At 35.2% G+C, this 72,089-nt stretch overlaps 1 protein-coding gene across 1 annotated transcript; it reads left to right on the forward strand.

Moving 5' to 3' along the window:
* The first annotated feature begins 2,063 nt into the window (after positions 1-2,063).
* On the forward strand, positions 2,064-29,328 carry RPH1 (resistance to phytophthora 1). The gene is made up of 4 exons (XM_089796585.1): positions 2,064-2,453; positions 3,595-3,805; positions 28,758-28,927; positions 29,036-29,328. Exons 1-4 carry the CDS (start codon positions 2,187-2,189, stop codon positions 29,060-29,062), a joined length of 675 nt encoding a protein of 224 aa, XP_089652711.1. The 5' UTR covers positions 2,064-2,186; the 3' UTR covers positions 29,063-29,328.
* The last annotated feature ends 42,761 nt before the right edge of the window (positions 29,329-72,089 follow it).

Here is a 72,089-nt window from a genome sequence, read left to right on the forward strand (position 1 = left end):
AAGGATCAAGGATAATGCTAGGAAGCCATGTACCTAGATGACTCTGCATGAAGGTGGCTTGGTTCCTTTTATGGAAGCCATTGGTGGTTATGATGATAATATTCATCACAATTTGTTGATTCTTGGACATATAGAATAGTCACCATTAATGACATTTCTTTTCACATGAGTGAGGAAATTATCACCATGACTACTGGACTATTAATGGATGGTCAGAAAAGGAAAAACGTCAGAAAGGTTATGGATTATATGTGCATGAATAGGTTCTTTAAGAAGGATGAAGAGCTGGTGAGATTCAGAGGTAGGTTTAGTTGTGAAAGTCTCCCACCCCCCTTGAATGAGGTATGTTTTGTGCTCATGAAATATTTGACCCTAGAGGGTAGACTTGGGGTTTACTATTACTACAATTTCCCACTATTGAATCACTTTAGGCACCATGATGAAGTTTCCATTCCATTTTTTGTTTTACATGATCTAGAAGCCACTTTGGCAGATGTTAGGGATGGAAGAAAGAAGGGGGAAAATTATGCTATTTTACACCAGGGCCTTATTCAAGTCAACTTTATAATTTTCAACTGGCCCTTGCTTCACCCTGTTTTGTTGTTAATAACCCGAACCCTTCGTATCCGCTTGACAATGGTGGGGATTGTTCTATGACCCCCTCTCCTTAGCCTTCCCCCTCTTCCACACCCTTGAAAAACCCTAAAAATAGTGGAACCCAAAAAGTGCAAAAGTCAAAAATGGAAATACTGACCTCATTGATTCTAGGGATGAAAATGATGTGGGTAGAAGGAGATCTGGGATGTTGGCCAAAAGTAGGGCAAGGATGAACCAAAAAGCTTGTAGGAATTGAGAGGTGAATGCATAGACAGAGTTGGAAGCCATTGAGAGAAAAGGGAATATGGAGGAGAAAAGAATGAGGAAGGATGAAGAAGATGTGGGGACGGGGACTGAGGATAATAGCTCAACGTCAAAGGAGATTAAAACAAATAAGGAAAAAAAGTAGAAGAAATTCAACCAAGACACAACCCATATGTCTGCAAGTTTCACAATGAATATGGTGGATTTTACCTTTAAAGTTGTCACTTCTCTGGTGAAACAAAAAGATAATTTGCCAATGACAACTACTTCCCCTATGTGGGTGGAGAAAAAAGAAAAGAAAATGGTTTTCACTAACCCTATGGTGATGTAGGTCCAAATGATGGAGACTGCAAAAGGGAATTGTGCTAGATGCCAGGAGCTACCTAGGCTGGTCAAGGACATAAAGTAGGAGATGGAGGCTCTTAGTGCTCAATTCAATGCTTTGGTTAAGAGTTTCATGACTCTCTACTAGTTTTCTCTGAAAGTTACTCATGTTGGTACCACCACTCTCTAGTTGCTACAACAAGAGAATGAAGAGGATGGTCTTTTTGCGGAGGACCTTGTGAAAGTTTATGGGTTCCTCGTTGACAACTAGGCCAAAATCTTGCTAGCCAAGAAAGGAAAAGAAAAGGCCAAAGTCTAGGCTTTTGTATTTATTTTATATTTACTTATGGACCTCAATTGTTGGATTTATCTAACTTTTACTTTTCTGTTTTGGCTCTTGGACCTTAAAGACTTATTATTTTGGTTTAAACTTTTCAACCGATATACAGGTAATCATTCTAGTAGTATAGCTAATATGTTTTTGATCTGGAAGAACATTATGCCGTAAGGTTGAAACTTTGCTACTTATAGATGAGATCTTATGCTGTTTGATAGTAATTTTGTATTTGTTACTAGTAGATGTGATAAACTGCTTGTTAGATTTTCGTTTAATTTTGCTGGGTTGGGTACTCTATTTTTTATATTAAGGGAAGGACAATAAATGTACTTGTAATGTGTTGCAAATGAATGATTTATCCATAATGATGTACTAAAAGCCAACCCCCTTGTTTTGACTACTTATAATATAAAAACATAATTTTCTAAGACAAGATCTCAAATCATTGCCCATAGGGGCATCCAATTTAAGTCTTAATTTGTCAAGCAGCACGAAAATATTTTTCAGATAAAAAGTAATAATCTCGAGGAATAAAATATTTTATGCATCTTCCCTATAATTTAATTGAGTTTTATCCAATTTAGTTTGCAAGCCATCCGCCACTCATTCGACTCTGCTTTTCTACAGTTCTACTTGTACATTCCTTGGTAGAAACTATGGTTTAATGCTCAGAATGTTTCATCACGCTTGTTATGTTAGTTATTCCCCTTCAATCTACAATAATGGATTCTCTTTTCCTGTGCCCTGCAAATTCAAATCAACCTCTCATGCAAGAAGACGAATCTCATTTAAATCCAATGAATCCTCCGTTGGAACAGAAACACAGACAAATGATGAAGACACACCTGCAGAAGAGAAGGAGATAAAGCCCTCGGAAACGACTGCCTCTGCCAAGGCCTCATCTCTGTCAATTGACAATAAGTTGAAGAAAGTAAGCCACTTATTCATTTAGTGTATTTGTATAAGGCATGACAGACACAGACTTCTAATATTCTTAGGTCAAACTAGTCCGCAGTTGAACTTATAGGAGTATGATCACTTGATTTGAGAATGTTTATAGAAAAACTTAATTCTAAAACGAATATCCTTATTCAACTATGCTTGGTGCAGTGGTAATCTTGCTGCGAAAAAATTAAACATTAAGCCCAATGAACATGTCTTGGCTGTGGATGCTTCCACTCTGGCCATCATTATGCGTATGTATATCCCCCGAGCAATTCTAATAGAAATGTCAAATTGATTTATACCCTGAAAACTATTCTAATAGAAAAACCAAATTCATAATTTCTGAAAGATACTATATATCCAGTGTAACTTGTGATTGCAAATGCCTGGTAATTGTGCCTAATATCATTATACTTTCCACACTTTTCATCCTTTGGCCAAAGTGGCTTGTAGGACTATCTGAATGTATTTCCTTCAAATATTCCTGAATTGAATTTTTAAGGGCTTCCCAGTTCCTCCTGCTCACAGGGTATGTACGTGGTGGATTTCAAAAGTCTCAAGTTCGAAATGAAAAATTTCCCACCTTTTAGACTCTTTTCCCTTATTTCTGTCCTCCATCGTTGTTCCTGTACTATTTACTTATGCAAATACTATCCTCAAGTTGACTTTGACGAATCCAGTTGAGAGCTCCGAAGCATGGATACTAAGATTTCTGCACAGGCGATTCTAAAGGAATCTAACAAATTTACACACTGCAAACAAGCTACCCTTAAATAAATAATCGTTGCCACCGCTTTGGGGTATATCTACGGCTTCCTTTTCATGTTTCTCTGCCCCTACAACTCTTCAAAAGAAGATTCATGGAATAGAAAGAAATAAGTCGTGTTGTCTACATCGTGTATTAGGTTAGAACTGCAGATGTGTGTCATGGTTGTCGTCCCATGTCAGCATAAGACGAATTTCTCCTCAAAATCAGTTCAGAATGTGGGCGGGATTGAGCAGTTGTGACATTTGCGGACCTCTAGATCCTATGTTTGACGGACATAATTAAAATCACTCTAGTTCATTATCTTTATCTAGAGAGCAGTTTAAGAGGAAATGTGTTTAAACTTTACATGTGTGTACAGGTAGTTCAAAAGACTGCAGGGACATTTGCTCCAAGGGCGTCTACAGCACAGAGGAACCCTGCTGTTCCTGGAACAACTCTGTACAGTGTTTTTGAAGTACAAGGATATTTGTCAATGTTGATGGGAGGAGTACTTTCATTCAACCTAGTGTTTCCCTCTAATGAACCAGATATTTGGAGGCTCATGGGAATGTGGTCTATATGGATGTTCAGTAAGTTCTCTAATCTTTACATATATTCTTTAATCAGAAGTTACTCATGACGTGATGCAATTGATTAGATGAAAAATAAAAAGGCTGACCTAGATTGTTCCCTTTTCTGTTGAGGTACACTGACAGCAGAATTGGCTGCTACAAGTTACTAAATATTGCACATTAATTTGTTTTTGTGGGCTGGGACTTTGCTCTGAATGCCCCATTATTCACTGCTTTTGCTCATCCCAAGTCTACATTTTTTGCAATGTTACTCTGAGTTGGAGGAGGGGCGAGTTGGGAGGTGGGGGATGATAGAACAGTTTCCTGGGATAACAAAATTGGGGATTGTAAGGGACAGTCTATGCAGATAGCTAAAATTTTAGAGATGGTGGGGGGACAGCTATATTAATAAACAAAAAATTAAAATTAAATGCAATAACATATTTTAAAGAATATTAGTTACATTTAGGTCATTGTGAACAGTTAACTTACTACATTCATGGTGAAGACATCATCACCCTTTGGCAGCCTAAAGCACAATCTTTTATGTGGTCCGCCAGTGTGAGTGCCTGCCTTTGTTCCTATGCACCAGCTCCCCCAAGTCTCCTGTTTAGCATGTATTAATACACTAGCAGGTTGATCTCATGGTTCGAGCAAAATACCAGCAATGAAATATATACTGGTGGTGGATTCTGCTCAATGCCTGCATCTTGCTGAAAACCTGTAGTCATGTATGGTTCCAATCCTCATAAGCTTTTTCTCTGCAACTTCTTCTCCATTTGACATGATGCTTCTATAAACAATTCTGGCTCCTCCTTTACTTTTGACAGTCTCATCTTTTAGACTATTGAGCAAGTACAGCTCTGCCAAATTAAGCTTTAAGAAGGTAGTCATTTTCCAGTCCATGCAGGTTTCTGGCCATCGAACCACTGCAAGTGCAAAAACTACAGAGCAGAACAACAGCACTAAGGTCTGCCTGATCCCAGGACATTTTCTCAGTAGAGGAGGTGTTCCTGAAGCATCCCCTTTGCTCTCCAAAATTGGAAATTGTGGGGTTGTGGGGGAGGGAAGTCTGGAGGCACTTTTATGTTTGTCGCTGAGCCTCTTTTTTTGACCGAACGGTGAAAAATCAGTGGTGAAATATCCGTGGGTAGCACTGAATTTATGCTACTTTATTTTAATCTTCTGTGTAAGTTTAACAATCACCTGCTGGGTTTTGACAAAGGCAACACATTAACGTTTAGATCACTGTTAGTCTTAAAATCTATGCTCCAAATATTTCTCATCATATTTGTCTTAACCTGCACCCACATATGTTTGAGTGTGACCTACACTAATACAGACAGTGTATTACAATAATTTGTGTACGTTCTTCTTATTCATCAATTGTTTAACACTCTTGACTGGGATCCATTCAATGGATTATCAGTTGTAAAGCAATTTATGTCCAAGGATGGTTATTTTGGCTGACAAATGGCATAGGATGGATATCTTTTATGTTAAAAGTCATCTGGAATTCAGATGCCACCTTGTCCAATTTATCCTGCTGCCTGTCACAGAAACCTCTAAAACCAAGAACACACTCAATTGTGTGCCGATATGTTTCAACTCTGGTTATCTTTCTGCCAATTTGTTTTATTGCTGTCAGTAGTCTTTTCATTGGGTTAGGAACAAATTGTAGCTAATGACAATGAATGGGAAAATACATGAAATAGAATGCGAGACATAATTTAATGGGAACTGGGACTACTAGAATCATAGAGACAAATCTCTTTGTAATTCTTATCTGACCTGAGATCTGTTGGTATGGTAATGAGAACGTTATTTGTTTCAGGCTTCAGAAATAATTGCCGTCCAACATTAGCCTAATTGATGCTGGATCTGCGAAATATTATAGAAGTCTTTGACGTTTTACTTTTTAGCCTTTTCTACAGAACCCATTGGCAGAAGGAAATTTTTCTTAGTTTGCGAAGAGAGAGGTGAAACAATAAACTATTAAACACATGAACTCCCTGCCAAGAGAAAGGCAGACAGATGAGATAGAAAAATTTAAAATGGAGAAAGAAATTTCATCTAATTTGTAAATGGATTGGGTGAATATATAAAGTGAGACAGATGAGCAACTGATTGTCTTCTTACTTTTAACTACAGGGTAGTTAATGTACCCTCCCTTATTACTAATTTTCATATAGAACATTGTTATGTTTTGATATTAGCATATATTTTCCATGTCAATGTAATTTTGTAATATAATTGAGCAAAACATTTCCATGGATCGTGATATTGCTATTAGGATTTAACTGTGTATTTTTTGAGTCAAACTCATTGACTCATGTTTCATGAGCAGGAATCCATCTCTCATGACAATAAATGGAACACATAGCATGCATTGGATCTAGGTGATGCTCACAAAGGTGAAGCACCGGGACTTCCCGGGAGGTCACCCATCCCAGTACTACAGCTTGAGCACGCTTAACTATGGAGTTTCCTCCATGGTTAAGCCCACTCTACTTGCAACCCCATTTTCAAAACCTTCACTAAGTGTTGTGCCTTATGAACCATTCATTAGAAAGCCCCTTAAGCTCATCAATTGATAAGTAGGAGATATTTATCCAGAACAGGTCAAATTGTGATATGGTCAATGAGTTTGACTCAAAAAAATACACAGTTAAATCCTGATAGCAATATCACGATTTGACTTGTTCTGGAAAAATATCTCCTACTTATTTCCATGGATCGCTAGAAACTAACAAATCCGACTTACTCAAATTATGTGCAATTTCTCCATCTCATTAGTTTCACCAACCATCCTCTCACTCTAATGATCTTCCTTCAGAGTAAGTAGATGCATACAATCCACTGAACCCACAAGTTAAACTCCAAAAAAAATCCTGTTTCTTGGAATTAACACTGAAGGCTATGAACAGTTACAGAACAGCAGAATCTACAGGTGAAGAGTGACATTAAGCTTATGTCAAAAGAAGATACAGTAATGTTTCAATTCCTGATTAGACAGATTAAATAACGTAGCATGAAGAAAGCTTTTCAGTAGTAGAGAACAAATGTGCAGCACACTTTAATATTTTGTAATTTCCTTAACACCAAAAAATGAATATTTCGTGATTTCTCTCATTTCCTAAAAACCTAACAAACATTCATTCCTCTCAGCCTAAAAACATCCCAAGTAAATTGACTCCTAATACAAATCTGTCTATTTAAAAATAGTAATAACATACAGCTGTTCTCTTATTCCCTAAACAAAACAGAGCTGTTAGAGAAGAAAACTGCTGTTAGTAAATGCAGACTGCTAAATAATCCTCTATGACAGTTACAACTCACAGTTACCAAAAAGTTTCATAAAATATTGAATAAGTGAAAAGAACTGACTGGAGTGGAGTCATCTAAATTAAAGGTGATCCACATTATCATCCCCATCTCTTGGAAACAATGAACCTCCATGTTCAGAACCATCTGATTTAGTAAACTCCATCATGAATTTCATCTCTACCATCACAGGGGTGTTGATCTTCCTGAAAGGCTGGTACATCCACTCTTTTTGATAAATTGATGATATTCAAATTTTAGATCTTAGAATTTTCTTAAAAATCTTGTAGTAACAGAATTCAAGCTTATTAGTGTAAGGCCCTTTGTGATACCAACTAAATTACATACATTCACTGAGTTATCTGAAACACAATCAAAACTTCACTACCAGAACCTTGGGGTGATACTGTTTGAGTCATCAAATAGGATTTCTTTCAAGAGAGAATATGATACCCAATGTATTTTTATTTTGAGTTGGAGAGTGCAAAAGCACCCGTTAACAAGCACAACAAAAAAAATGAGACAATAGTGCTTGAAGACAATGCCAGCATTGAAGAGCGTGCATTTACATATGCTGAGGATATGTTTAATGAAGGTGAAAAAACAGTTGCCTTGGGTACAAAGTCATATTTAGCCAATGAATTTGATGAATAGCTTGGGGAGAAGAATTTTCTCGGTAATATATGTTTGTTTGATTTGGATTTTATGAAGAACTCAACCTTCCATGAAGAAATCAATTGACACCAAATAATGATGATTATGATTCTTTGTTTGGGCCTAACACTGCCATAGTTCCGAATCAGAAATTGTGCAGAGAAGATGTCATAGAATTAGTTAAGTGTGATAGTCAAGTTCTTCAAGACCAGTCAGATAATTTGTTATATGAAGCAGATCTAATTCATAAACCAGATGACTTGAATAATCTGGCAAACCAATTGAATGTCGATGAATATAAGATTGTTGTAACCTTAACACATTCGAAGAACATTCACTAGGTTATTGAAGAACACAATTGGAAGGTTCAACTTGAGAGAAAACAAAAAGGTTTTGAAGAAGAATCTTCTCATGTTGATTTGTAGGTGATCAAGGAAGCTTTGGTGACAATGAAATCAGTTTATTTATATCTTTCAGATCAAGACCATCTCCCCAAGCTTACTGAAACATATTCGGATGCATTGAAAGGGAAAGAAGAAGAAGTTGACAATCTTGCCTTCAAACTTAAGAATACTAAGAATTCCTTGGAAAACACTCAAATCACCCTTCAAGAAGAAGAAAATCAGATTGATAAGCGTTGTTTTGAGCTAAGTTTGGCACAATTTTGATCATTCAAATCAGTAATTGAGCCCTTTATAGCAGCTACATTCAAAGAAATCTAATACAGGGATAATGAAGATCATACAAATGATTGAAGGAATTGATGAACTCCATAAGGAGGAGATATTGCATGATTTGAAGGATCAATGTTGGTCACTGAGGAAAAGGTTCTTCAAACCATAACTTATTTTGATAGCACACACAAGTGCATTGAATACCTCATTTGGATAGTTCATTGTGAAGAGGGACAAAAGAGTTCAAGGGTTGGAGTGTCAGTACCAAGTCTAGAGACAATCAAACATGCCCTAGAAGTACTAAAATCATATTACCTGTATTTGCTTTCAGATAGAGACCATTCCATCAAGTTTGCAGGGAAGATTCATACAGAAAGAAAAAGAAGTTGATGAACTTAACCTTCAGTTAAGTTTAGGTCACTTTTTTCTTTACAAAGAAAAAAATCAGTCACATGCTGCAGCAACATCAAAGGAACAAGAATGTGATACAGGGATTTGAAGGAACTGATGAGCTTGTGAGTGTTGAAGAATTATTCAGTGTCTGCAATAGCTCTACTATCATGGAGATCTGACATGATGTTAGTACTAGAGGAGAGCATTGTAAATGTGATTCCGTTAGGCGGAAAAGCAGATTTTGCATGGTGATGCAAACTTACTTCCTCGTGATCTGTTTTATGACACACTTCCTAGCTAATGCAATGAGGGTAGTGAGATTTGGACTTGTAGTAATCAAGGTTTACATTGTGACATATGCATATTATTTTTGTCTGAGTCCATTTACAAATGACTTGACCATAGTTTGAATGACAAATAAGAGTGCCACGGATGGTTGGTATGAGGTGTTTTCATCCATGGAAGGAACCAATTCTTGCAGGTCTCCTAGGTTGTTTCTACAGGATGGTTATTATGTTGAGATATAGGATAAATAAATGGAGTTTTAGCAGATTCGTATTCTTGTTGTAATCAGTGTGGCACAGAAGAAGCTGTTATATATTAGGAATAGCAGACTCCCTATTTGGCCTTGGAATGCAGAGATTTTTATGATGAGTGGATTGTTTCACAATGTGATAGAGTTTGACAGAGTTATTGGGTTCAGTTGTATCACAATGGTGCAATGGATATATGATGGAGCATTTTATAGGCTAAGTTGGGATCCTGGTATTGGCAAGCAGGTTCATATTGCTTGAGGAGAAGTAATCTCTTGGAAGGGAGGACTATACTGTCCCTTTTGTTTAACCTTCGAAAATAATGAAATGATTAAAATTAAGTTGTTGAAAAATAAATAAATTAAAAAATGACTAATTGAAATTGTTTAAAAGGGTCATTAAAATAAGGTAATGTTTTATCAAATTTTTTAATATGTAATTTTATGCCTAAGTTACTGCTTCGAATCGAAATCTGGGTGTGGATAGGAGAACTTGGTGTTAATGTTAAGTGTCAGAAGAAGCAAAACATGAATCTCGTATGCTACCACTGTTTGCTTTGCATCACAGAGAGATAAGCATCTGTATTTTGTTACTGCTATTTGCTTTACATTACAGAGATATAAGCATCAGAATTATGCTAACACTGTCTGATATGCATCACAGAGATATGTGCATATGTACATATATTCATACTTAAGTATGCATACATATATGTATACATATATCTCTATCATACATTCCAATTATTGACAGCAAAGTAAGCATGTTGTTGACCAACTTATATTGGTCGGGCTTTATATTATCAGCAACTTATTATATTGCTTGTATCGGGTTTCATATCCCGTGCCTTGCCTTTGTTATGTATTGATCATTATTGGGCCCTTTGTGTTATCGGGCGATGGCTTATAAATTGTTTGAGCAGTTATTATTAACTAAACATGCCTCCAAAGAGGCATGTCCCTACGTGGCTTTTGGGCCATGTAGAGACATGACTCTTCGGAGTCATGTCTCTCACCGCTTATATATACTCATTCACTGCTGCAGGGAAAAGCATCGATTCAAGGCATCCAAGTACCTGCAGATAAATATATCAGTATTGTTTATTATTGTTATCACCTTCACCTTTTGTTATACAGTGATCAGGAGCTTTAACTGTTGCTGAAGGAGGAAGATTGTTAAAGGTTTGGCTGCAAGTCACAGTCAAAGATAAGTACTTATATTCTGCTTGATTTAATTCAGAACTTATCTACAAGCATTATTTGTAATTGTTTATCTATCAGAGATCCACTATTCTTAACATGGTATCAGAGCAGTATTAATAAGAAAACTTTTACAAAATATTCATTCTAAAACTGAGCCAAAGTTAAAGGAAGGAAAAGTTTTTTTAAAGTATTAAAATGGTGAATCACATAAGAATAGAAGACAGGCTAGATGGAGCATCAAACTTCTCATCTTGGAAAACCAGACTATTAATAGTTCTAAGAGAGATGGAATTAGAAAATCACATTGAAACAAATTTACCCATGCCTGAAAATGAATCCGAGAAAGCAACATGGAAGAGGCATAATAATAAAACAATGAAAATAATCATAGATTTAATAAAGGATCATATACTTCCATCTATAGCCAATCTTAAAACCGCATTTGAAAATGTTCTCCACCATTCAAAATACATTTGAAATTAACAATACAAGTGATTACTAACTCTAAAACAAGATCTGCTTTATATAAAAATGAAAAATGGAGAATCCATTACCTCTTACTTCCTAAGAATTACTGAATTAAAAGATCAACTTGCTACTATGCAAGTCAAATGGATGATAAGGAACTAAGCATGATTGCTCTTAGAGGTCTTTCTCTATCATGGGAAACCTTCATACGAAGTTTAAGTTCATGCCCTGAACTTCCAAAATTTGATCAACTAAAGAATGAATGCACTCAAGAAGAGTCTAGACTAGCTTCCAGAGGTCTAATTTCAAACCAAGAAGGTGACATCCAAGCATTATATTCCAAATCAAATAAGAAAAGAAAGTTTAAGAATAACAAGAAAGATTTCAACAAAAATCACAAATCTCACAAACAACGTGACTGGTCCAAAGTAAGATGCTTTAAATGTGATAAGCTTGGTCATTGCTATTATGTATGTCTAGAAAAACAGTAAATCTAAGTAGCTTTAGCAGAAGTTAAAGAAGAAAATAATGAGAAAATGGATAAAGGAAATTATGCATTTATAGTAGCTTTCTCAAGCGAGTTAAGCACTAATCACAACACTTGGATCATAGATAGTGGAGCTTCTCGTCATATCATCAGATTTAAGGATAAGTTTGAAATCTTGTCAAATCATGAATCAAAAGAAGTAACTATTGGAGATAATTCCTCTTACCCTATTAAAGGAATTGGTACTTGTTCTATTCAACTGAATTCTGAAATCACACTTCAACTCAAGAATGTCCTATATGTGCCAGGGATTAAAAGAAATCTTGTCTCCATCTCTGGACTTGCTGATCAAGGGTACAAAATTGCATTTCAGGGAGATAGAGTTCTATCTTGGACAAAGAACTCATCTATTAAGAAAGCCATCCTCATTGGAGTCAGGGATGGAAGTATTTATAAGCTTTGTAATAATCAAAATCCAAAGTTAAACTTAACCCTCAGTAATGATAAGTCAAATTCCACTGAAATCTGGCATAGAAGACTAGGTCACCTTAACTTTCGAGCCTTATCATCTATATGTAAAATTGTAAAAGGTCTACCAAATCTAAAAATAGATCATTCAAGTATTTGTAAAGGGTGTACTTTAGGTAAAAATACTAAACATTCCTTTCCCAAAAGTGATCATAAATCTAAAAGCATTCTTGAATTGATTCATACAGATCTTTGTGGCCCTATGTCAATCCCCTCCCTTAATGGATGTCATTTCTATGTAATTTTCATTGATGATTACTTTAGGAGAACATGGATTTATTTTCTAAAACAAAATGAGTCATTTGAGGTCTTATCCAAGTTTAAAGAGTTTAAAGTCCTAGTTGAAAACTAATAAGGTCAAAAGATCAAAACCCTAAGGTTTGACAATGGGGGTGAATTCACATCTTATATCTTTAAAAACTTCTGTATTTTTGTTGGGATTAAGAGAGAGTGTTCTGTACCTTATAATCCTCAACAGAATGGAATAGCTGAAAGAAAAAATAGATCTATTGTTGAATTAGCCAGAGCCATGTTACATGATCAAAATCTTCATTACTCCTTTTGGGCTAAAGCATCCAATACTGTTGTCTACATTCAAAATCTTTGCCGTCACTCCATATTAGAAAACACCACTCCAGAAGAAGTATTTACCAGTGTTAAACCCAATTTAAGCCACCTGAGAATATTTGGGTGTCCAGTATATATTCACATACTAAAAGAAAAAAGAACCAAAATAGGGCCTTTGGGGAAAAAAGGAATATTCATTGGTTATAGTGAAACTTCAAAAGGGTACAGCATCTACATTCTTGGGCAAAGAACAATTGAGATTAGCAGAGATGTAATATTCGAAGAAGATACCGCTTTTAAAATTTTTAGTAGTAGTGATGAATCCATTTCAGAAGAAGATCAAACTACAGAAATTGAGAGGGAGGATAATTTTGACATCTCTTCCATGTCTAATCATACAGAATCAAAAAACTTCAACCACACCAATAAGAAGAGACCCCTTTGGGCCAGAAAAATGTTAGCAGAAAATCAAGTTGTACCAAATGATGTAATTTAGGAAAGCAAAAGGACTAGAAATCAATCCTGTTATGTTGCACTACTATTTGAACTCATAGAATCTGAACCTGCCAATGTTAAAGAAGCACTTTCACATCCATCTTGGAAGGAAGCTATGATTGAGGAATATAATTCTATATTGAAAAATGATGTATGGGACATTGTACCAAGACCCAAAAAAAAATCAGTTGTTTCTTCCAAATGGTTGTTCAAGATTAAACATACTGCAAATGGTAGCATTGAAAAATAAAAGGCGAGATTTGTAGCCCAAGGTTTCTCTCAAAAGGAAGGTATTGATTATGAAGAAACCTTTGCCCTTGTTGCCAGGTATACTTCAGTCAGAGCGATCCTAGCTATTGGAGCCTCTAAAGGATGGAAAGTACATCAAATGGATGTCAAAACAACATTTCTCAATGGTAATATTGAAGAAGAAGTTTATGTTGAACAACCAGAAGGGTTCAATACCTTTGACTGCAAGACTCATGTTTGTAAATTAAAGAAAGCACTTTATGGTCTTAAGCAGGCTCCCAGAGCCTAGCATGAAAGAATAGATAATCACCTACTGAAATTGGGATATGCCAAAAATGAAGCTGACCCAAATCTATACTTCAAAATTGAAGGGGATGATATGGTTATCCTTGTATTATATGTTGACGATTTGCTGATTATAGGTGATGAACATCTTATAGAGAAATGTAAGCAAGGTCTCACTGCAGAATTTGAAATGAAGAACATAGGGTTACTTCACTATTTTTTAGGATTAGAAATTTGGCAGCTGGACAATTGTATTATACTAAATCAGGGAAATTATACAATTGATATATTAACCAAGTTTGGAATGATGGAATGTAAACTGGCCCTATGGAGATAAACCTACACAAACTAAAAGATGATATGAATGAATCTGAGGATGTGGATCTTACTTACTACAGACAAATTATTGGATCCCTGATGTATCTGGTTAATACCCATCTTGACATATACTATGCAACTCATACCTTGGGTCAGTTTATGTGTGCACCTAAGAAGATACATTTGCATGCAGCTAAATACATATTGAGGTATTTGAAGGGTACCATTAGAATGGGAATCAAATATGACAAAGTCAATCTTGAACTAATTGGATACTCAGATTCTGATTGGGCCGGGAGTTCTATTGAGCGAAAGAGAACTTCAGGATATTGTTTTAGTCTTGGATCTGGTATGATTTCCTAGACTAGTCAGAAACAAACTTCAGTAGCTTTAAGTTCTACCAAAGTTGAGTACATTGCATCTTCCTTGGATGCTAGAGAAGCAGTATGGCTACGAAAGTTGCTTTCAGATCTCTTCAAAAGACCTTTGAAGCCCATCGTGATTTATTGCGATAATCAAATTTGTATCAAGCTTTCTTCTAATCCCGTGTTTCACAATCGCTCTAAACATATTGAAATTCCATTTCATTACATCAGAGATATGGTTAATCGAGGAGTCATTCAATTGGAATATATATGTACAAATGATCAAACGGCTGATATGCTTACCAAACCTCTTGCTAAAGTGAAACTGAAATACTTCAGAGAAAAACTTGGTATGATTATTTGCAATGGAAATTTTTTGAAATAAAAGAGTTATTTCATTTGAGATTGTGTTTCCATTGGTTACTTAATAGTATTTGATATGTAATGAAAGGTGACGATCTTTCATGGACATATTCAATTGTAGAAAAAATTATTTACAAGGTGACGATCTTGTAAATAATAAATCTATTTTTGGGCTTCTCTAGACATTGCTTAAGTGCAAGTAGAGATTATATGAGCTATCTCTAGACATTGCTTAAGTGCAAGTAGAGATTATTTTGGGGCTTCTCTAGACATTGCTTAAGTGCAAGTAGAGATCATTTACTGTTCATATTATGTTGCTTATATGATGACTCTGATTTAATTAATGTTTTACTTCTTCCTAGCTAAAGAGGGAGTGTTAATGTTTAGCGTTAGAAGAAGCAAAACATGAATCTTGTATGCTACCACTATTTGCTTTGCATCACAGAGAAATAAGCATTTGTATTTTGTTACTGCTATTTGCTTTACATTACCGAGATATAAGCATTAGAATTATGCTACCACTATTTGATATGCATCACAGAGATATGTGCATACGTACATATATTCATACTTACGTATGCATACATATACGTATACATATATCTCTGTCATACATTTGAATTATTGACAGCAAAGTAAGCATGTTGTTGACCAACTTATATTGGTCGGGCTTTATATTATCAGCAACTTATTATATTGCTTGTATCGGGTTTCATATCCTGTGCCTTGCCTTTGTTATGTATTGATCATTATCGGGCGACGACTTATAAATTGTTTGGGTAGTTATTATTAACTAAACAGGCCTCCGAAGAGGCATGTCCCTGTGTGGCTTTTGGGCCACGTAGAGACATGACTCTTCGGAGTCATGTCTCTCACCGCTTATATATACTCATTCACTGCCGCAGGGAAAAGCGTCGATTCAAGGCATCCAAGTACCTACAGATAAATATATCAATATTGTTTATTATTGTTATCACCTTCACCTTTTGTTATACAGTGATCAGGAGCTTTAACCGTTGCTGAAGGAGGAAGATTGTTAAAGATTTTGCTGCAAGTCACAGTCAAAGATAAATACTTATATTCTGCTTGATTTAATTTGGAACTTATTTACAAGCATTATTTGTAATTGTTTATCTATCAGAGATCCACTATTCTTAACACTTGGTAGGTGGGTACAATTTTTTTTGGGGGTTTTGGGTGAATTTGGGTACTGTACACACACACACACATATGTATGTATACATATTTATGTATTTATATACATATATATACATACATACATACATACATATATATATATACAATGCCAAATGCCAAAGATAAACATTAAATGCTAATTGTGTAACAACCACTTTTCCTAGGTCTTAACTAACAACTAGCATATCAAAGAAATACATTTCATTCATCTAATCTCTCATTTGCTTTCTCATTTTGCTCTCTCATTTTGTTGTGGCCATTTTGCAAGTTTGAAGAAACATTGATAAACTATTAAATATTTTTCATTGATCATTATGTGTCAAACTTTATTATCAGTCAATCTGATGAACTAGTCTATGTTTTGAAATTTCATTTGCAATTTAGTAATTCAATGTATGATTTTCTTTACAATCATGAACATAGAGTAATGAGCAAGTATTTAATGTTTATCTTTGACATTTGGTATTGATCAATGATTAAGTAACATTGATATATTCATGCTATGAGATGACTTAGGTAAGTTAGTTTTACAATTATGCACATCTCTCTTTTTTTTACACACACACACGCACGCACGGAATTTCTTTTTGCTCGAACTCGAACTCGAGCTCGAATCCGTCGCTGAACCCAAATCGACAACTTAGATTCCACCTTATTGCATAATGTTTCACATTCTATGGGGTCATTCTCATGTTTTTGTATTGCCAATTTTACTTTCTTTACCATTGTGTCCATGTTGTCATAGACATCTTTCAAACAAGGTGCATCTCTGTCAGCTAATCAGAGCACAGTCATGATAAGCTTGGTGAATTCCAATACATATTCCACATGAGTTCACCAATTGTAATCCAAAACCAATGACTTGACCTTTTGGGCCCTCCTTGAGTGTGAAGCCTTCCATACACCCCATTGGTTGCAAATAACCATTTTACATGATGTCTCTCGCACCTTCAAAAGTTGTCTGATAACACTAGTATGAGATTTAGATTGAGTCTTAGCAACCTAAGTAAGTTAATAATAATGACAATATGCAAATAATACATTGAAAAAATAATAAATATTAAGCAAATTTATATACAAATTGATAAATGAACATGACAATAATAATATTAAATAAATTTATTAAATTTAACATTTGCCTTCATCAACTCCAATCTTGAGAAAGATTTGAATATTGATTGTGATATTTGGTGGTTCGTCACAAACCTCTAGATCTCCTCACCCTCTTTGTATATTTGTTTCACCCACTCTATTTGAGTGCCAATTTGTTGCATCACCAAGTTGAAGAAGTCTACGATGTACAATATCCAAAAAACTGTCCTCATATCTTGCCTTAACCAAAGCACTTGCACCCCTAGAATTTTTTGTGTTGTCCATGATTACCTAGACCACACTCTCATTATCCATCATCTCTGTGGACTCAATGAGGATTCTGGAAGTAAACTCTACATCTTTCACTTCCCCCTCACAATCAACAACCCTAAAAAAGATTGCCCCTCAGGAAGACGTTGCAATAACATTAATCAATGGAAAATTTCTATTATTTTTCCATCCATCAAAAATAATAGAAACACTTGAATCAATCCAAGAATCTCTAGTTGGTTGAAGGAAGGTCCATATAGCATTTCTGCCACTTTGCAACAAGGTAGAATGCACCTTTTCAAACCTAGGACATGAAATCAACTGGTGCACTATTAATTGCCAACATCATTTCCTGCCAGTATGGTGAACTCACCAAGTTGAAAGGAAGACAATTGACGTAGTGTCAACTTGCAATTATTTAGAAATGTCTTGTCTACATTTTAAATGCCTTGTCCAATGGACCTCTTCCAAGTGGCAATTTGTACTTCATCTTCTAGTATAGGAAAGAAAGGATATTTGGAGACAACAACTATATCAGTGGCCAAATTCATTATTTTCCTCTTTCTAGTTCCACTAGTACAAGAACTTTATTTTGATCTTAGAACCAATTTATCCGCCTCTTTTGGTTCTTTTACAAATCCTATTATTTGTGCGAGAGACAAGCCCTTTCTTCCTGGGCCTTGACATGTTCCCATCTCTTTACCAGTAGGGCCCATAAAGTGAAATTTCACTTGATAATGAGCTATTTTTGGTTTACTACAATACTTACACCTCCAAATATACTTCCCACCTTTTGGAACCTATGAAATTCTTGTGGCATGTCTCCAAAAAGAGATCCTATATGAATTTTGAATTTATTGTTTTTTTCCCTGCCCACTGAACTTTCACTAGTTGCCATTCTTGCAAATCTGATTTCTTACTATTATTAGAAATTAAATAAATTTAAATTAGAAAATAACTAAGAAATAAAAGCATACAAGTGCAAAATAAAGATACAAAAACATTATAATAGAGAGATAAACTTGTTTCTTTATTTCTTTAAAATAATTGGAAAATAACTAGAAAATTTTCATCCCAAACTTGAGAAAGTTCATCAAAATCTAATAAAACATTAGGACTCAAGAATAGGGTCAAATGCTTGCTTTAGATGCTTAGATATCCTTTGTAGAAAATGCTTGCTTTAGATGCTTAGATATCCTTTGTAGAAACTATCTAACACCCCACAAACGATCCTCTATGAAACTATAATCACTTGACCTTCAAAATGCCAAAATGAAGACCAAATGAGAAGAGAGCAAAATAGCAAACAAAATGACATGTTTTAACAATGAATGGCCTCATAAAGGGTCATTTTAGAGTTTTCTGGAAAAAAATAAAATAGTGCTTTAAAATGCTTTTGTTTGAAGTCAAAAACACTTTTTGGGTGGTGGCGTCTAGATTTTGTCCAGATGTGTGTAAGGGTGATGATCTGCTTCCTAGGTGCATTCGCATGCATCCTCCACTTGTATCCGACCTCGAACAAATCCACATCCCAATGTACAGGCAGAGGTGCAAATCTAGTATGATAACTTAATGTTCTAGATATTTATAAGCAGGTCACTTTATTATTAAAATTGATTAAAATTATATTCTTTCCATAAAACTCCAAGAAAGATTGTATAAGGAATGATGTAGTCATTTGGGCATTTTGGAATATTTTTATGAAACCATTTTCATGTGACCGATTGAACTTGTTTCATTCTAAAACTTGGGACAACAACCCTTGATTGAGTCGGTGGTTTGGATGAGAACTCAATTCCATCTATGGTGGAGTCATTGCAGGACTTACACTTGGGCTTTAGTGGCAATTCGCAAAGTCTTCCATGAAGCCAATTTCAGATAAATGACAGATTCGAGGATATAATGTAATAAGATTATTTGAGTTGATATTCAGAAAAATTAATTAATATCCTTTTATCAATTCAAGGAGATTTCCAGCACACTCAGGCAATGGCTAAAGATTTTTAGGTATAAAATGTTGTTGGTTTGGGTGTTTGAGTTTTATGATCTGAGCTGGTGAATAAGACAAACTAGGTTAGATTAATATTTTAATATGGGTGCTAGAAGGCAATTTGAAGATTTCTATATGCAAATTGATTTACTGCTGGGCTATGTGGCAACTAGAAATTGGGATTTGGGAGTGGAGACTGAAATAAAAAACCTAGACAAATAAAACTCTCTCTATTAAAAGCCAATTGATAAAGATATATTAAATGTTCAACTGTTGATTTGCATTAATATTTTCTTTATCACTACAATTTTGGCATTTGCCGTTGATCAATGATGAAGTCTCGTACTATCAAATATATTTAAGTTTACAATTTTCTATATTCCTTGAGTTTTTTGTATATATGAACACACATATATACATGTGCCCAAATGTACAATACCCAAGGGCAATTTTTTTGTTGGACGTAGTGGCAACTTAGTCTGTAAAAATCTTGTAAATTTCCATGTTCTTTGATGTTATCTATGTAGAGTATCATGTCAAGTATGGTAATCAGCATGCAATGAACTGAATGTTTTGTTTCCAACCTTGTTATGTTGTTGATTAATTATTGGCTTAGGTAGCATAAGTAATATTATTGTTTTAAACAGTTAGACACAACCAGGTATTGGTCCTTCAACTAGGTCTTCATTTGTTGGGTAAGGGTACTAATTTATGATAAGGGCACTAATTTGTTGGGGTAAGGCCCAAGGGTACCTTTGAATAAAGCATTAATTTATATACTCCAATGTAATCATGCCATGTGTTCCTATCTTTTTGTCATGTCCTTTTAATAAGTGGAATTGCAACCATATAAATAGGGTCAGAGCCATAAAACCCAGGCAAACAGGGCCAACCTGGATTAATTGTGGGGGCGACTGGGATAAGAGAGGGAGGAATGTTCATCAAACAACATACTAATCAAATAAACCCAAAGATGGTTAGGGAAGAGTAGGAAGAGCCACATCCTTGAGGGAATTGTGTCCTTTTTGAAGAAGGGCAACTCTTCCATCCCTTCATGAGGAACATAAAGGGGTGAATCTAATTGTGGGGAAGGGGATCAATCGGGTGGAACAAGACCTGATTTGATAATGCAGAATAGTAGGTCAAGTAAAATACAGAAATTTAAGATACCAACAAAATCGTTCCAGCTTGGAATTATAATAATTAATTACTACTAGGCATCGAGCAATCCAGACCAGAATCACTTATCGAGCAATCAGTTAAGGAATAAAATCATATAGATTGATCAGCAAAAGAGCAATTTATCTATTAGGATAAGGTGCCCAATAAGAGTACAACTAGCTATAGAATTCATTCTAAGTGAATACAAAACAATAAGTCTGAAGAACCCTAATAATAATTATCCATTAGTTGGTATCATGATGGCTCTTAGGGAAGCAAGATGGCATTAGGCCCCCTGCCTGGTTTTGGGGCAATATTGGAGAGGATCGACCTCAATGTTGTTACCTACAACGCTAGAGGCTCACTATGTAATTGAGTTGGGAGATGGCACTATTACGGGTTTAACCAAGGATTGCCGACGCTATGATGATCTCATTAATAATGTTGTAATAATATATCAATTCTAATATCTATTTCAAGAGTCAATATTAGTGGCCTAGTTCTGGGGCAATATTGGGGAGGATGTATTAGAAATATTCTAATAATGCTCTATCTATTGTATGTAGATATTTTTTATTTTCTGTATATCCATTTTGTATATATGAGCTTGTAAGCTCGTTGTAATTCATTCATTAATTATTCAATACACAAGATAATCTTTTGATTATTTTATGGTATTAGAGCCTATACTTCAAATCTTTTCGAAAAATTTATAATTTCTATTGAAATTATTTGTTAAAATTTTTTGAAATTATTTCTGATCTTTCACAAACAATCCGGCTAGGGTTTTTGTTCAGACATCCATTCAGGGCTTGTTTTCTACAAATTGTGGTTGAATACCTCTCTGGAAATTGCGGGTTTGTTTGGCGTCCAATTTTGAAATCCACGGCCTACACATCTCTGGTTTTTTCTTTGGAAAAATGCGGGTTTTTTCCTTGGAAAATTGCAGCCACAGTGGGAGATCCACGGCCTACAATAATGACGGTTTTCTTGTGTTTGGCGTCCGTTTTTTACCTCTATGTAGTTAAAAACGGCCCATGCTTTTTTCTCAGGTCATGGCCCGCATTTTTAAGGGAGCAAACAATGTATGTTTTACCACAAATCTGCATTCTCTCTACTGTCATTACCAAAACGCTTGTGTTTTGAAACAAATCGGGCATTTTTAGACTTGCAAACACTATTTTTTCGGTTGTTTTGACTTCCATGTCCGTCAACTGGTTTTTTGGCTCGAAACGCTAATTTTTGGGGTGGAATTTTGTTTTGTTTTTAGATTCTTGGTGGGTTTTTTGAGAACTAAACTAGGTTGTCATCCATTTTTGTGGGTGCCTCGATTTTGTGCCTCGATTTTTGAGCCAATGGATCTAGAATTTGGCAACACATTCCTTCTTGGTTTTTTGAGCTCTCTACTAGGTCACTCTCTGATTCTTCTGGGTACTTGTCATTTTTTCTGGGTTAGCCTAAACATTGCCTCGAACTTTGTGCAAATAGCATCCTTGACCAACTTGATGTTGGAAAATAGTCAATAGTTTAATGGCAGCAATTACAACCACAAGAAGCAGCGCATGTTAACCATCTTCGAGTATCGTCGTTTGGATGCACTTGTTCTAGGTACAGAAACTTGTCTTGCGCCCACTAGCATGTTTGGTGGGACCTCTGTTACAATAGATCAGGATAAGTTTGATGATAGGAATCACGAAGTTATGCTTCTCAAGCTTTCTATCACAGATGATCAGCTACCTCAAATTTTCTCTGGCAAGTCGGCTGCAAACATTTGGAAATATTTAAAGGAACTGCATGAAACATTTGACAAGAGTCGAGCATTCTTTCTGAAGAATCAATTGTGTTCCATTATGATGGATGAACATATGTCCTTACAGGAACATCTCATGAAGATTAAGGACATTCGTGATTAGCTTGAAGCCATCGGTCGGACAATGGAGGAAGAAGATATGGTAGTTATTACCCTGAAAAGCTTGCCAACATCTTATGAGCATTTCATAGAAACTCTCAACATTACCTCAACTAATGTTGATTTGAAATTCCAAGAGTTGTGCACCAAACTGCTACAGTAGGATCGCTGGAAGCAACAGTTTGGCAGCCGTGCTTCCTCACCCTAGTTAGAACAAGCCTTTGTAGCTAAGTTTCAACCATCTCAATCATCTCCACAGGGTAGTTCCCATCAATCCTCAGGCAGTTTTCAATAGAAGAGTGTTCAGTGTCATTATTGCCGTAAGTACGACCACATAAAGAAAGATTGTCGTCAGCGACTCACTTTCGAACAAAAGAAGTTGGGAGGGTCCAATCAGTAGGCCAATGTTGCTGAACATTCTAAGACAAAGGAGTCTATGTTCTACGCTTTTATGGCTAAAAGCCCTTGCTATTCAGCCCGATCCTCTACTTGGTATATTGACTTTGGTGCTTCACGTCATTTCTCTCATTGACGTGATTGGTTTACAGATTTCTATCCATACGGTGATTTAGTTGTGTTTGGCGGAGGAGAGGAGTTCAAAATTATTGGCAGAGGAAATGTTTAGATACAATTTGGTGGGTGTCAACTCATCTTTCTCAATGTTTGCTACGTTCTTGGTATGGCACTCAATCTTCTCTCTGTGAGTCAGATCATGAGAAATTCTCCTCAATTGGATGTGGTGTTCAGTGCCCACAAATGCTCTATTATTGATCGAGAGACTTGTCTTACTGTTGCTACTGGTCTAGAGGATTATGGCCTATATCGGCTTATTGACATTGATGATTCTCTTGAAATAGCTATGGCAGCTTGTGACTTATCTCTCAACACTTTGTGGCATCAGAGATATGGACATCTCAACATCTAGTATCTCTCTCAGCTATTGTGGGAGGAACTTGTTTCTGGACTACCTCCTATTCAGCCGCAACATCTTGGAGTATGTGACGCCTGTCAAGCTGGCAAACAACTCAAAGATGGAGATTCTTGGCATGCCTCTCAGGTACTTCAATTACTTCATGCTGATATTTGTGGTCCTATGAATACATCTTCAGTTACTAGTTGCAAATATTTTTTGCTTATTGTTGATGATTTTAGTAGAAAAATGTGGGTGTACTTTCTTAAACAAAAATCAGTTGCACTTAGTACATTTTAGAATTTTAGGTTGTTGGTTGAAAAGGAGTCCGGCTGCAATATCCTTTCGCTTAGAACAGATAATGGGGGGAATTTTGTTCTCATGCATTCTCTGGTTTTTGTGCTAAACATGGCATCAAGTGCTAATTCACCACACCTTACACTCCTCAGCAAAACAACATTGTTGAGCATCGCAATCGTACGATTGTTGAGATGGCTTGTTCTATGTTATAACACAAGAGTGTTCCTAATAAGTATTGGGCAAAAGTAGTGTTTACTGTTGTTTATCTTTTGAATCATTCCCCTACTCAGACTGTCAAGAACAAAACTCCTGAAGAATTGTGGTGTGGTCGTAAGCCCAAGATCAGCCACCTGAAGATTTTTGGCTCTCTTGCCTATGTTTGGATTCTTGATGCTAAATGTTCCAAATTAGATTCCAAGACTTAGAGACTCATGATGACAGGGTATAGTGACAACCATAAGGCCTACAGATTGATAGATATCGACACTGATCATCTTATCTTTAGTCGTGATGTTGTTTTTGATGAAACTCAAGGACCATTTTTGTCCTCTTCTGAGCAATGTTCTGAGGAACAGTCTCACAGTGTTCCCCTTCCTTTAGCACCATTTGATGGGCAGAATGGTATAGATAATACCTGCCCTGGGACACCTGATGTTGATCCTATTTAGACTCCTAAGAATGATCCTCCTCCCATTGTTGCTCCTGAACCTTTTCCAGGTCCTTCAGCGGTCAGCTCTTCTACTCTCTGACCCAAATGGTGGGTTAAAACTATTAGTGATCTAAGGGATGATGAGCTCATCAAAGGTAGAGTTTCTCGAAATAAGTGCAAACAAACAATTAACTTTGCTCTTATGGCTAACATTCATAGTGTTTATGAGCCCTAGACTTATTCCGAGGCTAAAAGTATTCCTGAATGGGAATAGGCTATGAAAGATGAACTTTAGAGCATTCAGAAAAATCAAACTTGGGTTCTTTGTGATCTTCCTGCAGGGAAGAAGCCTGTTAGCTGCCAATGGGTATACAAGGTCAAATATAAAGCTGATGGCACCTTAGACAAGTATAAGGCTCGTCTTGTTGCTCAAGGGTTCTCACAAAGGGAAGGTATTGACTATGAGGAGACTTTTGCTCCTACAGCTAAAATGAGTACCATACAGCTTGTTCTTGCTCTAGCAGCTCAGTTCTGTTGGAAAGTTTATCAGATGGATGTCAAGAGTGCTTTTTTAAATGGTGACTTACAGGAAGAGGTCTACATGATGCAACCTTTTGGATTTAAGCTTGCTGGTCAGGAACACAAAGTCTGTAAACTTGTCAAAGCTCTCTATGGTTTGAAACAAGCTACTCGGGCTTGGTACATGAAAATTGATAAATATTTAACCGACCATGGTTTTCAGTGGAGTCCATCAAATACAAACCTATATATCAAACATGGAGTTGATGATGTCTTGTTTATCGTTGTTTATGTCAATGATTTGATCATCACTGGAAGTTCAACACATTTGATCACGGAAATCAAACAGGATTTGTGCAACACTTTTGATATGACAGATTTGGGACTCTTGCACTATTCTCTCGGAATTGAGGTTTGGTAGACTGAACATATAGTATTTTTCTTTCTCAGTCCAAGTATGCTAGAAGTCTTTTGGACAGGTTCACAGAATGCAGTATTGGAAACTTGCTCTCACTCCTATGGAACGCAGGCTCAAATTATCCACTTAGTCTAATTCACCTATTGTAGATGAATCCTTGTTTAGACAACTAGTAGGTAGTCTCATTTTTCTTACTGCCACCAAACCTGACATTAGTTTTGCTGTAAGCTATGTCTCCCACTTTATGACAGCACCCAAGACTGATTATTGGACAGCTGCAAAGCGTGTCCTGCGCTATGTGAGTGGTACTCTTGATTATGGTCTTCTATACACTCAAAAGTTTGATTCTACACTATGTGGCTACACAAATTCAGATTGGGCCAACTCTGTTGATGATTGTAAGTCTACCGCTGTATATGTGTTTAATTTAGGATCTGATGCTGTGACATGGACTAGTAAGAAGCAACAGGCGGTGGCCCTGTCTTCGACTGAAGCAGAGTATCGGGGAGTAGTTAAGGCAGCTTGTGAGGCAGTTTGGCTTCGGCGGATGCTTGTAGATATGCATGTTCCTCAATTAGGACCGACTTCTATATTCTGTGATAATCAGGGAGTACTCAAACTGGCAAAGAATCCGGTCTTCCATGAATGAACCAAGCATGTCGAAACACATTGTCATTACATTCATCTGCTGGTTGAAGACAAATCTATTCAGTTGCTGTATGTTCTCACCTTAGAGCAGTCTGCTGCAAGTCTCTTAGTTCTGATAAATTTGTAAAATTCAAGGAGGCTATTGGTGTTATTGATAGATTAAGCATTATGGGAGGGTATTAGAAATATTCTAATTATGCTCTATCTATCGTATGTAGATAGTTTCTATTTTCTGTATATCCGTTTTGTATATATGAGCTTGTAAGCTCGTTGTAATTCATTCATTAATTATTCAATACACAAGATAATCTTTCAATTATTTTAGGATGGACCTCAATATTGTTACCTACAATCCCGAGAGGCTCACTGTGTAATTGAATTGTGAGATGGTGTTATTACAGATTTTACCCAGGATTGCCCACACTGATGATCTGATTATTAATGTTGTTATAATATATGAATTCTAATATCTATTTCAAGCGTCAATATTATTTGCAGGTAATGGAATCAGCAATATTCCAAAAGGGGATGGTACACTCTACACATTTACATGTACTAAAACTTCTTATTGGGTAGTGTAGTTTTAGAAGTTCACAGGCCATTGTCAAATATTAAACCTATGACATAGATTGTAGTCTCTCTTTCTACTTAAAATTTCAAATGCACCAAAGGAAAATGATTTGTTAGACACACAACTTATTCTGCCTTGTGCCAAGGACACCAAACACCTAGGACATTCTGTAGCAATACAATTTACCATGGTATCTTTAACTTAACTAATACAATTATTATTGATGCTGTCTTTCAACAAAATCTTTAAGTATGGTGACTGCATATGATACTATTTCACCAGCTTATCTAAGATTCCACTGACAATATTAAGTATTGTAAATTGTCAATTTCCTTGTATGCTTGCTTGTCTTCTCCTTAGTCAAAGCTCTCGTGATAATTCCAGGCTTTACTATCTCTCAGGATTCAAGGATGTGCCTTAAAATAGCCTCTGAAACACTTTCAGCCTGTCTTGCTAACACTGTCGCATGAATTTCTCATGTTTGATGAATTTTATGAACCTTTTGTGCAATGCATTTTCTGATGATCCTTTCTGGCGACTGATTGAGATTATACTTACTCTTTTGGACTACTTTTGTTATCTCCATTTTATCAACCAGTGGAAGATGAAGGGTTCTGTCCTGATTCTGGCCACTATCACCTAGCACAACTAGTCATTTCTATGTCCAATAAAATTAGAGCAACAGAAAAATGTTGTGCATAAAAATACCCAAATACAGTTGAATAGGGCTGGTGTCTATGACAATGGTTCATGAAGGACTGTGATCATGATGCATAATTTATAAAGGCCTGAGAATATGGAGAACTTAAAAAGATTAATGGAGTCATGTGGCTGGAACCTCATTAATATCAAATATGTTTAGAAAACACAAGAAATACATATGAGTTGCTGTAGTGAGAGCTATCATAACAAAATGGTTTTGGAGCAGGGTGTTGTCTTTATGTTTGGAAATCACTACCTGTATACATGCTGAAAGTCATCTTTCAACCAACTTTTTGGAAGCACAATATGTGCATTTTTTTTTAATACAATATCATTTATTATGAGAAATACAGGAAATCCTTAACAAAGATCCATAAAACGTGCTGAGATCAAATTGACAATGCACAGAAGATTTTTTCCTTCCTGTTTTCTATAAATGAAAGACGATTAGAAAATGAAATATTGGGCAAGCGTCTTGATAGAATATTACTAATTTCCAGAAATTAAGTAACGATCTCCATTTTGATCTCTACTTCATAACTTTTCCAAACAAAATGGTCAACATGCTAGACAAATAATCGTCAGCAGATATGCTACCATGTAAAGGACTCACAACTTAATTCTCCCAGCTATTCATTCTTGTTTCATTTTCTGTTTTCTATAAATTAGAGTGGCTGGATACACCTTGGACTCTCCCTGGGTATGTGTATCCTCATATCCATATCCGATACGACATGTATACACATTGGAAACCATACCCACACATGCCCAAAATAACCTTGATTTTCCAACCATGCCGGATACTGTGTGATTTTATTTATTATAAACATTGATGTAAATCAATGGAAACTTAATTTTGGAAAACTTCAATAATGCCTTTTTTCTGGTATGGACAAAACCTACACCAAATGAGGAAGACAAATGAAATGCTTTTCTATTTCAGTGGCCAACTTTTTTGGGTTATCTTCCAATGCAACTCTACTAATTTTTTTTTTGTGCATTGTAAATTATTAAAGTTAACTTAAAATTATGTATGTAGCAATTATGTGTCTATATTGCTTTTGAAGAAGCAAAAACCTTTTCTAATATCTGAGAAAGTTGTATTAAATATTTGTGCATGGGTTTTTTTATGAGTTTCATATCCAGTTATATCCACATTAGGGGTCTTCAAAAATGGCCTTATCTGTATCCGTGTCCATTCAACTTTGCTATAAACAAAAACAGCATTGATTTTATGATTCTCTCTCCTTTAGAAAGGTGAGTAAAAAGTGACTATTTTATCAATGACAAAATTTCTTACCCTAGTATATAATATATATGTACATGAGATATCATTTCACTTTTCTTCTTCTTGTCATAAATTTTTATTTTACCAGTACTTTTTTCCTCTTATTGTTATTTCGATCCTTTTGAGGGGAGATTTTAGATCTCCATATTTTACCCCACTCCTAACTTTCTATAGTAGAGTTCTTGCTTTTCAATCTTATGTAGGAAATTTTAGTGTCATGCCATGTTGTTAAATTGATTAAGAAAGCTTTTAGAACTCACACTTCATAGCTGTTTATTCACCTTAAAGTTTATTATGTAAATTATATCCTTGCTATGGTAATGGAATCTAACATGTTCGAATAAAAATTGCCTATCTTGTTTTCCTATTTCAGAAATATGCCCTTTTATATCTATTCAGCATTTATGGGGATTCTGTCTCATTTATTTAATTTGATTTCAGCAATTCCTTCTTTAAGAGCACGAGACTGTTCAAAGGAAGAAAAGGAAGCCTTGAACTATCTGTTCCTCCTCATACCACTCATCAATGTCATTCTACCATTCTTTTGGAAATCATTTTCTTTGGTTTGGTCAGCAGATACCTTGGCATTTTTTGTGATGTATGCATGGAAGGTACGACTATCTTTCTTTGTTAATTTGGGAGCATTTTGAAAATCAATAAAGTTTGAATTTTTTGCAATTCTGCTCTCAAAAGTAATTAAATTGTTTGTTGTATGTCAGATGAAGTGGCTTCAAAAACTGGAATGAAATTGGACCAAGTCTACGTGTCAAACCAGTAATTGTATATTTTGTAAGCAAAATTGGCTAAAAAATTTAATTGTTGATTTCTTTGTATAAATACTTCTTATGGTACCTTGCCGATTCGATCAGTTTCAATCGGCTATTTCCCTTAAGCATGAAGAACTATAAGAAGCTATTCATGTTATGTCATATGGCTTTTCATGGTTGGGTAGACTATTGAGCCATTGCATATTGTTACAACTTATGTTTATTTAGTGCCTTATTGTTTATCATTTCTCTGAGTATATCCACCTTTATTCCTTTCAAGAAACATCTCAAGTCATTAACTTTTGATTTGTTGCTTATATTGTTGCTATGGCAGTTTCATTCTGTTGTGTTTGGTGTTTTAAAGAAAAAAGATTGAAAGAAAAATATATGAATATCCACGAGTAACTAGAGCATGTCAATGGATCATGTATGATTGATAATTGTTATTGACAAAGTAGCCTAATTTAAGCTCTATTTCTAGACCAAAATCAAAGGTGGTTAGCATATATACTAGATATTGAAGTGGTGACAATCAAGAAATATCTCACATTATTCTAGTGGACACATGTTTATTATTCTTCATATTGGTCAAGTTGATGGGTGTTTTATTGCCACACCAAAACAAAATAAAGTTCCAACAAACCTTGTCCTGTCATGATTGAAAATCACTGCATATGGTAAGATTGCGCAAAAGAACAGAGGCAACTCCACTTTTCAAACTGTGAGCTTGCAACTTTAGCGAGGGTGCGCTCATCTGGCTTTAATGTATGCTGATTGTGCATGGGGACTTAAATTCACATGGACTTGTCAACTCTTCTATGAATGATATAGCAATATGAGTGCATCTACTATTTTTAACTTTTGACTTAAAATAAAGTGCAACTATGATGATGATTTAGAAATCTAAACTATCTCTAATCCTACTAATGCCAAACAATGTTGAAGTTGTGGTGAGAGCAAACTAGTCCTAGCTTTGACAATTCAACTATGCTAAGGTGCAATTTTCAATGGATGCAAGTATAATTTTCAAACCACTTGTGCTCTTGAAAATCATAAATAATGCAAATCAATGAACATTAAGTGATTAAAGTGAAGTGCGCACAATGATGCCTAAACTAATTTTGCACTATTGTTTGCAATAAAAAAACACCAAAAGGTATGGACATTAATTTCATCAAGCTTTCAACAACAAGATCTTTCATCATGTAATGAACTTTCCAACTATTTTACTTTAACTCTTAACTTTTACTCAAACAAATTTAAACTAAATGAGGAACGTAGGAAATCATGCAGAACTCTAAAAGTTACAATTATTCACCATGAAAGGCAACAATTAATAAAGAGTAAAATTGGCAGTCTAGTAACAACAATTTCTTCAACAATCTCTTTTTGTGAATGAGAGAAGAAAGCCTTGTATGCTTAAAGTACAATGAACAACCAAGATCATTTCAATATCCATGACCAAGATTAATTCAACACAATTTCAATACAACTACCAACTACAAACATTAAATGTTTATCTATTTACAATAAGGTACCCCTTGTGGGCCATTGAAAAAAATTACACTATTTTGATAGACCAATGAGAAAATTGGTTGCTTAGAAATAACAGGTTGACTCCAAATGTGCGTTCATAACAATTTGATAGGATGAACTTGGACACATGGAATTGGGATCCTCTGATTGGTTGAATATGAGTGGTTGACACCTTTGTGTGATTATACATAGCTATGATAGACCAATGAGAAAATTCGTTTGATATAAATGGTAAGTTGACTCCACATGTACACTTGTAACAAATTGATGGGATGAACTTGGACGCATGGAACTAGGATCCTTTGATTGGTTGAACATAAGTGAGTGCCCCCTTAGTTTGATTATCATCTAAACTTCATCAAGTCCACTTCATCTTAAAGAAGTCTCCACGTCTCTAGCAATATCTCTTGATATTCAACGTTTTCAATTTTTTATTAATTGTGATGACTTCTAAACTTGCTTGTACGTGAAATCTTGATTCCTTGACTTAGATCTTGCTCTTGTAGAAGTAATGTAGGTGATTCATGTAGTTGGACCTTTCTAATTGAACTTGGATTTTCAAAAGAAATTCAAGTTTGTCATGATCTCCTTCATTTGTAGACATGATATGATGTTGTTACTCGCAATGTGTTCTCATCATCTGTTTTCATACAATCATTGTGTCCTTGAACTTTCTTTGCATCTTGTTTGTATCTTTTGGTCTTGAATTACTTTTCTTGAGCTTGTCCTAAATACCTTGAGCTAGGTCTATTTAACCTTCTCATCATCATTGTCACATCATTAACTCATACCAAAAGGAAGAACAACTCGAGTCAAAGTCACGAATAAAAATAGAATGTAAGATTGAAGAACTTAAAACACATCTCGAATAAATAGTTCTTCACAAGATCATGGGTTGGATCTTGAATTGGAATAAATAATTCATGAAAAGATCAAGTTTTGTATATTTGCACCTTGCCACTTTGAATGAAATAGGGCCAATTATAAATATCACATACTAAAGAAAGAAATAAGCGTGGAAAAAGAAGTCAACTTTGACTATTTAACACTTTTAGCCTAGGAGTGTGTTGTTAGTGTGTGAGGCTTACAGCCGGGGATGAAATAATAATGAAATTATCTTAAGGGCTCATAATAGAGTAGTGATCTAAAGATGCATGAACAAAGTGTTGTAATCAACCATTATAGAGGGTGTTTTGATCATCCAAGCTTAGCACCTCTTTGAAGAATATCATGCATACAAATATTGGAGAGGGGAGAGTTATAGGAGCTTTGGGACAACATAAGAACTTGCAAGGAAAAACATGAAGAATTGGCCACTTATGTCTCCTGCTCTGGTTTAGTCTAGGCAAGCTATTTTCCCAATTCTTTCTAGAGACTAGAGATGATGGTGATATTTTCCAAGAACTATAAACTTGCCACCTGGATGGTGACACTGGCAACGAGTGAACCCCTCTTTACCCTGGATGAAGACTCCATTAAAGCAACATTCCAAATCCCTAACTAGGGGACCAAAGCATAAGTAATGAGCTAGATAGAGGCAAATAAATATTTTGAGAAGGTAAAAGCTAGGGCTCGGAGATGGTGGAGCTTGAATTGGTTAAAGAAGCCCAAGAGGGATGTAACAAAGATGTCTCTATCTATACCTAGGTTAGATTTTATTGAGCTTATCAAGGCTTGCATCTGCTTTTTATGAAAAATCTTTGGTGAGCCCATTGTAAAAGATTTTTTTCTTGTGGATATACTATTTCATCTACCACATCACCACAAAAAAGTGTGGTTTAATTGGTCTACCATCATCTCCAACTACATCCACTAGTAGTTGATGGACTTAAAGACACAACAATGTTTTGTGATGTCTTATGTGGTGTGGATTACATCGCGATATTCACCCTATCTCTGGGGATTGACAATAGTTGGGGTACTGAGCAATCAAGTCTTAGATTTGTTACCATGAAAACATTATCCCCAATTGTCCTTGGACCATTGCTTTTCCCATTTTTGCAACATCAATGACTATTTTGTATATGATCGAATGATCGCAATCATCGGAGATGTCGCACATCGCCTCTCTAAAGAGGCAAGAACAACGGTTGAGCAGGGCTCCTATTTTATCCAAAATCGAAAGCACATGTAGATACGAGTAGTTAGGTTTTCCAAGTAGCCCTACTTATTTCCAAGGGTCTGTAGTGACATGATTGGTTTAGTCAAGTTTTATAGACAAACCCTAAAAGTGAACCAATTTATTTAGTGTAAAGAAATTCCAACTAATGCATTTCCCAATCAAATACAAAAGTTATACATCAAAAAATTCACAAGAGGCAAACAATGAGTTGAGTGCCCTCCATTTTGATAAATTCTATTTCTTGAGGGGCAATTTTGATCTGAAGGTTTAGATAGAAAAACTAATGCCCAAGGATGGAATTCCACCATATACTAGACCTAGAGGATTATTAGGAAAACAACTAGGTCAACTTTGATGTCTAAAAGCGGTAATATAGGCGGCTCTCTAAAGATGAAATGAGTGTATATGGTTTGTAGACCTTCTTGAAGTAGTTTATAGATGCATGGGATATGGACGATTTGCACAAAGAAAAAGGTATTTATACAATAAGTCTCGCTCTGGTGGACTAGAATGCCCTAGATAATTTTACTATAGAAGATATTCCCAAAGATGTGGTGGAGCATAGTCACACTTCTCTAGACAAGGAGTCCACTTCTAGTGTCCAAACAAAGCCACCAAAGTGGGCTATGATGGGCCATCCCCCAATAGTAGATTAATTATCCCATAAGCCATCGTGCCTTGCAAAGGAACAGGAGAAAGTAAGTGAGCCTTTGGCTCAACCGAATCCATCCCAATTGCCTCTATTAGAACTCATGGGACAACTATAGGAGAAGATGGAGAGTGCCAAAATGCTAAGGGCTACCTTAAAGGTCAGGGTAACCATTGGACTTGAAACTATGCCTTTGAGTAGTATCACTCTAGGAATCAACATAGATCCTATCACCATGCCCTTCAACTTTAATATTGAATTTGAGGTGAGGCTAGAAATTGAGAATGTGAGGCAGAAGCAAAAAAAGTCATGAACTCAAAGTGGCCTCCTGTTTTGTCTCAAGAGAAGGAGAAGCACTAGATTCTATAGATATACATAATGATTCACAATAATTATTGACACAGAAATCCCACCTTGAGATTGTGGATCTTTACGATTTGTGGTGGGTGACAATGAATTTTTTTATGATAGAGAACAACAATGCCTTGTCAAGGAAGCACAAATAAAGGTAGAAGCTAGGGAAAAGGAAAAAGAAGAGGTCAAGGCTAAGGCCAAGGTGGAATAGGACTAGAAGATAGAAATATAAAAACTTCGGAAGGAGGAAGAAAAGAACCTATGGTGGGAAGTTGAAAAGAAGAAAGGAAAAGACACAAGAAGTAGACAGACTCCAAAAAGAGGAGCACACCCATGAAGAGGAAGCCTAGTTAAATGTGGAAAAAGAGGGAAAACAAAAAGAAGAGGCCAAAAAGAAAGAAGTGTTGGAGCATCATATAAAGAAAATAGAAGAAAAGAAGAAAAGCAGAACAATGTTGCCTCTCATGCCATCAATGATTGTACTTGGGCTGGGCCAACTAGAAGAAGGCATATTTGACGTAGAGGTCTTGACCAAAGCCACTAGAGGATCAACCTCCAATGAAAGAAATAAGGAGTCAAAATTGTCAAGGGCCACTACAGATGTACCTCTATATTCTGGAGGGAGCCTTAGACCAAGCATTCCCCCCACCACCAAAATAGTTGTTGGAGTCATGATAGAGAAAGAGGTTGGACAATTTGTTATCCTTGCTGTCATTAAGTGAAGTATGCCTGATATTAGAGTACCTACCCCCAAAGCAAAAAATAGGGCACAAACACTCCACACTATCCAGTGGGCCATTTGGGGAGGCAACTACAAGCAATGTCATGCTACCAAAGGGTCGGGAGGGAACATATATAGATAAGACAAAATATACAATAACAAACACTTCCCTAGGCTAGAGAGATAAAGAGGGCGAGCTTAATTTGCTTGATGAGGCCAACCGCACCATTAGGGAGTAGTATGAAAATGAGAGTAATAAAAAGAAATTCTTGTAAGATGAATAAGTCAATATGAAGAGGCTCCTTTAGGAGCACCCTTGGGTTGTTGGCAATCTTGCATCACCCAAAAATATATTTGTTGTTCTCTTTTTTACAATTACCTGTCTAACAGTTTGTATTGGCAAGCATTTGTTTGTTATTTCCAGATTTTGGGAGCCAAGCTTCATATTGGAACACATCATGTATCATTACCCTAAGTGCACATAATCCTATGTGACATTTGGCAAAAGTTATGCTTCATCTTTTCAGGTATTGTTTCCCTATGTTAACTTCATGTGATGCCTGGTATTTAATTCAATGTAATTTTATATTTTAAAGTTAACTTATGCACTCTTGGATTTGGGTACTTCGTTAATGTGTAGACCTATACCTAAGGTTGCATAATGTTATCTCATGCATAATGTATTTGGTCATTAATTATTTGAGGGTCAATCCTTTAATATAATGCAAGTTTCCTATTATTGGAGATTGTGAACTCAAGCTAACTTGTGTGTCTTGATGGCTATATATGTAATGTCCTAGAGTCTTAGAAGGCAGTATTGAAGAAGCATGAAGTATCATTTAAGAGGATACACTTTGGTCTACAATCTAGAATGCACATTGGTCGTAACTAGGAAGGCTTTATAGCCTGACACATAGTATATTTTATCATGTGAGTTGTCTTATGAATCAGTGGAATGTATAATGAACATTTGAAATAATTGAAAATCTGTTGGTAATAAAGAGGTTTCTTGCAATTATGTCTTGTGCACTATTGTTGTATTAATGTATTTGCTAGGGGTTTGGTCATCTCCTTTGGGGATACACCTTCCTTGTACTAGGTCAGATGGTATCAGAGATGAAAGTTAGATCTTATAGGAGTGAGGTTTGATTTGTTGATCTATCCTAGTTGGTTGCTGATTTGGTTGTTTGATCTTTAGGTTGATCTTGTTCTTAACTTGTCAATGAGTGGTTGGATCTAAAGTTGTTGATCTAATCTTGGTTAAGCTTGGAACTCTTCTAAAGACTTGAATCCTTGATTGTGAGGTGGCAGATTGAAGTTTTGGCTCATAATTATAGAAGACTTGTTCAGGTTTTGTTTGGACTCCTATTATAGACCTGTCGATCCTTGTTGGTGTACATATTTTTGAAGTTTGAGCCATTTGCACCTTGCTGAAAGTCAGTATGCTGCATAGAAGTATGAACCCTAAGGTTGGAAAATATGTTTGAAGAATTCAAGGCTGAGATGAGGAATGAGATCCAAAATGTCTTGAATGGTTTGAGAATAAACCTTGAAGCTGAAGAAGAATGTGTTGAAGTTGTTAAAGATATTGAAGTATCTAAAGTAGAGATTGCTATGGAAGAAGAAAGATTGTTGAAATTTTGCAAGTTGGTAAGAGTCATAGAATGTAAGTTTCAAAAAAAAAAAATTCTTTGGATCCTGAGGAATTGATAGATTAGATTAATGAACTTGAGGATTATTTTGAGCTTGAAAATATTGTAGATCCACAAAGAGTTAGGCTAGCACAAATTGAGTTGAAAGCTCATGTTGTCTTATGGTGGAAAGAGTTGGAGAACAATAGAGAAAATAATGATGAACCTAAGATTACTAGATGGAAACCCGTGGTTTTATATTGAAGGTTAAACTCATCTATGAAGACTGTGAATTTGAATTGTTTAAGAAATTGCAGAATATGAAGCAAAAATATATGTCTATGAAGGCTTATACTGAAGAATTTTATAAAATACAAATCAGATTTAGACATCATGAATCTTCTAAGGAAAAGGTTGCAAGGTATGTTAATGGTTTGAAATTCAATGTTCAGGATGAATTGAGTATGTTGAAACTTAGTTGAGCTGAAGATGCTTATCAATATGCATTAAAAGGTGAAGAAAAGTTGGGAAGAGAGCAAGGTAAGCAAGTTACTAAAGTTGATAAGGGTGTTGGTGTTTTGAAAGAACATGGTTTCAAATTACCCCGATGAGAACAAGATACATCTAGGGGCAATTACTTCCCATCTTCAACATACTATTTCAGACACCAGGCCAACTATAAGGCTAGACCCTTCTTCTAATTCAAGCTCTGCAAAACCTAGGCAGTTCGACCTGTAGATTCTTCATATGGTACCAATTGTCAAAAGCATACATTGAATGTAAACAAACCAGATAAAACCCTTAATCTTCTAACACTTATGCAAAGATCCTAGACATGAAATAACTACTAACATGGCTTAAGAGATTGATAAGCTAAGCGAGGGCAATTCTTTTTAGTTCCTTCCACATTAAAGGGAAAGATATTTGATTAATGATGTTGATTTCAACAAAACATGACATGAACAACATAACATTATGATCCTATAGTTGATCAATGCCTTATCTATTGGGCAATCCCACAAACCCCTAACACACATCCCTGAAAGTCATTGACATATCCTATACATCAAGACTTCCCGATCCATCTATTCACCTTGTGAATCAGATATTTGCATCTTTCTGGATCTCATACTCGACCCATCCCTTCATGAGATCTACAATCTTATGATGATAAATCAAACATTTACATGACTCCTTGAGTTATAAGCAAAATAAATCAACATATACAACCAATAGATTGCAACTGAGTTTCATACTCTTTGTTTGCAAAACACAAAAGATCACAAACAACATGAATGGGAGACAAGATATCAAAATGAAGATTAGCTTGCTACTGCATTCTCATTCATTTCTTTGAAACAAATACAATAAGATGCATGAAATTGAAATGTAAAACTACCTAACATATCAGAACTATCTATATTCTTATTTCATGTTGTCCAGTACAAGGGAAATTGTTGAAGAAAAATGGTGGAATCACAGCTCTGGATCCAACAATGTGGTCTCACAAAAAAATTGGAACCAAACCTTACAATGGATGAGAAAGAGAAAGATGTAAAAGAAGAATGGAATCCCGAATCTAATTTGGAAGTGACGTGTCCACTTGAATCTTCATTCTTTGCCGTTGTAAAGCATCTCTCATCTTTCTACCCATGAGACCTAACATTATTTTCATCATTATTTTGTAATAAACTTGCAATATCTCTTCTTCAATGATGAAAATCCTTGTGTTACTAAAATATCTGAAATGCATCATGAAATGCTGATAATACCTTGATTTAATTGACTTGGATGTAACAAAACTTGCCCATAATTGCATTTTTATTGCCCTTTTCATTCACTCAGTTCACCATTTCACTGGAAATCAAATCTGAACTATCCTAACTGAATGTAACTGACAATTGGATACTTGAGACAAATCCTCGCATAACTTGAACTAGTGGCCTCCTATGAAAAAAAGACTCCAGAAACAAAAAGTTTGTTCTCTCCCAATTCTAACGATATATAATAGTGCCATATCTGCTTATTGAAAATTCCCAGAATCTTAAAATGAAAAATAGGCTCATGTTATGGCTTCAAACTGCATTTTGGCATATATTTAAGTTTTTCTAAAGTCTAAACTATAGAATATAACAATATTTATTTTAAACTGACCCTGCACATGAGTTTTTATGGAAAACAACAAAATATTGATTTTTAAAATTTTTGAAAATTCTCACCATTTTCCATCCAGGTCAAACTGGTTTGACTAGCCTTGACATGTGTCACACTCTGATTGGTTGAATTCTTCTTTGTCATTTGACATCCGCCACCTGGCGCATGTGTCACCATCTCATTGGTCACCTATTCTGCCACATGGCGACCACATCATTGGTCACCATGTCACTATCCTAGTCATCATTTTGTCACATCATCACGACATAGTGACATCATGACACATGACACCTTAGGACACGTTATCATCCATCTATTCAACATTGCCATGTCACTGCCCTCACTGTACCATGTCATTAGTCGCTATGTCACATAACGAGTTAGTAAGGTGTCACGTCATCATCACATAGTGATGTTGTGACACGTGGCACTATCCACCACATCAACACCTCAAAAAGTGTGCGATGTTTGAAAGCCTCTACCACATGTCGATTTCTGATGCATTCCTTAGGTTACCACGTTTCATATTCCAATTTGTTTGACAGATCCACATCATCAGTTGATGTCATCAAGTTTGTTTAAAATTAACTCATGTTTTATCCACCAACTAGTTGGGTCCCACTATGCCTGGGCTTGCACCTCAAAAGGCGTTGTCTTTAAGACAACTTAAACTGTATGTGGAATAGTATTTTTACATAGAAATAATCACTCCAACATTAATGTGGGATCATTAGCCATTGTTTGTTCTGCCATTTGTAACCCCAAATGGCTTTAATCATGTCTTCCACTCACATCAGTAACATGCAGCGCATTTTTTCCCTATAGCTTTTCCTCTTCTTTGATTTGGACACTCCATTCCATTTTACCCTCAAAATTTCATGAAAGACATTAGATTTTTAAAATCGGCCCGCTCTAAAAACATTTTGAATTGAGCAAAATTTGGAGGGGAGCACAAAGATCTCCCTGTTGCAACACATGCCAATGATTTGGCCACTCAAGGCCTCTTCTTGTGATTGAATGTGCTTCCCTTTTGGCAGATTCTTATACTATGCCTCGCTCTTCTTGTGTTGACCTCATTCCTCTTTTTTCACTTCACTACCACATAACATGTTGTTCATGTTGATAGTCAGGTAGGATGCAACCATCCCAAAGACGTGCTTATTTATCCCCTTTCAATAGTAATCAATGTTTTAGGGTGTCCAAAATATTTCACAACTTCTTCAAACATTATTTAACAATACCCATTTGACATTGCGTTTGAAAATCATATAATCTGGAACTTCAACTTGGCCCACATGGTTTTGTACTGAGCTGGGAGCAACACAAGGTAAGAGAGAAACAAGGACCAAAAAGGGATACTTTGCATCACAAAGGACCTCCAAACATGTTTTGCCTCCTGCAACAAGCATTAGCTAAAATGCAATTGGTCTTTACAGACCCCAAATTACTCTCTTCATTTGTTCAACAAGAGTTTGGTAAGCAAGGAGCATTGGTAGTCATAGCGGGCATATTGTTGGGTCATGTTTGCTAGTGAGGCTGAGGTCCATAAAATTTTAAGAAAAGGTAACTACTTCAGCGAGATCACATTGAAATGTCTAAGTGGCTAATTGAGATGGGTAGATTCATGCCAGTTGTTGCTACCACTTCCTTTTCATTAGGCTCCATTTGGGTGTAGCAACTTTGCCTTCAAACAATGCTATCGTGATTTCCTAATCACATGTTTCCCCACCTCACTTCTTTTTCTTTCTAAAACAATTGTATTTGGAGTTAAAATTGTCAACTTCCCATTATAATCACATCAATATGCGCTTTGCACGTCTATGTCATTTCCCTATTTGTTGGCCGAGCAATATGTTTTGCAAATTCTGCATCTTCTTTTGCTTTTGAAAAAGTGTCTTTGTCTTGAAGCATACTATGTGTGGGCTCAAATTCTTCAAATTGAACTGATGATTGATGCCCTCCTCTAATTGTTCCTGGAAAAACATCATATTTGAAGATAAAGATCCAATCAAGGCAAGTTTAGAATTAAATATGTGTCAAGCCCCAGTCTTTACTGAAACTTGTTTGTGTCTCAAGCCTCCCATACATACTATTCAATTTGCACCATGCTTTATGTTGGTAAATAGATTTGTCACTTGAAAATAGCCCAACAGAGTGTGTGCTAAATTATTCACAATTGTTGGATAGGCTCTTGATTTGTGGCCTTCCTCTGCATTTAGAGGGGTAGCTCCCTTATATGATATAATTTTGAAGTTTTTCAAATAAAGATGAAATCAAACTTTTAAAGATAAATAGAAAGCCATTGACGATGAATGCACCACACGACTCCAAAGCTTTCCTAGACTAACTTAAAACCACTAATAACAACAATCAAGATCTACACTTGAAAACTATTACCAACACAATGCTAATCCAAAGATTCATAAGCATCTGCACAATACCATGAGAATGCTCACTGCAAAGAGAATCAACATTTCTAACCATTTAGATTTAGAAGAAGAGAACTCAAATTGCACATTCCTTTATTTTCTTGCACCAAGAACCTAAGAGGAATCTTTGATTACAAAGACAAAACTTGTACACACTTTCCAAATATTATCTTCTGATCAAAATTTTAGCATAGTGTTCCCTTTTCCTAAAGTCCAAAAAGTCTCCCCACTTTACAAAGCCAAAAATGACCCCTTATATAGACATAGAGGTTAAGAACTACCCCTTCGTGGTTAGCAACTACCTCCAAAATATGTAATTTTGGAGAGGTTAATTAACCTTTACAAAATCAACTCCAAAATGCAAAAACTTGTTCTTTACAAGATCATACTCAAAAGACATGAGATTTGACAGAACTATCAAATAGATAGCTTTGTGGACACGAGAGTGTAGATTTCCTTTGATCCATTCATGGCCAACTTACTGGCAACTTAGCCTTGAAATTTGTGCATGTTTAAACCACATATGCTAAGTTCCTTTCCTTAGAGCAATGTCTTTTTAAGGGATTTGATTTGAACAATTTGGTGTTTGCTATCTTAAGTGTACGCTCTCTCTCTATATTGCACTTATTGTGTTATCTGATCATAGTGTTTATTTAGAGCTATTAAATCCTCCTATCTCTTGCCTCTTCCTTGTCAACGTTTTCATATTATCTTCATCATTGACATTTCCATTATCATTGTCATCACCAGCACAATCTTTATCAACTTCATCTTCAACACCATCACCCCTTGCCTCAGCAAAATTATTCTTTGGCAGTTGACATTGGTTTAGCTTCCATGAATTCACATCCACTGTACAATAGGATTTATCTGATTTAAATGGACCACTAGACTTTGTCGTCATGTCCCTTAGAGAATGTCCATTGATTAGTGATGAATTGACATGGAAGGGGGATTTCCATTTTGTTCTTTGATTATTATTTTTTTCTCACCCTGTTCTACCAAATATCTTCACCATAAAACATAACTTTGATATGTACTTGAACACAAGAAAATCTCCCTCCTGCACATCATAGTGAAACGAATCCCCACTATGTGGATGTAGAACCAACTTTCCAACAATCATACTATGGAGAAAATTTTGAGCCACTTGAGCTTGTGCTAGGAGCAATTGCTAAACACTGATGGACCATAAATTGTTGATTGTGATCACTTCTCGAGCATATATGCCCAAGCACAAGTCATAGATGATTTGGGTTTGTAGCCACCTCCATCTGGCAAACAATACATATTGTATTATTGGAACCACATGAACCATAGCCAAGAGAAATATGAAGATATGCAAGTGATGCAGTCCCGCTTGGGACAAAAATGGTTTCTTTCCCTTACTTCTCATAGTAGCCAAATTCTCCTCCTGATAGAATTCATCGACTACTGGATCCTATCATTGAAAAAAAAATTCAAGAAGGGATTTCCATGATATGAGGAGGATGCTCGTCGAGAGTAGTTTCCTCTGAATCATGCGACTTACATGGTAGCATGTATTTGTTGAAGCTTGTTGGTATGCAAACATGGTTGATCAACAGGGAAATAAACCCCACAAGCATCAACTCTTTTTTTAGCTTCTCTAAGGCTTCATACAATGCTTTTTGTTTCTTCTTCTTCAACATCTATGCTGCACAATGAATAGAGGACGAACTTCATGTGTGTTGCATGCATCTATATTTGCATCTGCATCTTCAAATTCTTCTGTAAAACAATTCTCATGTCACCCTTTGCACATTGTCTTTGCAAAACAAAATCTCCACTTGGCCTGCGATGATGACATTATATCATATAATTAGCATGCAATATGGACAGACTCCCTTCCTCATGGCTCAAATACAGACTCTCCATTCCTGAAAAGTTCTCATTTTAGCACCAGTCTCTCATCAACTATAGAGTGTGTTTAATGAGATAGCTTCTCAATGATATGTTCAATCAAATACACGCCATGTTCTCCCTTTATTCTACCTTTCAACGTTTCAATTGGACTAAGAATCGTATAAAGAAACACTACACCCAAATTAGTGTAAATACTATGTTTCCTTGAACTTCTGCATTGGAGGACCTTGGAGGATGATAGTAAAGGTTATTGAAAAAACCTACCAGTATAGTAGATATCTTGCAGTCATGGTGATTCATAAGGTTGGGTTGTGTTCCAGAGTTTATGGGCAATTCGCAGTCAATACTAAGCCAGTGTTCTCGAACATATTCAATTTTTTTGTTCTAGCATGCACTTTGGTAAGATTGGTCAATAAAACATTCTATCAACCTGTCATAGCATGGTTTCTCTTCAACATAGGTAGAGATCTGCAAATTTTATTATTTCATTGCTTCCATACTTTGGTATGCATGAGAAATGAGATGTTCAATTTTGCAGAAATATCTCCTTGCTCGCATATACATGAGTTCTCATTATCACTGATCATGAGCCATTCACATACACAATCCTTCACCAAGTTAATAATTGTCTCTGAAACATGTGTTTTGAGCCTCTAACCTTAACCTTTTTGGATGAGAAGTCAAGGTTAATGGTTCGTAATACGTGTTTTACAAATTTATCTTAACCTCTTTTTGATGGAGAGGTTAAGATTTCAAAGTGAAACACGTGTTTTGGACCCTAAACCCTAACCTTTTTAAAGGTTAATGGTTAAGGTTAATGGTTCAAAATAGGTGTTTTGACCCCTAAACCTTAACCTTTTTAAAGGTTAATGGTTAATGATTGAGTGGAAAATACGTATTTTAGTGCTCTTCATTAACCTTCCATAACTTGAGACTTGGATGGTGGAATTTAGAAATTTGTAGTGTAGGGCAAAGCTGGTGATTAGCCACAAGATTTGAAATCATGAGACTACCAAGAATTGGATAAGTCTTTGAACACTTTAAAGATTGAATTTTTATGTCCTCTTGCACATTTTGGTTGAATTTTTTTGAAATTTGGGTATGATAAATACCGGGGCAACACTTTAAAAGATAACTGCCCATATAAGATAAAGAGGAAATTACAAACTTAGAGTCTTTTTTTTTTTTTACTAAGCCTTCCTTTTCCATATACAAACAACATTTCTATGCTAGATAAACACATTGTAAATGTGTCGCCATTATCAAAATTTGCAAAAACACTAGCAATTTGAAGCAATCAATCAGACCCCAAAGTGGGTAAAAAAATTTCATTTTCGAACAATTGATCCCTCAAATTGATCCACTAATCATCTAATACTAATTTGATCAAAATTCTATAACTGTCGCATCAAAATTGATCTTCAACGTTTCTTGCAAATTGCTAGTTTTGTGCCAAGAAGTCCTTTGATTGGCTTTAAAAACTAACCCAGACACATGACGAGGCTCTGAAAATAGACATACTAATTCTTTACTCCACATTCTCTTACCCTTTCAAATCTTGTCTCATGACAAATTCTCAGTCAAAAGGTATTAACTGTCAAAGTTGCCTTCTTAGAATTGCCTACAAGCAAACAAGTTAGAAAACATAAAACACATTTAGATTTGGCTTTGAAAATAGGACAAACTGACACTTGGTAGGACAAAAAATGGGGCATTGGTTCACTGTCATGAGGAGAGTAGAAATTTGGGATTTGGGCTCATGACGAATAACACAATTCATTTGGCGAGTGGTCAAAGTGAGCTACTTAGAATTGTAGAGCTAGAAACACTAGCAAAAAAGTGGTTTTTGCAAATGGAATGGACTTGGAAAAGTGTGCAAACAAATTCGTCAAGATTAGAAAATTGGTATACTTAAAGTATTTACAAAGTAGAATGCAACGGTGCAATCCATTCAATCTCACATATGATGAATTCTGAGTTATGACATCCCGAACAGGGGTACCAATCAATCTGCACCTTTTGACACCAGTAAAACTTTACATTTTGCATATGGAATCATGTTCAAAAATTGATCAAATGGATTCGTCATAAGCTCAAATTAGAAACATAGCACGTCTCTGACCTTCATAATGCAATACAAAAGAAATTTTCTCATTTTGGTCAATTGGGTCAAATTTATAAAAAATCAAATAGGGCCTCCCAAAATTCTGAACAATTTGCATTAGCATTAACAACTATAAAGGACAGAATTTGAGGGATTTAAAAACTAGTCAAAACATGTCAAAATGACTCGAAATATGAAACATAGGTTCTCTGATATGGATATTAAACACTCCCAAGGCAATGAGTCATGAAACATTACTAGGTACGAGATATTCAGATGCAAACTAGGCCTCCTATTGTTGTGTAACACTTAGGTAAAAATGCAAATTTGGACATTGCTCAAAACGGAACTTCATGGAATGACTCAGAATGGAAATTTACCTTCATGGGACAAGTGGTTATACTAGATGCAAGGTGTCAGAAACATTAAATACCTCTTAGACCTCAAAAGGATAGCTGGGTACACATGCATTAAAAAGTGCTTATAGGGCTTGATTTTTAGGACGGTACTCAAAATCAGGGCTTCAATTTTGAGTCCCAACAAAGGGTAAACAACTTGTTTCTGAAAAAAAGTTTGTTTTTTGAGGTAATTATTTTAAATGTGGTAAGGATGGACACCAAGTTTTTGAATGTCCTAGTGAGAAAGTTGACAAACAAAACTTGGTAGTATAGGAAGAACAAAAAGTGGAATCTTCTAATGTTGATTTGGCTTCACTAGAAGTTGGAGAATCTATTTTGATGAGGAAAATCATGTTAGCTAAGCATGATAATGAACCATTGCAAAGAATGAACTTATTATAAATCATTTGCAAGTTTGTAGTTAAATGTTGTAAAGTTATTGTGGATGAAGGTAGTATTGATAATCTTGTTTCTAAAGAAATGTTTAGGAAACATAGTTTGCAAAGATTGAAACATCCTAGTCCTTATGTTATCAATTGGTTTCAAGATGATCATTAGGTGTGTGTTAGAGAACAATGTCTTGTTAATTTTAGTATTGGACCTTTTAAGGATGAAAATTTATGTGAAATAGTAGACATGAGTGCTTGTTGTGTTAAACTTGATAGACCTTGGCAGTTTGATAGAGGAGCTATACATGATTGCAGAAAGAATACTATTACAGTTGAGAAGGATGGTAAGAAATATTTTTTGATTCCTTTGAAGGATGAAAAGGTTATCAAAGCAAAGAACTTAAGAGTTTTTAAGACTTTCAGTTTGAAGACAATAAAACTTGTGGTTAAGGTTCCTACTGTTGAAAGATAGTTATTTGATCTTGTGATTAAGAGCCAAGGTAAAAGAAAGAAATTTTCTAATCAGATGAAGGCATGCAACATGTATGATTCATTTGATCCTAGTATTTGCAGTAGCAATAGAAGATTTGAGACTTCTAATGATTCAATCAGTTGCAGTAGTAAGGTTGGGTAGACTTTTGAGTTGATTGATCAAGAGGATTTTTGGATTAAGAATGAGCATGGGACTTATGTTTGAAATTCTTTCAGATGTTCATAAGTCCTTATGGAACATATTTTTCCACCTTGATGTCTGATGCATGAGCATCTTTGGGTAGTTAAGAATCTTGCATCATACAAAATATTTATTTTCTTTTTTGTTTTACAATTACCTATTTGATAGTTTGTATTGGCAAAACTTGTTTTTTATTTCTAGATTCTACGAGCTTGGCTTCATATGGGGGACATATCATGGATCATTACCCTAAGTGAACATAATCCTATGTGACATCTGGTGAAATTTATGCTTCACCTTCTTGGGTGTTGTTTCCCTATGTTGCTCTTCATAAAATGCCTAATATTTAATTGGCACAATTTTATATTTAAGAGTTATCTTACGCATTCTTGGATCTAGGTTGTTGGTTAATGTGTGGACCTATACTTGAGGTGGCATAATGTATACTCATGTATTATGTAGTTGGTCATAAATTATTTGAGGGCTAATTCTTTAATGTAATGCATGTTTCCTATTATTGGAGATTGTGAACTCAAGCCAACCTATGTGTCTTGATGGCTATATATGTAATGCCCTAGAGTTTTAGAAGGTAATATTAAAGAACCATGAAGTATCAATCAAGAGAATACTTAGAGAAAGCTTGGGTAAAAAAACTTTAGTCTAAAATCTAGAATGTACATTGGTCATAACTAGGAAGGCCTTACAACCTAGGATATAGTATATTTTATCATGTGAGTTGTCTTATGAATCAGTGGAATGTATGATGAATTTTTTTATAATTGAAGATCTATTGGTAATAAAGAGGTTTCTTGCAATTATATCTTGTGTACTTGTGTTGTATTTGTTGGGGGCTTGGTCATCTCCTTTGAGGATACATCTGCCTTGTACTATGTCACATCACCAATTTCTTCAACTATGCCTAGAGCATCAACTTCAAAGGCCTCAATACCATAGAGAAAATTTGAAAGCTTAAGGATGATGAAGAGGAAATCATTGGCAATAGATGATTGGATCTCTAACCAGATTGCAATAGTAAGATGCTTTCTTGAGGAGTCCCTTCTAGAGTTCTACAAGGCAATAGATGTTTCTTGTTGTTTGAGTGAATCAATTATAGAGTGGCAGATTTTCATTGATCGGCATGCTAGGAAAAAGGAAACCCTCAAATGCATTTTGAATATGGGGGAATCGGCTATACAAGAGTGTGGTATCCTAGGAATAGAGAGTTTGAAATTTCTTGCAACTACCTATTGGTTAATCAACTACAGAATTTGGACAATAAGGCCACTCATTGAGACTCTCAAGCCCTAGACCATAGATCTCCAAGATCTACTAGATGAATTCACTAAGTTCGTTTATAGCGCTACATTGGTCGACCCATGGGTAGATAGTTGATATTAAGTAGTTTATTCTTTGCTTGTCCAATTTGATGAGCATTAAAAAAAATTAAACAAAGATCCATGAAAGAGCTCATCCATTTCATTATAGAAAGTTTTGAGGGTTACAAGGTTTCTTACCATTTAAAGAAAGTCATGGAGGAAGTAGAAGACCAAGTAAAGGAGGATAAGGCTCATCTCAATTGCATAATGAACATGGACTAGGAGACCATCAATGCGATTTTGGAGGCATTTCAGAAGTTTAAAGAGTCATTTGGGTGACAAGGTCCTCCACTCCCTTGTCCCATCATTGTTGCATTCATCTCTTCATAGTACTCAAAATTCTAGAGCCCAATATTCTTTCATTCTTTAAAATCTCAATAGACAATATTGATGATTTTTCCAGAATCTATCGTCTGCCACCCTAAATAAATTGTTAGAAGTGTCATGTCAGAGGTGTTGTATTCAAGGTGGAATGGTACAATTTGATGCAAATGTGACATAAGATAGGGACACAAAACTTTGACACCTACACATTACCTGAGTGTCAAATGTGCATTTAAGGTTGCCTATACACAATAATGCTAGGAGATGTGAAGTCTGTGTTGTATTTATAGAGTGGGTAGCTTGAGGATATCTTAGCTGACATATTTGACATTCATACGTGTGGTGACCTCCTCAAAAACTAAAACCTTGGACTTTCCTTTCTTCTTTCTCTTGCCCCCTCTCCCTTTCTATCCCATTTGATGATGGAAATATGAAAGGATGTATAATTTTTTTTGCAGGTAGTACCTACTTTTTAGATTGATGTATATTGGTGTAGCTAGGCTGTAAATCTTAATGTATAGTAGGGGATGTTTGTGTATAAATAGGAATTTTTTTGACCCCATAAGGTTATCAAAATTGATGATTTTGTTATCCATATGTGAAACATGAGCATCTTGGGTGTAAGAGCAATCTTGCATCACCCAAAAATATTTCATTTTTGTCTCTTCAATAAGGGTTTTCTCTATGCAAAGTTGTTTGTGGCAACTTGCTACTTAGTAAGTCTATCATACATGCTTGAAATGTTCTAATTTCAAAGGTGGAGGTTCATCTTGAATATATCATCCTACCGATTGTTCATTAAGTTACTGTGGTTTTTTATTGTGAAATTTTGGTACAAAAACTTTAGGCTCAATTTTGAAGGCCTTAGCAGCTCCATACTAGCTCTGAAACTCAACCAATTGATACTTGAGCAAGTTAGGCTATGTAGAACAATAACTGAGGATTCTAAAATGGGATCATAACAACCAATCGAATCAATGATTCGAAAGTTATGGTCTTTTGAAGTTGGGATACCTAAAAATCTTGAAATAACATTTGTAATTATTTTGGGCCAACACTATATGTATTTTTATCGTTGGTCAACCTGAAGGGTTAGTGTGGAATGTTAAGAACCTTCCTTGACAGTGGAAATTTTTTTATATAAGAAAGGTCCATAGATTGTCTAGGACAGTTCGGGGTGATAGTTTGCAAATCTTTCTTGCAAATTATTGTAAGGAAGGTGCCCATGTATGTTTGCATATTGTATTTCAAAATTCTATAATTTTGCATTTGTGGAGATAATAAGAAGCCATATTTTGTGTGTAGACATATCACCAATTGTGAGACAATTTGCACTAGGGCTTCAAAAAAAGCATAAAAATACCTCAATGAAGAGAGTGTGGTGGAAGGGCCAAAGGTGTTACACTTAAGGGTTGTAGAGCCATCCAGAGACAAATGCAAGCATTGAAAGAAAAAATGTGCAGAGGGATGAGTCTTGTCATAAGAGACAAAAGTGAGGATGAAGGAGAAGAAGAAGAAAATGTTTAAGGAGAGGAAGTTCTAAACACAAAAGAAGAAAATCTTTTTAGGGCCATTTCCAAGATTGGAAAAAGATCCAAGTTTGAGGTTCCAAATTTTTCAATAAATCTTAACCTAAAGGAATTGATCGATTGGATCAATGAATTAGAAGAATACTTTGAGTATAAGGAAATCGAGGATCCTAAGAGGGTCTTTGTGAAGGCCAAACTGAAGGGTCATGTGAAGATTTGGTGGTAGGAGATTCAATCAAAGCGAAATAGAATAGGGAAGGTGAAAATCACAAGATGACATTAGAAGATAGCTAAACTGGAGAGACAATTTATTCATAATGATTATGAGCTTGATCTACTAAAGATAATGCAAGGGTTGAAGCAAGAGGGAAGATCTATTTAAGAGTATACATAAGAGTTCTACCAAGTTCTCATCGAAATAGGTCATGTGAAAGCTTACAAGGAGAAAGCTTCTTGTTACCTTAATGGGTTGAGGCCAGCCTTTGAGGAGGAGTTAAGTTTGGTTCAAATGAACAACATTGAGGAGGCATACCAATTTTCCCTAAGAGTATAAGAGAAGCCGAGGAAGAAGTTTGAGAGCGAAAAAAGTGGAAGAAGCCAAGGTGGAAGATCTAGTGCACTATAATGCCTGCCCCTAGTTGGCTTTTCTTATTATATTGCCGAATTATTTTAGGCTATTTTTATGATTATGTTTTATGATTATCAAAACTTGGTTACTAGGTTTGATTATATGTTATTTCATAATCATTTGATTTATGTGATGAGTTAGTTATTTCAATTATTTCATGATTATTTCGATAATGATATATTTATGTTCATTCAATGATTTTAGTTATCTCATGATGATTAGTAGATAGATTATTTATATGTAGTTATATGGTTACTTACCCCATACTTGCATGTGTATGGTGTACCTCCCTATTTTACTTTATGTATGAAGTTTTTGATGCGGTTGAGGAAGGGAGTTGTAGTCACCTGCTAGTTAGGATCTATACGATGCACCACTTTCCGTCATTACCTGTTTAGTTTAGAAAATATGTGTTTGTACATGTGTGGATTTCATGCAAATTGCAAGTACCAGGTATTAACTTCCCTGAATTGTCATGATCAGTGTACCCTATCATAGTATTTCAATGGTATAAGTGGGGAGATAACTCTTGAATCCAAATCCCAACCTAAGCCAATTGTCCTAGAAAATAGGACAAGTATCTGAGTTAGTTTCACCTTTCCTAATTCATCATGTTGATGTGAATTCGTGATTTTGACCCTAGAGTTTATTTTGGTATTCTATATTTAATGATGGTTTTTGTATTTTGTCTTGTGGGTCTATGATGATTTTCTGTTATAATTAAATCAAATTAAAAGAATATTTAATAATTTAATTTAGTGGAAAATTTATAAGGTAAATTCAATATTTAATTACATTTAATTAATTGAGAAATTAATTAAATAAAATAGTTAAATTTAAAAGATTAATCAAAGTCTAATTTTGGAGTTTTATATTTATTAAATTTAATAATATTTTATTTAGGAGTTTTATTTTAATAATAAACTCTAAATATTAATATTAGTTAAACTAAAAATATTATATTGAAAGCATCTCATGATTTAATAAGAGGGAGAAAGCATTAATTTAAGATAGTTTATTTTAATTGAATTGCATGAAACTTATGCATGAAATTTAAATAATAATATAATAAACGATAAAGATCAACAAGTCTTCTCGCATGATTGCACAATCAAAGCCTTGATTTGGGGGAAAAACTTTTTATCAAGAAATGAGAGTTCATTTTTCTAGAATCGAGTGTTTTGGAGGAGCAAATTTGCAAGAAGAAGGGTTTTAGAAGAAAAGGGGAATACTTGCATGCTCCATGCGTTGTCGTATTAGCATCAGACTCAGGTAGAATCTTGTGAGTTATTTGCATAGTACTTTTACATTCTCAGAATTCCTATCTTCTTCATGTCTAGATAAATCTATTTTCAAAATTTTAAATTTGTGAAATTTACTGTTCTCTATTCTTGAATACATCTGTGAACGAATTAATTAAATTGAAACCCTTGCATGTGATTTTATCATTCTTTGTTTGGGAAACCTCTATAAATAAATTGAAATCAGAAACTCGTGTTTGCTAATTTGGAGATTTGTATTTGGATTTGTTAAAATCGAGACAAAGGTTTGGAATAGAAATCAAGATTTGACTTGTAAATTTGATTTGGTTATCCATATTTTTCCTTTTAGATCTATATTAGAAATTTATAATAAAAAAAAAATGGTAATAAACATTACCACAGTAAAATTCTTACTCATATATAACTTTTGGAAATAAAAAATGAAATTGGGTATGATTTTGTTTAAGGGGATTGTGATTGGTTTTGTGACTAGATAAAATAAAATAAATTGTATTAATTTGGGGAGGCGGGCCACCAACCCCACCTCCCTCCTCCTCCCTTTCTTTTCTATCGGCAGCTCTATTTTTTCTAAAATTGAAATAAATGTTTTTTAAAAAGATTGAAAAGAGGAAGCATGGCAATGACCTCCCCATCCTTATTCCTTGTTTTGGCCATCGTAGCCGTGGCTACCTTTGGTAGCTAAGCCACTTGTCAACTTTCCCATTTATGGGAACATGTGATTTATATCACATTTGTCTAAATTGTGGTTTAGTTTATTAAATGTTTTTTTTTAAATATATGTTATTTAAATTATTAAATGTTTTAAATAAAAGTTTTTAGCAAATTTAAAATATTAATTATTATTAAATAATAATTGTATTAAAAAGTTATTATTATTATTTTATTAATATTATTATGTTAGTTAATATAGTAATTTTTTACTTTTTTTGATCGGTAAATTGTCAAAGCCTTGTATTTATATTATATGAAATAAGAAATTATAGATTGCCCCATTCAAATGGGCACTGGTAGGAAAGAATGGAGAAAGAAAACCTCTAGTCTAGCCCGAGACCATAGTCCTATAATGCACACATTTAAAAGGGGCATTCCCTAGTGAATATAAAGTCTTAAATCATCAAATTATACAAAGTGTTGAATCTGTTTATAACAGAGAAAGATCCACTGAGAAATTGCAAGGGTAGGTTCCACCCATATGTGCTTAAAGCGTAGTCAGGGAAAATCACTCTTTCGAGAATCTGCATAAAAAAAAAACCACTAACTTCCAACAAGGGGTTAGTAATTAGGATCATGTGAAAGGGAAAAGAAGGAAGGTTTTATACCAACCATTATCCATAAAACTCTTAATAACATGCCTTATAGTAAATGATTATTATTTAGGCCTAGTTTAATTTAATAACTCTTCTATAGATGGGATTGTGACAATCCTTTAATCTCATACTCATTATTAAGCATTAGTGTGTTGAACATTAATAAGTAAGTTTCGTAGTCACTACTAAGAATTAACAGGGGGTAAAATAGAAGAGAGGAAAGAAGGGTGGAAAACCTACTTAGGAGCATCCTCCACTTGATCAATCTAGTATACTAGTCTAATTATTATAGATTGATATATTTTAACCATCATCTCTAATGGAACTCTAAAATTCTACAATTTAAGGCTTCCATTTGTATCCCACTTTTAGATGATTGTACCAGAAAACAAAGTAAACAATGAATTCCTTGAAATGAAAGATGGATAAAGTTTAAATGATTATAAGTTGATGAAGACGTATGAAGATCTTAGATAATAATCCAAATCACCATCATATTTAGAGTGCAACCTTCTATAGAGTTCCTTATAATATTGTATGTAGTAGAACAAATATATACAGTAATTGGTGAAATTCATTGAAAAGGAGCTGCTAGAAACCTTGGGGGATATGTTGCAGCTTTATCTTTGCCAGGGAAGAAATATGAACATAACATCAAAGTCTTGGCAATTGGTGTCGGTGCTTGCTTAGTCATTGAAATATTTCCCTACTGCAATACTAACACAGATTTATTGAAGCAGTGAATTCATTGTTTGTGTGCCTGAGATTGAATGTAACATTGGTAGTAAAATGAATGCAAATAAAAATAGAAGTATGAGACTCATATTAGTGGTGTATTATAAATAAACACTTTGTGTCATTGAAGAACTTCAAGATGCCTTCACACACACACACACACACACACACACACACACACACACACACACACACACACACACACACACACACACACACAGTGTCAACTATGTACAATGATTTTCAAATTCCTATGAGGAACAACGTTCTCAGCAAAAGAAAAATGTAACATACTAGATGAAAATAATTACCATGTTGTTATGTATTCCTTCAAATATAAAGCCCATGCATATCATTCTCATCAACTCCAACATCAAGAAGTCTACATATTCTCACTACATTAGCATACATGTCATTCACTATATATACTCTGGGCATTCATGACCACTTAATAAAAGGGAAATATGATATATTTGAATGGAATGAAGTTGTATTAATAACGTTAAATGTTGTCCCACTCCTTGCAAATTCACAACCTCACCCAATGAGTGATTGTAGAAGAGAAGCACGAAACCAGGGATGTCGTCAAGAGATTCTATGCATTCTCAAGTGTCAAAAGGGATGCCTAACAGAAACATAGTGAAGTTTGCATCGCTTGTGGAAGACATTGACACCAAGTGTAATATGTTTCATCTTTATGTTTGTGTGCATTGGAGACACAGGGCTTATCTAGCGCACAATCCTTGTGCATGATAAAGATGAGCCTAATAAAGCTATACAATCAAATGCTATACCAAGACAAGGGTTGAAAGTAATGGTGTAAAACATTCTTGGTGTCATTTGGATTGAAGACAAAGCCACTATGTATGAGGAGCCATTATGAAATTTGAAAGTGGTGAGTTGGCACATGTCTGCCTAATATAGGAACAAAAACATCTAAGTTGAGAATAGTGACAAATAATCTAAATATTCACATCATTTTGGAGGACCTAGTGATTGGTATGAATGATTCTCTCACAGAAGTGTTTGGAATAATTTTTTTGATAATGAAAATGGAGCCTCAATGAATTCATCCTAAGATGGTGTCATGAAATTACAAGCCTTTCACGAAAGCCATGTTATTATTATTAAAGTAGTAGCATAAGGTCAAAAATAATAGTGTTAAAGAGATTACAATATTTTATCATATCATGAAGTGGTGTCATTTTGAAATAATAAAGGAAGATATGTGATTAAGAAAGGGTAATATGTAAAGCAATGATTTGTTTAAATCAGAAGGGTGCGACTTATTTATAAAGAAATGACTTTTGAAATTGAAAAGTCATATTCCTTTTTAAGTATGAAGATATAAATAGAAGTTTTATGAAACAAAGAAGACATAATCAACATCTTTTATAAGAACAAAAACATTTATTGTATGGAGGAATAAGGGGTTTATTATGACTTTATAATATAAATTCAATTATTTTAATTTTATAATAAAATAAAATGTCTTTTGTTTATTTTTTAAATGGCATGGAGATTTAAACTGTAGATGGTTCATCCTTTATAAAAAAATTTGGAATTCTATATACAATTTAAATGTTGGATAAGTGGACATGATTATTTAGCATTTAAATTTGATCATAACAGATAGTGTGAAATATTAAATTATTTTTGTATCTGTGTCCAGTTTGTCTCCCTGCCAAAGGAGTTAAAGTTCAATCTGGACTAATTTAAGATTGCATAAATATTTGATCTTTCATATCTTGATTATCTAATTGTTGGCAACATAAGTGCTTAAGAACTTTATGAAGTTGTATGTGAAAATTCACAGAAGTTGACTCTATTGCTCAGATGAGTGTAATACCACAAAATTGGTAAATTGCCATATTAACCAATTCTAGTCTATTCAGTCATTTCTAAGTCCTATTTTACTAGGCAATTCTTATTTTGATAATTGTAACTTGACCTAGTTGTCAAATGCAGAAAACCTTAATTTGGATTAATCACATTATTTATTTAATTCCTAAATATCGATTCAAATTAGCTATAATAAACCTATTGATTTAATTTAATTTAATTAGAAGTGTTCATACTTTAATTAAATTAGAATCACCCCTTTAGCTAATGTACAAAGGAATTAAATACATTTGATTTAATAAAATATCTACTTTTTTAATTATTGTATTTAATTAGTCAATTAATTAAAGTTTATCCATTTATGGGGTCATATTCTATTTTATTAAATTAAATATTCTCTCCAAATCTTCTCTTTAGTTTGGAAATGGAAACTTTGGGTGAACTAAAAATTAAAAAGGAATTAAATTAGTTAACTTCTTCCACTCAAAATCAAATCAGTTAACTCCTTTTTCCACTCAAAAGCAATCAGTTAACTTCCTTTTCATAAGGAATCTTCCATTATGACTGAGTCTGATCTTCAATCTTGACTATCCATTATGGTTAATCTTGACCGTTGATCGATTATGGGGTTCTATTTAAGAAGCCTTTGATTCCTCATTACAAAGGTTGATTTGAAGTTGCATCAAACTTAAGCTAGAATATCTACTCATTTGCTCTTGCATTCTTAGCATTAATATTCTTCCATATCAATCTCATATAGTTAAAAAAATGCATTCATTTAGATTAATTATTCTTTCTTATTCTTAGAATAATCTTGCATACATTTAGATTAATCTTGCATATCACATATAGCTTAAAATCTTTCATTCTAGAGGTCCGGTTGCCTGCTTATTGTTTTGAGAGCAAAGGCAAAATCCTTCTAGTTAGAAGGCAATAGGTCAAACTATTGGATTACTTGGATGAATAATCTCATATTCATTCTGGGATGATCTTACATATAATGACTATGTTGAAGTATGTGTGAGGATTTGAGGTCCACATTTCACATATACATTTTTGGCGCCCATTTTTGGGCAGAGAAATCAAAATTTTTGGCTTGATTTACTCTGTCTTCTACATTTTTTTACGATTCTGTCGTGGTCATCCATACCATATTCTAGATTTTTGTGAGAAATCTCATTTTTGCATGAAGAACTAAGGATTTTTCCTCCTTCGTTGCACGTTCTCATGCAAAGAAGTGCATAAATGTGCAGTTTCTGACATAGTGCACATCATTTTCTCATGCAGGCCTATGGGTGATCTTGTGTGAAATCTTGCAACAACATATGCAAATACAGTTTCCAAAATTTAGATTTATCATTATGCATTTGACTAACGATGTTTTCTAAAGCATTTTATTTTTGATTTCTGGTTTTTAAATAGATCACAGTGGTTTGCAGGATGCATGTCGAAGACACCTTATTAAAACACTTGAAACATGTACTAATTGTGTGATTGGAAGATGCTTTTTCAAAGATATGCACAAAGAAGACTCATTTCAAACACACTTAAATGTTGTGTTTTCCTTAATTGCTTTCCACACATAATATAAATAGAGCTTGTGAATGTCGTAGGGTGGAAGACAAGGGAATAGGGGAGTATGCTCTTTACTACTTGGAAGTGATGCCCAAGAGTAAATCAAAAACCTAGAAGCCTTTGAAAGATGGTACCCGAGGGAGGCAAGCAAGTTAGTGGTTCTCCCAAATGAAGCCTTTAATGAAGAGATGATGATTTCCTTTTAGGAGATCAAAGTCTTGGAATAGGACAAGGTGGGATTGATAAGTTAAGTTAGTGATTAACATGTCTTGTGTGTTTGGGTAAGGTGACAAGGTAGAGGAGTATGCTCTTTCCCTTTGAGGGAAATCAAAAACTTAAACCCTTAGATCCAAACCACCAATCTGAGTCAACCTTTAGAGGGCCTGCTGGAGCAATCTAACCTCCGAGAATGACCCAAGTAAGCACACTCCTTTTGCTGGAGATTCCAACTCACTATAATAAAGAAGCTTTGTAGAGTGAAAGACTTCAAAGCCATATTAATTTCCTCTTCTTCATTTTGATATTGCATATCAAGAAGAGGTTCTATAAACTGCACTGGTCAGTGCCAACCCCAATCTTGCTAGTCAAGTGTCTTCACTTATAGATGTTGGTTTGGGCTACTAGCCTCAACTTCACTTGTGAAGCCACTGGGGTTAATGTGAATAGAAGCCAAGTAAAAACCTCTTAGTTAGTTGCTACCCAGTTCACCTTCGAAAGGGGGAAGAATCTCTCCTATGGAACTCGCCATAGGCATGTACCTAGGTGTTGGAAGGTGGTATACACACTTGACCCATACCACAAGGCTATTCATTCAGTGTATATGTTATTGAGCCCTTGGAATACACCACAAACACAAGTGCCCTCTAGTGGGGTGACACAGTTGTGTGAGGTGAATGCATGCACATGAGTAGTGGAACAAATGTTTTGCTTCCTCTAACATTTTTGGTTATAGTGATAAAAGTATGTTTTTTATTGAGTCTTAAACTTGTTCTAACCTATCAAATAAACAAAAGGCCAAGACTCCCCCATCCTTCTGAGTTGCTTTGCCCTTGTTTGGAATTTTTGCAACTACTACTTGCTTCCCATGTTATTTGAAAACAAACTGTCTTTTTAAAACCAAAATGTTGTTCAAAAACTTGAAAACCATCTTGCTATCTACCTAAAATCTATCAAACAACCAATAATCTATCTAGAACTATCAAAAACATCGAAAGTCTCTTCAAAATTCTATCTTAGTTGTTAGTCTAGTCCTTGTTTTTGCGCCTAGTTTTGAGAAATTTTGTGTGAGAACCTTTTGAGCTTGCACTTCTTCACACAACCCTATCCAAGTCCTCATGTGGTCTTGTGCAAATATTTGTGCAAGATCTTGTAAATCAGTCCTTTTGTGTCAAAACCCTATTTTCTTGTTAGTCTAGCACATCCTTGCACAAATATGTAAAAGTCCTTGTGAGAAACCTGGTCAAAATTTGTTGTTCTAAATCTTTGCCTGGTTCTCTATGTCTTTTCACGTGGTTCCCTGAGAATCTTCACATGGGATCTTGCATTAAATCTGTCAGCCTGTTCTGGTAGAGCTTTCTACACTCTAAGTCTGGTATGTTACTTGCACTAGTTTACCTCTTTTCTATTTGCAAATAGTGTCAAACAATGGCATCTTGCTTAGCTAAACACTTGTGACCTACACATGAACTAGTTGCATCTCTCAGTTAACTTGTCTTTGTCCCCTCGTGATTGTCATACTTGGTGTCATGATAATCATAATCCTTGGTTGTTCTAACCATTACTTAGACAACTTGTACCCTAGTATACAACACTCTTATCTTGCTTTTTGAGACTATGGTCTAGTGTGGTCCTTGTCTAGGCTTTCTCTTTTTGTCCTTGTCTATGACTATGGCAATAAGAAGTAGAAACGTGTTTTATCCTTCCAAATTTAGATGAGGTAGAGCTAGAGGTCATAATCATGATAGAGGTCACTCTTCAATTTATACACAGTCTGTGTCCAATTCATCTAGTGAGGAGTTTTCATGGTCTCCTTCACCTGTCAGACCTCCTCTTGTTCAGATAAATTTTTCTATAAAAATTTACAACAAACTAGGAACCCCTTGTACCAAAAGGATGCTGAAACTAGAAAAGTTCATACATGCCCAAACAACATAGTTGAATTCTTATTTAGACAACCTTTTCAACCAACATACACTAAAACTTATAACATCCCTAAAATGGTTGAACAAGAACCAGAACATGGAGAACATAGTAGAGACCAAGGTCAACACATGATTGAAAGACATTGGGAACCTTTTACTGATGAGAATGAAGAAGAGGTAGAAATACTCCTCGAGCATATCAAAAAATGTCCTAAATAAAAAAACCTCCATAAAGTCATGGAGATCCTGCTTAATGAAGAGAAAGAGAAATACTTTCTCAAACTTTCTCAAGAGGGAGTCAAGCTACCTCATCACTTTAACATTAAAACTATCATTACACCTGAAAAGGAAACTGAAATGTCTAAATTGCAAAAGCAAATGAAGATCATGCAAGACCAACTAGCCTAAATGATGCATGATAAATACAAACATACAAAAACATATACTCTAGACACTCTTTGCCCATTTCCTTTTGACAAGGGTATAGGCATGTCTCCGTTTTCCAATATGAGTTGAGTTACCTAAGTATGATAAATAGTTTGAAACTACAAATCTCCAAGACCATTTGTGGAAATTTAGTGTCTTGTCTATGGAATTTATGCGTAATTACACATATCTCATGCATCTATTCCCAAGAAGCTTAGGTTGTCAGGCTATGGAGTGGTTTTCATGCTTACATACAGGTATCAAAACATTTGATGAGATTGCAAACTTGTTTCTCCAACAATACTTTCACAACATACAACACCTGGTCAACATTTGAGACTTGTGTAACCTTAAATAGAGGATTGGGGAACCTTTCCTCACATTCACATTCCTTTAGAGATGGAGACAACTTTACACCAAATGCTCAAGTAAAATCCCCAAAATAGAAAAAATTGATATCTTTCTGGATAATCTTTTACCTGATTTTGGGTATAAAGTTCAATTTCAAGGTCTACACACCTTCGAAGATATGGTCACACAAGCTATCTGGATAGATGAATTCATGGTCAAAAAGGGTGAGTTAACCTTCCAAAAGGACACTAAACAAGGATCTACCTCTAATAAGGAAAAATCAAAGTATGTGAACAAAAAATGAGAGGTCATGGATGACGGAGTTGTTGATAACGTTACTCCTAAACCTGCTAAGGTAGCTTTCAATCTTATAGACAATCTCAAAGCATCCAAGAATGATGAGAAACCTCCTTCTAATAACAAAATATTTGGAAACAAACCAAAGAGCTCATCTTGGGTTACATACCCAAAATGAGAATTTACAGCTCTTGGTGAACCTTTGGATGTGGTCTACAAGACCTTGCTGCAAAACAAGCTTATTTCTCTATTGGATAACTCTCATCCTTATGATCCACAACCACAACCACCATGGTGGAATAAAACCACATTTTATGAATATCACCAAAAAAAAGGTCACAAAACCAGTAATTACATCAACTTCTGTCACAAAATCCAAGACCTAATTGATGATGGTGACATTGATATGGACGAACATAATAAGAATGCAGATCACAAGGCTTTCAATGAGCCATTCCCATCCTATGAAAAAGGAGAAAAATCAAAATATAAATCTCATAAAAAAATCAACTATAAGTACTCTAATGATGATGAGACAATCCACATGGTTAAACCTGTGGATGCTGAGTACTATGATGTTATCACCATCAAGGGCAAACAAGACAAATCTAAACCTAAGAAACCATTTTTCTTAAGGGGCTCATTTGACAATGAACTATCACAATCTTGTGCCAATGTTGTAACACATTCTTGTGCTAAATTGGTACTCAAAGGCCCTGTGCCTTCCGCTCTTGATCTAGAACAATACAAAGATAAACCTCTTGCTGGTCCATCTGGCAAAGGTACAAAACTTGCAACAACTTCTATGGCTATTAGCTACAACATCCTTGATTAGTTACAATAAACAGATTCTCAAATCATGATCTTTGAATTTCTTAAAATCTCACCTACTCATAGGAAAATTCTCAAAAAATCCCTCATTAAGGCAAACACCCCTCAAGATCTTGATCTTGAGAGGTTCCAATCTATGGTAGGTCTTCTGACCTCACCTTACTATATGACCTTCTCTGAGGAAGATGATAATTCACCGAGTCATCCACATAATCAACCTCTACATATTGAGGTCATGATACACCAAAAACATGTCTATCATGTGCTCATCAATAATGAAGCCAGTTTAAACATTATCTCTATTGCTCTACTCAAAAAATTGGACTATTCTTAAGAGTCCATTGATCCTTGTCGCAAGATAACTATCAAAGCATATGATGAAGTTGAGCAAAAATCTTTACATCTTGTGGTATTGTCTCCCTACATTGGTCCTATAGAAATGGATGTCACTTGTTAGGTCCTCGACATTCCCTTAGCTTATAATATTCTTCTAGGAAGACCATGGATACATGAGATGCAAGTTGTGCCTTTCACTTACCATCAATGCGTAAAATTCCCATTTTATGGCTCTGAAGTCACCATACCTGCAAGTACTAGCTATACCTATAATATGGTGAAATTTTCCAAAAACTGTGTACTTGCTAATAGGGAATCTATAGGCCATCATGATAACAAGTTGAAGCAAATTGACCAATCACTCAAGTTGAAGGACACTAGAATGGGTGAATATCACATAGAACTAGTTCTATCTTTGACATCTCTTCCTGAGTCTCCTCATCATTATGGGAGACCATCTGAAGTGAAGAGACCTTTTGTGTTGACACCTCAAACTAAGTATGATGGTACTTTTGTCAAAGCTACTATTCCTCTTGAGGAGGAAGCTGAAAACAAAGCTATTACTGCATAGATATACAAAGAGGAAACTCCCATTGACCTCATAGAACAAGCTCATAAAATTACTCTTGAGAAGTATGGTTCCAATCTTAGACTCATGAAATTCTTTGGTTACAAGGGGATTGGTTCTATTGGATGCAACAAAAATGGTTTGGTGGACCCTGTCAAAGCGATAGCTAGAAGGAATCAAGACACATCTAGTCTAGGCTTCAAGAAGATTCACTTCCATCTAGGGATTAAAAAATTCATACCAAAACATGAGAGTTCATCTAAACATGAGTCACTAGCTGAGTTTGATGACTATGAAGATAATGCTGATGATGAAGATCCATATCCTTATCCAGTTCTTGATGATCTTGCTAAATTCTTTGCAGAACCAGATGATTTTGTACCATTGATGGTGGTAGTGATTCTTCTAGTGACACTGTTGATTCTCCCTGTATTCAACAAGAACAAGAAGAGTCTATTCATACTCTACGCATTGAGTACCTTTGCAAAAATCCAGAGGGTGAAGGAGAGTTTGCCCCTATCACTGTTGGGGAATTCTACAGTCTATCTCTATGTAGCACAGATTCCCAAGAATATGGATTTAACTCTCTCTCAGAAGCAACTATAGACAAAGACATAGATCAAGTTCATGCCTATGAAAACCTTCTCAAAGTAGGTAAATCATCTAGGGTTAAGTCAAATGAGTCCTATCCAACTAGTGTCCTCGAGTCTTTAATTAATGACATTAGTGCTCAAAGGAATTCGAACACACTTTTGGACAAAGCCGCTCTAGGTCTTGAATTTCTTGTCCAAGCATTTAATAATTATACCATGAATGCAATCAAACCTACCACATCTCTTTCACTCACCTATCACAAGCTCAAAGACTAGAATTCCAATGCATCTAGTGAAGTCCCTACATTCTAGAATGACTATGCTATTGCATGTTACTTAAATGTTGTTGAACCGATAACATCTTCCACCAACAAATAAAGTGTCAACATGACTAAAGCTGACATCAAATATCTTAGTCATACACTAAAAAAGAAAATAAATACAAGGTACAATGGATAAAACCACATTGTGGTAGTGTCAAAACCTAATTAAGTGAAAATAAAAGATGTATCCAAGGGTGAAAACCTCTCCGAGGCTCCTACGGATGAGATATTTGATGCATTTCCTAGTCATTTTCAAGAAAGATCATCAGTAATGATAGAGCCAACACAACCAATAAACTTGTGAACATAAGAATATCCTCACATTATACATCTTTCATAGTCACTATCTCTAGAAGAGAAAGAGGAATTATTTACCTTCTTCCAAGAGAAAAAGATAAATTTTGCATGGACATATTCAAATATGGCAGGACTAGATCCTGATCTCATAATGCATCACTTGTCCATTGCACCAAGAGTTAAAACAATCAAACAAAAACTTAGAAAAATGCATCCTCATGTTGTATTGCTTATCAAAGCTAAACTGGAAAAGCTTCTGACAGCTGGTTTCATTTGAGCTATTGATTATGCTGAATGGATATCAAACATCGTTCTGGTCTCCAAGCATGAAAAATCTATCAAGGTCTATATAGATTTTTGAGATCTAAATTTAGCATGTCTAAAGGATGATTTTCCACTACCTAACATTGATATGATAGTGGACATGACAGTAGGATATGCAATGTACTCACTCATGGATGGATTTTCTGGTTATAATTAGATCAAAATTGCACTAGAAGATCAAGAAAATATTGCTTTCACTTGTGCATGGGGAAATTTCTATTGGAATCTGATGTCATTTGGCTTGAAAAATGTTGGTGCCACATATCAAAGAGTAATTACTACAATTTTTCATGACATGATGCACAAAACAATGGAAGACTATGTGGATGATAATTTGGCTAAGAGTGCAAAACACAACACTCACCTTCAAGATTTGGGATATATCTTGGATCACATGGAGAGCTTTAGTCTAAGACTTAATCCCAAGAAATGTGCATTTGGGATAACATCTAGGAAATTTCTTGGTTACATTGTGTCTACAAAAGGAATCGAGGTTGATCTAGAGAAAGTTCAAGTGATCATGGATATGCCTCTACCTCATAATATCAGTTAGATGAGGGGCCTACAAGGAAGACTTCAATCCATTTATAGATTCATCTCACAGCCAACGGATAGTTCACAACCTTTATTAAGACTCTGCATAAAGGTGTGAAATATAATTAGAGCCAAGATTGTGAACAAAGCCTAACACAGATAAACAAATACCTTCCTCATCCACCGATTTTGATGCCTCCTATTCATGGGAAGCCTCTAATTCTGTATATCTTAGCAATATAAACATCTTTGGGTATCTTGGTAGCTCAAGAAGACAATGATAATAAGGAAAGAGCTATTTACTATCTGAGCTACACACTGATCTCCTATGAAATAAACTATAGTATTATAGAGAAGGCTTTCTTTGCAGTCGTCTTCACTTCCCAAAAGCTAAGACACTACATGCTTTCTCATACTATGTGACTAATGGGTAAAATTGATCCACTGAAATACTTACTCAGCAAGGCAACTCTAACAAGGAGGTTGGCTAAGTGGGTCATGATCTTAAGCAAGTTTGATATTTAGTATATTAAATAGAAAGCTATCAAAGAACAAGGAATTTATGATAAGTTAGCAAAGGCACCAATGTAGAGTCTTCTTCCACTACACATTGGCTTTCCTGATGAATCAATTCTAATGCTTACACACCAAACTTGGGTGATGTTCTTTGACAGTTCCTTCACACAATAGGGATCCAGTGTTGGACTACTGTTCATAACACCTTAGAAGTACTCACTACCTAAGGCACGCAAGATTTTGTTTCCTTATACAAACAACATCATAGAATATGAAGCTCTCATTAATGGTATGAAGATGGTAGTTGAATGGAGAGTAGATCAATTGAACATCTTTGGTGATTCACAACTCATAATCAACTAGGTCAATAACATATATGAGACAAAGGATGAGAAGTTGATCCTGTATAAACTCATGGTGGATGACATGAAGAAATTCTTTGCACATATCACTTTTCAACAAATTCTCCAGGTAGACAACAATGTGGCTGATGTCGTGGCTACTCTTGCTTACTTGTTATAGATGCTAGAGAATGATCTTCAACATGAGTTCCTAGTGGAAACATTACTCTACCCTACCTATAACTCCCCTAAATCTTGGATGATTTGTTCTATTGTAGACATGATTCATCCCACTACCACCATATATACTCCTATCTACATGACCATACAATTTTGGATGGTCTAACCTAGAATGAAAAACATCATCTTATCTGCAATGCTTCACATAATGTTATTATTATTGATGACTTGTTTAGGAGAGGTCTCAATGGAACTCTACTTAGGTTTCTAGAACCCAATGAGTCCAAACACACATTAATTGACATCCATGAGGGCATTTGTAGATCTTGCTCTAGCAGCTTGACACTAGCATGAAAACTTATTAGAGCTAGTTACTATTGGCTGAATATGGAGCAAGAGGCAATCAAATATGCCAAGTCCTATAAGCAATGTTAGCTCCATGGGAATCTAATTCATGCTCCAACTAGGGAGCTAATTCCATCTATCACATTGTGGCCATTTCAACACTGGGCCTTTGATCTTATGGGTCCGACTCACCTATCTTCTTCAAATGGACACAATTTTATTATTACAGCTACAAACTACTTCACTAAGTGGGTAGAGGCAATTCCTCTCTCTATAAAAAATGGCAAAACTATAGCTATGTTCATCACAAATTACATCATATGTAGGTGTGGTTTACCTTCCTCCATTATTACTAACTATGGAGGATGGTTTAAAAACAAAGACCTCGAGGAGTTATGCAAAAAGTTCAAAAACACGTAACATTGGTCATCTATCTATTATCCTCAAGGTAATAGTCAAGCAGAGGCATCCAACAAGGTGATCCTTAAGATCTTGCATTGCATAGTTAGCAAATTTGGAAGGGATTGGCACCTTCAAATTAATCTAGCTTTCTGGGCTTATAGAACAAGTATTAGAACTCCAATGGGTACCATGCCCTTTGCTTTACTATATGGAGCAGATGTTGTACTTCCCATTGAGGTCAAGATTCCTACTTTGAGAATCTCCATGAACAACCTCATTAATAATGATGATTACAAACATCTCAACTTCAAGAGCTAGTATTTTTAGATGAATGTCGACAAGTGGTGTGTGATCATCTTCAAGCTTATCAACAACGTCTGTCTAGAAGTTACAATAAGAAAGTTAAGCCATGTGACTTCCAACTAGGTGATCTCATTCTAAGGGAAGTTCAAACCTAATTGGCTTTGTTCCTACATAGTCATTGCAAGATTTGGATCTGGTGCTTACCAACTTTCTACAGTTAAGGGAGAGGACCTCAAGGAGCCCATCAATACTCTCCACCTAAAGTGGTTCTATAGCTGATCTGGTTTCCAAAGCTCTCTATATTAACTTAAAATATCCTAGAAAAAAACCTTAAAATTGCAAAAGGTCCTAAAAAAGGTTACTATCTTGGTGAAAACCTAGCAATAGGTGCCTTGATAGTACAAAAAAAAAAAAATCCTGCTAAGAAGGTGAAAACCTGGTAAATAGGTGCCTCTTGTTTCGAATGCTATATCTTGCAGTGCATCTTCTAGCTTCATGAATAGTTTCTATCTTGCTTTAGTTTTCTCATTTCACTCATGTGTCCATGGATTGAATTTTGCTATAACTTGAGGGCAACACGCTACAATGTTATAGGAATCTCTTAGTGTCAATCACCAATTGTTCTAACTGTGTCTGCCTACTATCACTAGTATCACTTTTTGAGATTCCTCTCATGGATAATCTCTTAAGCTTCAATCACCAATTGTTCTAACTACATCTACCTACTGTCTCTAGGGTCACTTTTTGAGATTCCTCTCATAAACAATCGCTTAAGTGTTAGTCACCAGTTGTTCTAACTGCGTCTATCTATTGTTGCTTAGTTTCTAACCAAGGTTCTTCTTTCTAAAGATTCCTCTTTGACTTTAGTCACCAATTTTTCTAACTTTATTTGTCTACTATTGTTACTCTACTGAAGAGATTTCTTTCATACATGTTTTGAACATTGACATTTGACATCAATGCTACAACATAAAAACTGAACTCAAAATGATAAAAAAAATTTGGATACATTGAGATTTCCTTTGTTTATCTTTCTTTTGCTTTATCATGTCTCTTCAAGCAACTCGATGATGTCACTTTTGACTAGAGAAACGAGGACAGGGGGCATGATCTTTTCTTTGCTTTCTATTTGATGGTTTAGCTCCAATGATTTGATGCAACCATATAAATATTGTGTCCACTATAAGAGCCTCCATCTTGTATTGGATGGTTGTGTGTACCTCAACTCCTTTTATATAAACTCTTCATCGAGGTTGGTTCTTTTCCTTGCTTGTTGGAGTGAACGCTTTATGATATAGTAAATATTTATACTTGTCCTGCTAAGTGAATGTACAGGTCACTACGAGTATAGTTAGCACACTTTTGTCTCAGGTTACAAACATACGGGTCATTGCGAACAAAATACTTAGTAATTACTTAGCATAAGAAGGATCCCTTGTGTGTCTAGTGTGTCTGTATGCAAGAAACATTCTAGTCATCCTAGCATTTATGCTTTGATGCTTATGTTAACTTGCTACATTAAAAGGAAAAAATGTTCTGGTCATTCTGGCTTCTTGTGCCTTGAATGCTTACATTTAATCTCGACAAAACTAGAACATATGTCCTATTAATATTTCTATGATTGCAATGTTAGTGGGAATTGTACAACATATGGGATTTAGCTAAATGCTCAATGATGATAATTGTTGAAGCTTGGTAACCAGACTTAGGGTTGCATCTAATGTAGGACTACATTTGCATAAGCACATGGTTTGATCACTGATTTACTTGCATCATTCATGATTAGGGATTGTTGGCTTCTTCAGAATATCATGTTTCTTCACAACTACACAAGTGATTGATTAATCACCCTCTTAGCTAATTTGGCTGCTCTAAACTCATTTTTAGGATCAAATTTGAAATCTAACACACTTAAACAACTCGAAAATGCATTTTAAAACTTTGGGACTGACATGATCGAACACTTGTGCAGTCCATTTTTTCCTGATAATTTGTGCATCTTGGAATCTTTTCAATTGACAATTTCTTCAAAATTTCCAAAATTTCTAGAAAGAGTCTACTCTAGTCAACTCTAGTAAAACTTTGGTCAAAATTGATCTTTTGGAGCTCGAAATCACTTTAGATTGACTCCAGATTTTCTTCTAATCATTCTAATCTCTTCTCTATTCTTCAGAATCTCATATTTCTTCTGTAACTCTTAATATACTACTCTACATCATATTTCTAGTGTGTCATCTCTTGATTTCACTCCCAAGGGGGCAGGATGATTACATCATTGAATATGAATTTCAACTCAATATAAATCTTATTTCCTCATCACTCGGGGCATCTCATCACTCAAGGCATCTTGTCCCCTCTATCTGGCATCATTTGTCATCTATCTTATCTTTTTGATTAGCTGATCAATCTTATAAAAGTTCTTGTCAGAGTTTGATTGATAGGTATCGAGATAGTCTGAACCCTAACTCCTGAGGATCAAACCTTTTTTTGGGGATGATTCTATGACTCATGATAGGTCTTGTTATCTCTTTTATCAATCTAGGTATCTAGATGTTCTATCCGGATCCCTTAAGATTAAGCTCTATTATGGAGATAATATTTAAAAGCTTATCAATCTAGGTATCTAGATGTTCTATCTGGATCCCTTAAGATTGAGCTCTATTCTAGAGATAGTCTTTAAAAGCTTATCAATCTAGGTATCTAGATGATCTATCTAGATCCCTTAAGATTAAGCTCCATTCTGGAGATAATCTTTAAAAGCTTATCAATCCAAGTATCTAGATGTTCTATCTGGATCCCTTAAGATTAAGCTTTGTTTTGGAGATAATCTTTAAAAGCTTATCAATCTAGGTATCTAGATGTTCTACTCAGATCCCTTAGGATTAAGCTCCTTTCTAGAGATAAACTTTAAAAGCTTACCAATCTAGGTATCTAGATGTTCTATCCTGATCCCTTAAGATTAAGCTCCATTTTGGAGATAATCTTTAAAAGCTTATCAATCTATGTATCTAGGTATTCTATCTAGATCCCTTGAGATTAAGATCCATTTTGGAGATAATCTTTAAAAGCTTATTAATTTAGGTATCTAGGTATTATATTTGGATCCTTTAAGGTTAAGCTTCATTCTGGAGGTAACCTTTAAAAGCTTATCAATTGGTCTTCGTGTCATCAATTTTGGACGACAAGAATTCTTGTTACCCCTTCCTATATAGCTTATCGTAATCTTTGATATTCCTCAAGTTTGCTCTTTAATTGCTTAGGGATCCTGGTGACTAGTATATTACATTCCTTTGGACGAGCCCATGGTTCATTTCCCTTTTTATTTCCTCTATCCTGCCCTTGCAACTAAAGGGATGAGGATAGAAGTTCCTCACACTCCTCTGCAAGCAGTGAACTTCTAGGACATGTCTGCACCTTAGAATTCATGTGGCTTCGATCAATCACTTTTGTTGTTACCTCCTCTAATGATATGGGCTCCTTTGTATCCCATTGTATGGGAGTGAGAGCAAAAAGGCCTCCCCTTGACTTTTTGTATGGCTCTAGTGAATCCTCATCATCTTTTAAACTTTTTGGAGATAACTAGATCTTGAAATCCTCTATTTTATTGGGAGTCATCTAGTTTCGTTTACTCTCTTGCAAATCAAATTTTGTTGGAAGATTGGCCCAGTAATGCTCCAAAGACATCATGTGAAACTTAGTGCCAACATTTGAGTGAGTCCCTTAATAACCCTAGAAAGAAATAACCCTTTTGGATGATCCTCAAGAATTTATATGTTTGTAGTGTTTACTAGATTGCTTATGCCCTAACCCAACTATGAACATTTGCTAGGGTTTTAAGGCTTCACTGACTAGTTTTTAGAGTTGGCTCTTATTAGTTTGGGATCTTTCAGAGTTGTCATTTCTTCAGTTCCTTTTTCAGATTCACTCCTTTGATTGTTTATTTTGAACCATTGGTTCTGCCTTTTGTTAATCTAGTATTTTGAGATGAAATAAACAATTCCTAATGGCCCATTAGAGAACCTTTTCCTAATAGTACCTCTCTCTCTCTCTTTTCCTATTGTTGACCAAGTTTGACCTTTAAAACCTCCATGGGAAATGTATTTTTTATATCATGTCAAAAGGTTCAAAGTTTCTTTAAGTAATCTTGAACCACTTTGTACCCCTCTTAAATGGTACGAAGTAGTCCTGAACCTCTTTGTACCCCATGAATCACTTTCAATAGTTCAATGGTACCTTCGGTTCAACTTATATTTGGTTCTCATACAACACTTTTTGGTGGGCCCTCATTATACATGCTACGAAGTTCAAGGGAAAAATTGCATTACTGCTAGACACCATTCTAGATATGACACACCCATGTATAACTTGATCATTTGAGGAAAGGTGATGGATAATTAGTATTTTGAGATAGGGTCCTCATTAATAATTGATCCATGGTGTTGAGTAAGAGAATAAAAGTAAAGATTCATCTCATGTGAGGGTAAAATATCACTTTAGCTTCTTGCCTTGTAATTAATGCTAGACATTGTAGTAGTTTCATCCTCCCTTTTCTCATGGCATGTAAGGATTCATTATGCTCACCTCATAATTAACATCTTGTTCCTTGTTTTGAAGCTTATATGAGGTAAAACATCCTTTGTAAAGAAAGCATAAGTTTCCTCAAGTGATTTAAACACTAGCTACAATAGTCGAGAGTGAGAATTAGCTTTCATAGTTTCCCCAGTTGTTTGTTCTGCAGGTAATTTTTGTATTTCCCAACTCATTTTTTCTTTCATTTTTAATAGAAAGGGTAGTAATTTCTTCTTTCATTTCCAAAAGAGAGATTCTAAGTCATGAGGTCTACCCTGCATATGTTTGGGAATACTCGTAGCTTTTATAGTAAGTCACCTATCATAATAGATACAAACCTCCTAGGAATTGATTTAGGGGAAATAACAGAGAGGGTATGTGAGAGACTTTCATAACCCTTTTCCACTAAATTCTTGGATTTTAGTTTTCTTATGGCTTCCACCTTTCTGCTAGCATATCCTTGTCCAAAATTGATTCAAGAATGTATTCAAAAGTATGATGTACCTAACAAGAGTATTTTGAAAAAGGATGGGAGTGTATTGCTAAGCATCACTAGAGAATCTATGTCTAAATTGTTCCATCTTGAAGAACAAGAGTTTGTCTACTTGACTCCTACATCATCTTTGGTGATGTTTTCAAGAACTTCAAACATCTATAGGAATGTCATTGCAAAGATTTGGATTGTATCATTTTACAAAGATGGTTCTAGGCTGTCGAAAACCCTTACAAAGGATCATATGTCTCCACGAATTCACGATATAATAGTTTTTCTACACATAATATGTGGTTCTCCAGATATGATATTATTTGAAGATTGGATATATTTTTATATCCAAATAGTGTTGGAAGGGTCACAATTTTTAGACTAGGTTGAGTTAATTGCTACTCTTTGAGGGACCAGCTTAAGTGACTTTGAACCTAAAAAAAATTTGTATATGTCCTCATATTTGATTTATATGTTAGCCAATACCCAAGATTTATAGTCTTTATCTCATGAACCTTGGACTGAAAACATCATTGTGTATAATTATTGTCTTGTGTTTCCTAAGGGTAAAGCTTTGGAAAATTTGAGAAAGGTACATGATATATTCTCTAGGAAGCTATATTTTGAAATGATAGGTTCTCCTCATTGTAGATTCTCTTCTGAGTCTCAGAAACATGTTCAATCTTACAGGAGAATATACATTCAGTATCCTAAATTTAACTATTTGCGGAGAGGAGGCTTTGATGATGAACCCACGTGACTTCCCAGATATGCCCTTAATTGTTTTATCCTAACAGAAGTGTCTTGGCAACTAGTTACTATCATAAACAAGTTTTCCACTGAAGAAGCATCAAATGTTATCTTCCCACTTAATTTAGGCAAATTAACTTGTAGAAGCATGGAAGATGCCATATGTATAGGTTCAGATTTAGTCAACTTTTGTTTTGGCTTCTGTCATGCTAGACCAGATTTTGATAGCAATGAGATATTTCATAACTTTTTTGGACCCCATGTAAATTTCTTGCATATTCATAATGTTGAAGAATTTTTGGAGGATTGTGTAGATGAGATGGAAGTAAGGAAAAGAGAATCTTCCAGGTTGACTGTTTCTCAGATTAAGATGTTGAGTATGGATGTGGGAACCATAGGTATTAAAGAAGACAAGTTAGCTCTTATTGACTCTCAAGCAGCTAAATCTTTAA

Source organism: Cupressus sempervirens, chromosome 8 (assembly GCF_028749045.1).
Source record: "Cupressus sempervirens isolate cs-2001-9-10 chromosome 8, ASM2874904v1, whole genome shotgun sequence".
In the NCBI taxonomy this organism is placed as follows: domain Eukaryota; kingdom Viridiplantae; phylum Streptophyta; class Pinopsida; order Cupressales; family Cupressaceae; genus Cupressus; species Cupressus sempervirens.

Excerpts from the sequence above, each read along its gene's own strand:
- RPH1 (XM_089796585.1), top strand. The coding sequence starts at position 2,187 with ATGCTCAGAATGTTTCATCACGCTTGTTATGTTAGTTATTCCCCTTCA. Across the intron at positions 2,454-3,594 it reads TTGACAATAAGTTGAAGAAA|GTAGTTCAAAAGACTGCAGG; the intron begins GTAAGCCACTTA and ends ATGTGTGTACAG. Across the intron at positions 28,928-29,035 it reads TTGTGATGTATGCATGGAAG|ATGAAGTGGCTTCAAAAACT; the intron begins GTACGACTATCT and ends GTTGTATGTCAG.